Source organism: Leucoraja erinacea, chromosome 6 (assembly GCF_028641065.1).
Source record: "Leucoraja erinacea ecotype New England chromosome 6, Leri_hhj_1, whole genome shotgun sequence".
NCBI classification, from domain to species: domain Eukaryota; kingdom Metazoa; phylum Chordata; class Chondrichthyes; order Rajiformes; family Rajidae; genus Leucoraja; species Leucoraja erinaceus.
The window spans coordinates 71565089-71637177 of record NC_073382.1 but is presented as its reverse complement, the minus strand read 5'-3'; the positions used below and the strand labels follow the sequence as shown (position 1 = coordinate 71637177).

Below are 72089 nucleotides of genomic sequence, written 5' to 3'. Positions count from 1 at the left end.
AGCGAGGAGATTGTTGTTACCAATTCATATTAATTGAAAGCCTGTTGATGAGGAAGTCGAGGTCCAGTTGCATAAGGATAAGGGATCCAATTCGTTGAGTTGACAATGAGTTCGGAAGGGTTGATGGTGCTGTACGCCAAGCTCTAGTTGCTGAACAACAGCCTGACACATGTGTTCCTGTTGTCCAAGTGATCCAGCACAGATTGGAAAGCCAGTGAGATTGCATCTGCTGTCGATCTGTTGTAATGACGGGTGAATTAAACTGGGCCCAGATCATTACTAAAGCAGAAGTTAACCTGGATTGTAAAGGTTCATTTTTACTTCAAACAGATAACAACACAAAAGTTAGTACTACAGCAGTAAAATCTTTATTTTGCCCAGGCGGGTGTGGCAGTCAACTCTCACAGTATGTAAAATACAGACTATCGAGTCACTCTATCCCCACACACAGAGGTAACGTTCAATCAGATATATTTATACCCCAATAATCAGCAATTCAGCAATTCTTTATCTTACAGAGCATTGTACGGCCTCTTGCCTGGTAGGATTGAAAGGTTCTTCCGATAGAGGAAAGGTTAGCCCATATATAGTTATGCTGAAGAAGCTAGTTTTATGCAGATTCAAGCACGTTATTTGACTTGTTGATATACATTGCAATCTATAGAGCAGAGGGAAAGAACCGTTGTCTGAGCATTTTTCTGATTGTTTATATCACAGAGCAAAAATATCGAGTGTTATAGTGTTGTAATTTCGCTGGTGATTTAGATGAATATCGAGTGCTATAGAAGGGCAAAAACATTTTAAAACTTTTTAATCTTTAAACTTTCTCAAGGTCATAACCAATCTCTCAAAGAGCATCATAAAAATGGACATGAGTCCTACTCACACAGCTGGGAAATCATTGAGGCATAACAATTTGTTCTTCGTAAGGGCCTGTCCCACTCGGGCAACCTAATCCGCGAGTCCAGAAGAGCGCATTCTCCTGGAAAGCCCCCAGCTGGATCGACCGTCCACGTCTAAACCGCGAGCTGGATCGACGGAACTGCAAGCAAGCGAGAACACACACACACACAGGGGGTTAGAAATGGCCAGTGAGGTAAACAAACATAATAGTTGAGTGGCAAATGACAATAGTGCTACCTTTCCAATATTTAACTGAAGGAAATAATGGATTATTGGGGCTGTAGGTTGTGACAGACAGCCTGACACCTTGCATGTCATTTTAATATTACACTTATCCCATACCCCTGGATATTCCGGATTAATAAATTAAGGTTTTGTCAACTAATTACAAGTCAGGCTAATTACAAATCAATCACATTAGCCAACTACGACGCGAAGCGCTGAGCATTGGGATCCAGACATCATGGACAACTGGCTTCAGTTCCCCGCTCACATCTGGCAGTGCTCTCGGTCTGAACAAGGGACCACAGAGCGCTTTTGAAAGTGGGGGGCTGAGCGATCACTGATCACTGGCCTTGGGGGGTACCCGATGAGGAAGTGGAGCAACAGAGTGAGGAGAGAGGGTGTGGAAGTAGCGTGTGTCCCCTCCCACGGTAGGGACTTTTTGAAATTTGATTAATTAAAATCATGTTTTAGTGCATTGCAGGTATGATTTCAATGTTTTTTGTATGAAGTATTTTTAAGAGGTAACTTTTTAAGGGGTAACTTTTTCCACACAAAGGGTGGTGGGTGTATGGAACAAGCTGCCAGAGGAGGCAGTTGAGGCAGGGACTTTCCAACATTTAAGACACAGTTAGACTGATACATGGATAGGACAGGTTTGGAGGGATATGGACCAAAAGCAGGTAGTGTAGTTGGGACATGTTGGCGGGTGTGGGCAGGTTGCGCCGAAGTACCTGTTTTCACACTGTATCACTCTATGATTACGTTATACCTCCACCATGCATGAATGCTTCAAAATCAAGTGGTCGAGTTTTATTGCCATATAATCAAACATAGAAAATAGGCCATTCGACCCTTCGAGCCAGCACTGCCATTCAATATGATCATGGCTGGTCATCTAAAATCAGTACCTATTTCCTGTTTTTACCCCATATTCCTTGATTTCGCTAGCCGCAAGAGCTAAATGTAACTCACTTGAAAACATCCAGTGAATTGGCTTCCACTGCCTTCTGTGGCAGAGAATTCCACAGATTCACAACTCTCTGGGTGAAGAAAGTTTGTCCTCATCTTAGTCCTAACTGGCCTACCATTTATTCTTAAACTGTGACCCCCTGGTTCTGAACTCCCCCAACATCGGGAACATTTTTCCTGCAGTTACAGTAAGTGAAAATCTAGCAGACAAGCAGGATGCTTTCTCCAATCACCCCCAATTGAAGACCACTATCTTCCATCGTTTCTACCCTGTGCTTGGTACCTACTTCCAGCAGCCACTGGTTGTCCTCCAGGATACACCAAGCTGCAGCCTGAAGGGCCTGTCCCACTTAGGCAATCTTTTGGGCGACTACAAGCGACAGTGGCAACAATTTTTGCTGTCGGAGGTTGTCGCGAGGTGTCGTAGGTGAATGCTAGTAAAACTAGTCCCTGACAGTCGCCTAAAGAGTCGCCTCAGTGGGACAGGCCCATACGTGCGTGGGAATAGCGTAGATTAGGGGAGCCGTGACCAGCTGCGTCACTCATTGTCCAGCCCACTCTCCAAGTCACTGATAGACACAAAAAGCCGGAGTAACATCCAATTTCCTCTCTGTGTCTGTGGACCGACTCCAAGCACCAGAGGCCCATTGAACTGTGGCGCTGCTCGATACGTGATTGGCTTTGTGGAGATCAGAGCCAGATGTCACCATGTCCCGGCACTCGGCCCTACACAGCCCTGCTAGCCAGACAGGGTTCAGTTTGGAGATACAGCGCGGAAACAGGCCCTTCGGCCCACCGACCAGCGATCCCCGCACATTAACACTATCCTACACACACTAGGGACAATTTACACTTATACCAAGCCAATTAACCAGACCTTCAGTCTGAAGAAGGGTCTTGACCCGAAAGGTCACCCATTCCTTCCCTCCAGAGATGCTGCCTGTCCCGTTAAATTACTCCAGCACTTTGTGTCTATTAGTTTAAACCAGCATCTGCAGTTCCTTCCTACACATGTACCTGCCCAAATGCCGTTTAAATGGCATTGTGGTAATTTCAAGTGTAGAATGAAGACAAGATTGTTTAGTTGTCGCGTGCAGCGACATTCTCAGTTGCTGCACCTTAACAGGCCGGTTAAAGCAACAACACACAGATACATGTAAATAGATTGATTTAGTTTATTATTGCCACCTGTAGCGAGGTACAGGGAAAGCTTTTGTTGCGTGCTATCCGGTAAATGTAAGCAAGCCGCTCACAATGTACAAGTAAAGGAGAACAGGCGCAACATATATAATCATTAATACAACGGATTAATAATCAGTAATATTGGATAATCATCCCGGCATATCAGCGGAGGCCCAAGTAATAACATTACAATTAATGCCCCATAGCGCCGGAGACAAGGGTTCAATCCTGGTCTGTGTGGAGTTTGCATGTTCTCCCTGTGACAGCGTGGGTTTCCTCCGGGTACTCCGGTTTCCTCCCACATCCCAAAGACGTGCGAGTTTGTAGGTTAATTGGCCCTCTGTAAATTGCCCCCTAGTGTGTAGGGAGTGGATGAGAAAGTGGGATAACATAGAACCAGTGTAAACGGGTGATCGATGGTCGGCATGGACTCGAGGGGCCGAAAGGCTGTTTCCATGCTGTATCATTGAACTAATTATAATATTGAACACATCAAGACTTACCTATCGGATTTGAACATGAACAATATTACCCCAAGGTTGCAGAGTATTTGAATGGCATTTACTGCATAATCCCCGAGGTTATTCTTTGGAAAGTGAAGGACAAAGTTAATCTCTACAAGTTTCATTTTCTGAAGTTAATTCATATTTACCATCTTGCCTTTGCTTATTTGTTCCTGCGATACATGAATCCAAGACTTACATTTAAAGATGAACAAAATATCAATTTAAAGACAGATATCAACTAATTTCCCCGATTGAGTATGAATATCGATTTCTTTAACATCCCCTCTCACTCCCTCCCTCTTCCACCTGAGTGGTACTAGCTTCAAATCAACCAACAGTGGAAATACTGTGGTTGCTAGAGTGCATCAGAGTCTGGGTGTGTCTTATGACCAGTGACTAAGCAATTGCAGGACTGCCAACTCTCACGCTTTGAGCACGAGACTCACGCATTTCGACAAATTCTCACGCTCTCACGCTGATCACAAATTTCTCCCGCTCTGTCGTGCTGTTGGGTCTCATTGTGTGAAAAGGAACTGCAGATGCTGGTTTAAACCGAAGAGAGACACAAAATGCTGGAGCAACCCAGCGGGACAGGCAGCATCTCTGGAGAGAAGGAATGAGTGACGTTTCGGGTCGAGACCCTTCTAAAGGTTTCGGGTAGAGACCCTTAGAAGGTTCACGACCAGAAACGTCATCCATTCCTTCTCTCCAGAGATGCTGCCTGATCCATGCCGGCCACCAGGGCGAATTTGGCACAGAGAGTAACGGCAGCGGCTCAACGCGTCCGACGCCTCAGACGGCACAGGACTCTTACACTGCTCCAATGGCCGGAGCTGCAGCGAGCGACTTGCCAGCCCGGCAAACACTCGCCAGCCCCGGCTCCCCATCCGCATCTGTCCCCGCCGCTACTTCTGCTTCCATCCCTCCCTCAGCCCCGGCTCTCCAACACCCACGGCCCATGCAGCTGATATACGTTTTGAAATTCTCGTTGATCACAGAATTTCTCATGACAGAGCATGCGAAATTTGTGGTCAGCGTGAGAGCGTGAGAATTTGTCAAAATGTGTGAGTCTCACGCTCAAAGCGTGAGAGTTGGCAGCTATGCAATAGCTTAGTCACTGGTCATAAGACATGCCAGACTCTGATGCACTCTAGCAACCACAGTATTTCCATTTTTGGTCCATTTGATTTTTTGAGCAATTATAATACCTATGTTAAGGGAATACCTCCATGGGCTTTTCCATAGCCATCCAACAGCCATGTTGGAACCATTGGATTAGGACGGCAAAGACAAAGTGCAAAACATGTTGCAGTTAATGTTATTACAATTGGATGAGATTTTCACAGATAGCTGCTGACTGGGATACAGCTTCCTCCTACTTATAAAGCTCATTAGCTGTTTTTTGTAAAACTGGTGGCAAAGGCTGTCATCATATGAAGGCAAGCTTGTTTAAGATGGTTTGATCACAATCTGTCAAATGCTGCAGGACATCCCTGGTGTTATAGTCCCTTGGCTGGACTATAAGGGGTTTAATCCTTTACCAGTTTTAATGTGAGAGCATTTTTCATTGTATCGACCTAGTGCACATGCAGATGGATTATACTCTCGAGTCATCAACTCCCATCTATGGATACTGCCTGTTGTTACTCTTTGGTTTGTTGTGATACTCAATGCAGTTGATGCGACAAACTGCCACAGAGTTAAGACATTATGACTGCTGCAAGGAAACTGAACATTGATCAGAATAATTAATTGAAACCCTCTGTTCTATAATCAGCTATATATGTTTTGTATGTCATAGACAATGGACAATAGGTGCAGGAGTAGGCCATTCGGCCCTTTGAGCCAGCACCACCATTCAATGTGACCATGGCTGATCATCCCCAATCAGTGCCCCGTTCCTGCCTTCCTCCTAGATCCCTTGACTCCGCTATCTTTAAGAGCCCTATCTAGCTCTCTCTTGAAAGCATCCAGAGAACCAGCCTCCACCGCCCTCTGAGGCAGAGAATTTCACACTCACAACTCGCTGTGTGAAAAATGAGAGATGTCACTAATACAATGGCTGGTGGACAAATCCACAGTGGAAAGTTATCTGTCATTTGGCATTAAACTGACAGTCTTGCTGAAAATGTTCATAGTGCTTGATGTGAATATTGTAAAATTAAGGCTGAGGCTGTGAGAAATATTATTCTGAGGTTAATTTGTTGTGTAGCAAAGAATTCATTGCTGCTGCCCGAATTTTAGATTGAAACGGGAATCAGATGGGAAGAGGTGATAAAAAGAGTAAGTGCTGAAAACACTCAGCAGGCCGACCAGCATCTGTGGAAACCGGTTTACTGTTTCTGGTGAGATATCTTTTGTCAGAACTGGAATGTTGTTGAGATTGATCAAAAACATGCAAAGCCAAAGCACCAATGTGCTTTGGAGATATTAATTCCTTGCTCCAATGTACATTTTCTTAGCTAGTTTCTATCCCTATTCTTCAGTTGTCTCCCTAAGAAGAATAGGGAATCTGCCCAAAAGATCAAGTAAGAAATCTCCTAATGGAAATAAGTTTTATACATTGCACTTCTGTTGATCTGATGCGACATAAGAGACAGGTCGAGGCTTCTGATACACAACATACCTCAAGTCATGTCAAGTGAGTTTATTGTCATGTGTCCCTGATAGGACAATGAAATTCTTGCTTTGCTTCAGCACAGAACATAGTAGGCATTTACTACAAAACAGATCAGTGTGCCCATATACCATAATATAAATATGTACACGCATGAATAAATAAACTGATAAAGTGCAAATAACAGATAATGGGTTATTGATGATCAGAGTTTTGTCCGAGCCAGGTTTAATAGCCTGATGGCTGTGGGGAAGTAGCTATTCCTGAACCTGGTTGTTGCAGTCTTCAGGCTCCTGTACCTTCTACCTGAAGGTAGCAGGGAGATCAGTGTGTGGCCAGGATAGTGTGGGTCTTTGATGATACTGTCAGCCTTTTTGAGGCAGCGACTGTGATAAATCCCCTCAATGTACCTTTCAATACAGCTACAAATATATGTTTTATTTCTTCATAGAAGTACTTGATGTTACAAGTCTGCATCTCTTAAAGGTAAGGTGCTCGCAGTTGTTTGGAAGCAAATCTGATCTAGGAAAAGGTGATAGTAGAATTGCATGGGGGAGAGGTGGATCCAAAATCTTTGGCTGCTGCTAGAAAGTTTATGTAGGTAGGTAGAAGAATTTCATGTAACTAAGAATTCCAAGTAAGAATGTCATTGTTCTATCTGGGTCATATGACAATAAAACACTCTTGGCTAGAAGGAATTGTTACTATATGTTCGGAGTCAGCTAGCTCTTCAGAAACACACTCAGAGCAGGTAGCTATGAAGATTAATGCTGAGAGTCCAAATCCAAGCACTTGGATACAATGATGAAGGAAGTTTAATGACAAGGTTAGAGAATACACCTTTATCTGATATATTACATAAGCTCCACCATGAGCTAAAGACACAGCTCAGTTTACCACACCTGGAGAGATATGGATTATGTACAGGTAGATAAAGAGATGGTCTTGGCATAATGTTTGGCACAGACCTTGTGGACCAAAGGGCTCTCTCTTTCTCTATCATTAGCCACCTACTCAATAAGCTCTAATTATAATTCATACCTATCATTCAAAAGATCCAGCACGCACTCGTAAACGTGCTGCAAGCCTCACACCCACATCTCACAACTTGCACATACTGCAATGGCCAAATCTAGGCTGAATCCTCCAGAGATTACGCACTTTCACAATTAACTTTTCCTTCACCCTTAAATCTAATCAGGTTTAAATGCTCCAGATTACCTTCAATGCCAACACACCCAAAACCACAACGTTATTACTGAGGTTTATTTATTTCAGATGCTATGAAATGTAATATGGCAGGCAGAGAGGAAGAGCAAGATGACAGAGATGATGAAAACTGTGTGTCATTGGACCCGGGACCAATGTAATGAGTGGAAATTGTCCATGAGCAGTGGAGTTGGGTTGCCCAAGGCCAGGCAGATGGAAAACATTATTTTAAATCAAGGACATGTGGGATTTTCTGCAGAGATTTCAGTCGAAGACTTTGATGAGACAACTACAGATGATGCACAATTAAATTATTGGTGGATTGGAAAGCATGCAAGAAATCCTGTTGAGTACAAAGGAGGATGAAAACCTGACACCAATTTGGGACAGGATTTTGTGCAGAAACTAATTGAACTCTTTCCTTTTGGAAATCAGTCACCAAATTAATTTAAACCTTTGTGCAACCTTTCATGAAGCAGTGTTTCATGCTCTATTTCAATGCAGTACAGACAACTTGAGTTCTGTCCACATCCTACAATGGACATTGGGAAGATGGTGTGCAACAGTCTGAATTTTTAATTTTAACAGATCACTGTGACTACTGAGAAACCATGGCAAATTTGAGTATACCAGTGTAATGTATTCATGCATATTCATGTATATGATAATGAGTTGGTGCTCAATATAAGCATGGAATGTTGGGTAATAAATCTCACTCTTGTGATCCAGGCAACCTGCGTGCGTGTAAGTTGTTATTCATTCTGTCGTCCGGAATATAACAACCAGCATTCTTCATGCAACCCTTCCAAGGAGCACCAACCCACCGTCCCCTTTTATGAAGACAGCAATCTTTCTCCCAATAACACCAAGGCAGCAACGGCAAGATCAGTAATTATTTCCTATTCCCTTGATGGAGATATTCCCAGAATTTTCATATGTCATAGGAGCAGGATTAGACCATTTAGCCATTGGGTCTATGCCACAATTGAAGCACGGCTGATCTATCTTTCCTCCCAACCCCATTCTTCTGCATTCTCCACACAACCTTTGATACCCTTGCTCATTAAGAACATGTCAATCGTGACTTTTAAAAATACCCAATAACTTGGCCTCCACAGATGGCTGTGGCAATGAATTCCACATAGCCACCAGTTTTATGAGATGGGGTACTTTAGGATTAGGATCTGATGATAATGAAGGAACCATCATATATTTACTAGTCAGATGGGAAGATGGAGTAGAGCCAACTCAAGGAATCAGTGCTTTTTTTTTTAAGGTCTATTCTGCAACCATAATATATCAGAATTGGAGGAAATTAATATTTAAGATGGTGGTTGGGATGTAACCATGTAGGTTGCTTTGAACTAGATAGTGCCAAGCTTTTCCTGCCCTGGAATTGCTTTCATTCAGTCAGGTGGAAAATATTCTACCATAATCCCGATAAGCAAAAATATTGATATCCTGGCATCAATAGGTGAGGCACTCACCATAAGAAACTCAGCTTATCATGCACTCCAGCAACTACAGTATTTCCATTACTGGCCCATTTGAGTTTTTGAACATTGACAATATATAAATTATCGCTACAAGTATTCGCCTTTGATCGGAGCTACATTCATACAGTTGGGTGGAACATATTCCTCCACAATCCTGATCTTTCACCTAAACTGGGAAGGGGTTAACAGACTTGCAGACCATGATGGTACGAGGCTTTGCAGATATTATCTCCTTCCACTGAACCACATTCCTCAACACCTCCTGTCTATTTACTTCAATTCACTAATTTTCCCCAGGAAGGATAGTGAGTTAGTCCAAAAAAAATGTTTTTCAACGTGAGCTAGTCATCCCCCTGCATCTTTGTGGCTCCAAGGACCCAGATTAATATTTTTGATGGAAGAACATTCATTTCAACAATTGAGAAACAAAGGTGTACGTTTTTCATGAAAAACGTAAATTGTGACAGAAATAGCGAACCTAATAACAGAGCTGCCGGGTTGAACAGACAACAAATGAAATGCACAGGAGCAAACAAAAACATTGTTCTATTGCACTACCTAGTGGCTACTTGGAGAATACCAAAGGTAGAGAACTGACAGCCAGCTACTTGTCTACAATACAATACAATACCTTTTATTGTCATTTGAGCCTCAGTGAGGCTCAAACGAAATTCTGTTTCCACAGCCATACAAACAAAGACAATTCCTAGACATACACACAATTTAATTCACACAAACATCCGTCACATTGGCCCCACTGTGATGGAAGGCAAAGTATTTTCTCTCCCCTGTTCTCCATGTCTCTCCCGATGTCCAAGCCCCAGGAGGGCGATGTCCCACGGCCATTTTAGGCCGCGCTGGGCGATTTACGTCCCTGCTCCCGGTCTAAAAGTCTCGAAGTTGGAGCCCCCGGCGGGCGCTGGAATGTCCCACGGCCATGAAGCCGCGCCGGGCGATGTACGACCCCGCTCCGGTTCGTTCCAACCCCGCGACACGGGCTGGCGAAGTCGCATTGCGGGAGCTCCGGGAAGCGGTCTCTCTCCGCCCGGACCCGCGAGCTCCCGATGTCCCAGTCCACCGGACCTGCGGCTGCATTGCTGGAGCCTCCGAGCCCCAGGAGTCGAGTCGCAGCAGCGAGTCACCACCGCTCCCCACGCTCCGAGGCCGGCCAGCCCCACGATGGTGCGTAGTCCGCAGCTCTGCAGTCTCCAGAGCCCCCGGGTCATTCAGGTTGGAGGCCGCTCCACGGTGCTAGGCCCCAACCACAACGGAGACCCGACAGGGAAAAGGTCGGGTCTCCCGGACAGGGAAGAGATTTAAAAAAAAAGACAGACAGGCTGTAGGGGCCGCTGCAACTGGTGAGTCGCGCCGCCAATCTTGGCACAAAAGAATGTTTTGTAAAAGTCAGCTTTACAAATACTATTACAATAGTTCTAACTCTGCGAGAATCTGCCAGCTCAACAACTAATTCACCAGTTAGACACAAAATGCTGAAGTAAATCAGTGCAACAGGCAGCATCTCTGGAGAGAAGGAATGGGTGCTGTTTCGGGCCGAGACCCTTCTTCAGACCGATGTCAGGGAAATGGGAGGTACATTGATAAGGAAGTGTATTGATAAGGAAATGTAAGTTGTGAAAACAGGACGAAGGGAATGGATATCAAGGAAAAAGTAGAATAGATCTTTGTTAGTTGGGAGGTGGTAATAACAAAGCAAACAGAGATAAAATGTAGTCAGAGACAGAAAGACTGGCCGGAGAACTGGGAAGGGGAGGGGATGGAGAGAGAGGGAAAGCAAGGGTTACTTGAAGTTATAGAAGCCAATGTTCATACCGCTGTGGTGTAAGTTGCATATAAGAATGTCTATTTTGGTTCATAAATCATTTGAGCATAAAAGACAAATTCCATCATTAGTTCATCATGCCATTTGTGCTTTTTGCCAAGTTAGCAGGCAATCGTGAATGACCTGCTAGCTCAAAAACATTTGAGTTGATCGCAACAATCTTAATAATCTAGATGAAAACTTGAAACTCTGACTGGATCAGATCTGGCACCTTTCTCATTGCATAGGTTATTACTAAGACGTACACAATATGAGCATTCACTATTTCCCATTGAAGCAGAAAGCTATTGTCAACGTTGTTAAGAGGATAGATAGGAGTAACTGCACATTCAAATACTTTCCTGTGGTAAGGATTCATCACAGATTGGGCGGAATCAACTATTCCCATTAAAATGAAAAAAAAAAACCTCTCCTGGCACAAGGTGATATTTCCCTAACATAGTATCAGGAGAAATATCCAAAATTTTCATTTTGTGCTGGAGTCACTGATCCAGTTGTAATGTCCTAACTCTAATAGACTAAACCGAGGCAATGTAAAAAATATGCCTTTTTAAAATTTATTTGCAAGGTCTGGACATTTCTGACAATACCAGAATTCATTGCTTACTCCTAATTGACCTTGAGAGGATGGTGGTAAGCAGGCACCTTGAATGGCTGCAGTTCTTCTGGTGAAGGTATTCCGACAGTGCTGTTGGGAAAGGAGTTCCAAGATTTAGACCAAGCAACGATGAAGGATCAGTGATATATTTCCAAGTCAGAATTGTGTGCGACTTGGAAAAGAACCTGTAGGTGTTGCCCATGCAAATAATGGCTTTATCCTCGGTGGCAGAATTCATGGATATGCAAATGCTGATGGAGTAGCAGTGTATTTTGTGGATGATACACAGTGCAGCTATTGTGTGATGATGGAAGAGGGAATGAAAATGTAAGGTGATGTAAGGTCCAACTACAGAACCTACAAACATAGCAGCAACTGGACATGAAACTAGTGGGTAGTCAATCACCCATCCTGGTCACCACACCTCAACTACTACCATGGTAACATATTAATACAACAAGTAAGTAATTTTAAGGGGATGGGATATTTTTAGGTTATTCTATTTTTGTTTGTCCAATTAGGTGTAACCAGAACATAGATAAATATAGCACGGGAAAAGGTTATTTGGCCCACAATGTCCATACTTAACATGGAGTCAAATTAAACTAATCTCCTCTGTCTGCAGGTGATCCAGATAGTCAGATAGTAAATATAGAATTTATTGAGAACAGAAAATGCTAGAAACACGCAGCATATCAGGCATCATCCATTGCACGAGAAACAGAGTTAAGATGTCAGGTCTGAGGCCCACCATCAGAACAGTTCTGCTGAAAGGTCTTTGATCTTTTCTGGCTTAGATGGTATCTGACCTGCTGAGTGTTTAGATCATTTTCTGGTTTTGTTTCAGATATTCAACACGTGCAGTTTTTTAAAAAATATTCAGTAATTATTAATGTCATATTTTTAATACTTTGCTCCGATTTTAGTAAAACATTATTCAGACTTTAAAAAAAATAATTTGCTAAAGAATGTTACAATAAGTGGTTATTGAAAGAGAAGTTCAGATTCAGAATTTAAATGTGCTGGTTCAGAGGTGCAAAGTTGAGCCTGGTAATGTGCTCTAATGTTGGGGTGTTGAATGGTGGGGTGTTGAATGGTGAGAGCTGATTTGCTTCTAATATATGGACATTTTCATCAAGCCAGCAAGCCAAGAGGAGCGTGCTGGTGAAAGATGCGAGAAGATTGTAGATGGGACATGGCAAGAGCATAGGTATCGAAATGTGGATATAACTATTGACACCACTCTACTGGTGGATACATTTATTGGTTGTCCCCTTCAAGCAGTCTTTCCAATAGTGACCATATTGAACTTATTATTCGGGTGGTTTAAGCAGTTACAAACATATAGTACTTGCTTGACGAGAGGGCATTAAACAGCTGTATCTTTATTATTTCCAAGAATGACGATGGGTGCAATTTCAGCCAGAATGTATACATGTTAACTACGTTATGTTGAAGAATTTGTAGTGGATGAGTAGTAGAAATGGGTAGTCTATACTCCAATTTCCAGCTTTATAATGTGATTTCATAATTTGAAAATTTGGGATAATTCAACATTGCTTTAGCTAATAAATATTAAATCTATAATAGCACTAAAATTCAAAATTGTCACCAAACTTTATCTAACAGGTTTGTCAAATCTTTGATGTTTAAGCTAGCCCTAATGCTTTGGGGTGCTGCCAGTGAAGTCAGTGCTCAACCTATAATTATCCCTTTGTTCAAAGAGATTTACACATTTCTATTGAAGATTTAGACAAAAGCATTTTTTATTACTCTTTCATTTCTTTATTCTGTTTCCAGGTGCTGACATTCCACCAACCAACTTGCTCATAGTTTCACATTTTAATATTGGAAGTTTTGTAGGTGGGATTTTGTTGGTTTTGGGTCTCATAATTGTCTGCTACTTTGGATGGAAAATCTGCATTTCCAGCGAAGGCAGGTGATACAGGATCATGTAAGAAACTAACATCATAATGCAATTCAATTGCATCGTGCTCTAATGTTGTTAGAAGTTGCATATTTTAAAGTATTATGAATAGCTCAACTTGTTAAAATAATCAATAGCCAAATCAAATAGGACATGTTCAACACTTGGTCTATATTAAAATAGCCCATTGTCTCTGTGCTTAGAAATAATATGATTTTCAAGATTACTTGAACCAATCACTGATCATTAGTGAACTTTGTTACCAGCCATAGCTGCTATCTAACTGTGAAACTATCAAGGAAAGAGAACCTAGAAAGAAAAAGTATCAAATCAAAATCATAATCTCCGTTGTGTGGTTTAAAACATCAGCGTTACAATTGAAATTTACTGTAATGCAGTGTTGTCGAACAGCAGGATTTATAGGCAAGACATTTTTAAGTATTACATATTCAAGGTTTAATTACATGATGCAAAATATAAATAAAAATTAAAGTTGAAACATTGGGCCTCAATTAGGATATTAGGTGCAATATTTTATGGCATATTACACAAAGAATCTTGAGACTCGATGGCATGTATGGCAAAGGATCACTAGTATAGGAATAAAGACGTGGGGAAAATAGTTGTTGGGTATCTTGTGTCTATGGGCTCTCAGTCATGTAATATTGCTATTTTTCATCATTAACCGTTTAAAAATTCAGAAGTGAAATGCAATAATGACATTTTTCCAGATCATTCGGGAAATTTGACAAGGCACTAACAAGAGTATATTTCAGTCTGACGTGATATTCTGGTGACTTTGGGCAAAGTTGACGTGAGCATTCTTATGACAACATGGATTTGCCAGGCCAGCCCATAAAGCAGTTACATCCATCCTCGCACCCATACTGCAACCGTCCTTCACAACAGAACTAACTCTTTCTTTCACCATAATCACCCTCCCAAACTGATGTCCAGTAATCCCATTTCTAAATCACTGCTGGAATCCTAAAATAGACACAAAAAGCTGGAGTAACTCAGCAAGACAGGCAGCATTTCTGGAGAGAATAAATGGGTGTCGTTTCAGGTCGAGATCCTTCCTCAGACTGAAAGTCATGGAAAATGGAAACGAGAGATAGACGATGATGTAGTGAGATAAAGAACAATAAATGAAAGATATGCAAAAAAGTTACAATGATAAAGGAAACAGGCCATTGTTAGCTGTTTGTTGGGTGAAAACAAGAAGCTGGTGCGACCTGGGTGGGGAAGGGATGGAAAGAGAGGGAATGCCGGGGTTATTTGCGTATTTTTCATTTATTTTGCATTCATTTTTGCATATCTTTCATTCATTGTTCTATATCTCTCTACACCATCATCTATATCTCTTCTTTCCCTTTCCCCTGACACTGTCTGAAGAAGGGTCTCGACCCGAAATGTCACCCATTCCTTCTCTCCAGAGATGCTGCCTGTCCCGCTGCGTTATTCCAGCTTTATGTTTTGTTGTGTAACTTCCAACCATCCATCCACATGTACCAGCTCCAACTGCAGCTCCAGCTACACAGCTTTCCCACTCTCCCAACCCATTTCCAACCCGACATAGCACAGGCCACATTGGGTATGTGGCCACTGGCATTTTAAAGATACAGTTTTAATGTTACACTGTTGCTTCAGTGTAACTGAAATTTGTATCACATGGCTTATACAGCCCCCCCGGCTCCTCCACCCCCACCAATATAAAATTATAAAAGCATATTTTAAATGCACTCATTTCAACTTGGTTTGTTCAGAGCAAAAGCTCACTAAATTTGAGAGGACACCAGGCAGGAGCAAATTTTATTATAATGAAAGCAGCACTGGAGTTTCACAGCAGTTAATAATGGTATCTCATAGTTCCAAAGGCCCAGAACTGACCTTGACCTCAGATGGTGTTGGTGTGGAATTTTCACATTCACATCATGAATGAATGGGTTACATTGGCTGCTCCAATTTCCTCCCACATCCCATAGACATGCTGATAGCTGTTAACAAATAAACATAAATTCCTTGTTAACATCAATGCAATACTCCAATCTGACACAAAGTTGAATTCAGGATACATTTCAGGCTTTGAGCCATTCTAAGATTTTACTCAAATGCTGTCCATATGCCGGAATAACTAGGTTTTTGTTCTGACTTTATGACCATGTTATAGCCTGTCGGGTCTATCAACCCCAACAAAACAGAATACATAATTATCTCCTTGTCAGCCTGAGCTTACTGTGTTAACAATGGCTTGCTGCCTTACTACAAAACCACAATTAACACATTTTAAATAATTAATTGATTGAAAATGCAAGGGAGACTAGATGTAATACAGTGCTATCCATTTCTGTCCACACTTCTTGATCAATTATAACTATGTCACATAAATTAGCAACAATATTAATCTAAGATGGTGTGAATCACAACGTGTGGTGATCATGGATTACATTATTGATGTTTTATTGATCAATCACTTATTAGCAGCTTTTTGTCTTGTAAAAAAAAGAGAATTGTACGAAACAAAATCTTATTTTTGTTAGTAGAACAGTTCACAATCATTCACTCCAACATCAGAGAAGTAGCCACCCTCTATAATACAAGCATATTTCATTACCATGCATTTCAAGGTCATACACATTATTGGTTAAATTCAGTTAGTTTCATATAAGGTTTTCAGTGACAGTTGCTTTGTTCTTGACAATTGTTCCTTCTCTCTAAGACCAGGAAGAGAGTCCAGAAACTAGAGGCTAGTTATGGAACACATTAAATCAATTTTTGTGTACCTTCGATTTTCCAGCATCTGCAGTTCCTTCTTGAACAAATCAATCTACCAAGTAGCCTTGACCCACTGTAGTTTGCTTACCACCACAACAGGTCCACAGCTGATGCCATCTTCCTGCCTCTACACTCATCCCTGGAACACCTAGATAATAGAGGCACCTACACCAGGCCTACATTCACTCTGCTTTTAACATCATTATCCCATCCAAGCTCATCACCTATCTCATAAAACTTGGAGTCAGCTCTCATCTCTACAACTGGATCCTCGACTCCCTGACCGAAGGACCACAATCAGTGAGGATAGGGACAAATCAACCTCTACAATAATCCTCAGCACTTGTGCTCCACAAGGATGCATTCTCAGCCCCCATCTTCACTCCTTATACACCCACTTGGCAATGCAGACAAGTACAAATCCAATTTAATTTACAAATTCGTAAACAACATCACCGTTGTGGACCGCATATCAAATAATGAAACGATGGAGCACAGGAAGGGGATTGAGAACCCCATGACCTGATGTCAAGACAACGATCTTTCTCTCAATGTCAGCAAGACAAAGGAGAAAGTGATCGACTTCAGGAAGCGAAGTGGTACAGAAAAACAGGTGTGGATTGATGGCGCCAAAGTAGAGATGCTTGAAAGCTTCATGTTCAAAGGAGTAAATATCACCAGCAATTTATTGAAGCAATGGCAAAAAAAGCACACCAACGCCTCTACTTCTTTGGAAGGCCTAGGAAGTTTGGCATGTCCCCAACAACTCTCACCAACTTCTACAGATGTGCCGTAGAAAGCATTTTACTGGGATGCATCACAGCATGGTTTGGGAACAGCTCCATCCAAGTCTGCAAGAAATTGCAGAGAATTGTGGTTGCAGCCCAGACCATCACACAAACTAACCTCCCTTCCATTGACCCCATTTACACTTCACCCTGCCTCGTCAAGGCCACCAGGATAATTAAGGGCGCGTCTCACATCAGTCACTCCTTCTTCTCCCCTCTCCCATCAGGCAAGAGGTACAGGTGTGAAAATGCACAAATCCAGATTCAGGGGCAGTTCCTTCCCAGTTGTTATCAGGCAACTCAACCAACCTGTACTGGCTGGCAGACAGGAAGCAAAGAGTAGGAGTAAACGGGTCCTTTTCACAATGGCAGGCAGTGACTAGTGGGGTACCGCAAGGCACAGTGCTGGGACCCCAGCTATTTACGATATATATTAATGATTTGGATGAGGGAATTGAATGCAACATCTCCAAGTTTGCAGATGACACGAAGCTGGGGGGCAGTGCTAGCTGCGAGGAGGATGCTAGGAGGCTGCAAGGTGACTTGGATAGGCTGGGTGAGTGGGCATATGCATGGCAGATGCAGTATAATGTGGATAAATGTGAGGTTATCCACTTTGGTGGCAAAAGCAGGAAAGTAGACTATTATCTGATTGGTGGCCAATTAGGAAAAGGGGAGATGCAACAAGACCTGGGTGTCATGGTACACCAGTCATTGAAAGTAGGCATGCAGGTGCAGCAGGCAGTGAAGAAAGCGAATGGCATGTTAGCATTTATAGCAAAAGTATTTGAGTATAGGAGCAGGGAGGGTCTACTGCAGTTGTACAGGGTCTTGGCGAGACCACACCTGGAGTATTGCGTACAGTTTTGGCCTCCTAATCTGAGGAAAGACATTCTTGCCCTAGAGGGAGTACAGAGAAGGTTCACCAAACTGATTCCTGGGATGTCAGGACTTTCATATGAAGAAAGACTGGATAGACTCGGCTTGTACTCGATAGAATTTAGAAGATTGTGGGGGGATCTTATAGAAACTTACAAAATTCTTAAGGGGTTGGACAGGCTAGATGCAGGAAGATTGTTCCCGATGTTGGGGAAGTCCAGAACAAGGGGTCACAGTTTAAGGATAAGGGGGAAATCTTTTAGAACCGAGATGAGAAAAACATTTTTCACACAGAGAGTGGTGAATCTGTGGAATTCTCTGAGGCAAGTTCATTGGCTATATTTAAGAGGGAGTTAGATGTGGCACTTGTGGCTAAAGGGATCAGGGGGTATGGAGAGAAGGCAGGTACAGGATACTGAGTTGGATGATCAGCCATGATCATATTAAATGGCGGTGCAGGCTCGAAGGGCCGAATGGCCTACTCCTGCCCCTATTTTCTCTGTTTCTATGTAACCTATTGATAACTCGAGCTGTTCTGAGCAGTCTGCCTCATTGGACACAATCAGATTTTTTAATTGGATTTTACTGGACTTGCACTAAACGCTGTTCCTTATATCATCTATCTGTGGATGATTTGATTGCAATCATGTATAGTTTTAGAAGCTGAATTTACAGCCTCCACTGTTTAATTTCAGATCTATGTATGATTTTGTAATTCACAAATGCAGAATATTAGAAGTTTCTACAACTTAAAAACGAAAATGCCTCCCGTTCACTCTGCATACTTATTGCTACATCATGAAATTGGTATAACGCTTTAAAGAGAAAAGTATCAGTAATGCTGTCAGAATACTTTTTATTTAATAAAGCCAAAAACAGGTGATTAGTTTACTAATCAATTTGCTAATACAGCAGCCTGTGAGCTGCTGTGCAAACAGTCACAATTCCTCACTATTTTTGCAGATTGTGTGAACTGATTAAAGTAATATGTAGATCATTAGAAATGCAAATTATCTAGTTTGGAGCATGTGGACTTTGCCTGGTAAACTTTGGTTATATAATTTAGAATGTCACCATCTTAATTTGCCGTGATGGGGAAAACTATTCCGTACACAAACTGTATCTTTAGAGTAATGAATTATCGCTGATAAGGTTAGTGGATGGATGTTTTATTATTTAGAATTTGATTTGTACAGGCCCTCTCTCCAGGATGATCGAAACTCTGACGTCGGAACGGAAGAACATCCGGAAGTGGCGGCGCTGTGAAACGGCAGCGGCTCGCCTGCAGTCTGTCTGTTTTTACTTTTTTGGTGTTTTTTTTTTGTCTAGTTCAGTTAAACCTTTGGTTATTAGGTGGTGTTATGTGTGGTGGGGGGAGGGGGCTGAAACAGGGCTTTCTGTCTCTCCCTTCGGGGGAATGCAACTTTTTTGTTGTATCCCCCTTCTCTTCCCCCGCCTGAGCTGAGGCCTAAAGGCGGAGCTGGCGGCCTCCAAACTGCGACCGACCTCGAGGCTCCAGAGGCAGAGCCAGCCAGTACTCACCAACGCGAGGCTGGCCGTCTTCGAGCTGCGGCGACGTTCGGGCAGCGGCACGACACGGCGCTCCAGTGAGGGCGGACGGCGCGGGGCTGAGACACTCCTGTGTGGGCGGCCAGGCTACCGGCTGGAAGGCGCTCCCGTGTGGGCGGCCTGGGTCCCGGCTGGAAGGCGCTCCCGTGTGGGTGGCCCGGCTCTTGGCTGGAATGTGCTCCCATGGGGTCAGCGCGGTGCTGGGCTGAGACGCTCTCGGGTGGGCGGCCCGGTGCGGGGCGGAGACAGTGTTCCGGTGGCTGACGCCTGTTTTCCGGAGCTCCCGTGGCAACAGCTGCGTCTGCTGGACTGGAGGGCGGCAGCTTCGACCACCCCCGGGCCGCAGAGCTTGAACCGCGGGACTGACTTACCATCGCCCGGTGGGGTATCGCCTCAGCGCAGAGGGAGAAGAGGAGGGAAGAGACAGTAACTCTAAGACTTTTGCCTCCATCACAGTGAGGAGGTGCTTGTTGAACTCACTGTGGTGGATGTTAATTTGTGTTTATTGTGTGTTGTTATTATTACATGTATGGCTGCAGGCAACAACATTTCGTTCAGACCGAAAGGTCTGAATGACAAATAAAGGATTCAATTCAATTCACTCAGCGGCTTGGAGATTCCGAATTGGCCGCTTTCTACCGGAGACCGCAGCTTCCGAGTCCACAGGCCCCGCTGGACGGAGCTCCAACACTGGCGATCCCATGCTTCCACGTTGTTAAAGTCAGCACTGCCCGCGGCTAGAATCTCCGCAAACCACAGCTCCACGGTGTTAAAGTCAGCAGGTCCAACACTCCAGAGATCCAAAACACAGGCGATCCCCAGCAAGGCATCATCCCACTCCGCGATGGAATTCAGCTGCACCCGCTGCTCAAGCTCTGGCCGGTCTCCGGTAGGAAAGGTCGCGCCAATCCAGTTGGTAGGCCGGGGGGGGGGGGGGGGGGGGTCGAAGATGCCACTTGGAGAAAAGACGCATCTCCATCCAGGTAAGTGACTGAGAAATGGTTTCCCCCCCACCACCCCCCACTTAAAAATGACTGAGAAACCTTTTACATGTATGGCTGCAGGCAACATACTTTTAGACACACTAAAAATAACAAAAAGGGTGAAAGGACGAACAGCTGCTGGCGAGGCTGCCACTACGGTGGCGCCACTACGGTGGAATCAGATAGGGTGTGCAAATCAAGTTTTATACTGTTTATAGATAGTGGGGCCCTGGAACACTTTGCCAGGGGCAGTGGCGGAGCAAATACAATAGTGACTTATAAGAGGCTTTTAGATAGGCACACTACTTTTTTTTAGATAGCATCTACTTTTTTTCCACCTTTAATGAACGATGAACTATGACTCCAAGATCTCTCCAACCTCACCAGAGCCTTGTCGAGCTGTATCATGACTTTCTGACGCTTATACTCAATGCCCCTAGCAATGAAGGCAGCATTGCCATTTGCCTTCCTTACACCCTATTTATTTGTGCATTTCTCTGCACATCAATGCTGTTAAGGGTCTTGCCATTAATTGTATACTCTCTCCTTACATTCAACCTACCAAAGTGCATCACATCACACTTCCTTGGGTTAAACTGTCAATTCTCCTCCCATTTCTGTATCTGATCTATATGCTGCCATTTTTTCTGACAGCATTCCTCACTATCTGCAACTCCTCCAATTCTTGGTGTCATTAGCAAACTTAGTCAGCAATCCAGATCGTTTCACCAAACACCTCCGCTCGGTCCGCAATAACCAAGCTGACCTCCCGGTGGCTCAGCACTTCAACTCCCCCTCCCACTCCGCCTCCGACCTCTCTGTCCTGGGTCTCCTCCATGGCCACAGCGAGCAGCACCGGAAATTGGAGGAACAGCACCTCATATTCCGTTTGGGGAGTCTGCACCCCGGGGGCATGAACATCGAATTCTCCCACTTTTTTTTTTGTTAGTCCTTGCTGTCTCCTCCCCTTCCTCAGCCCCCCTGCTGTCTCCTCCCATCCCCCAGCCTTCTGGCTACTCCTCCTTTTCCCTTTCTTGTCCCCACCCACCCCCACCCCCGATCAGTCTGAAGAAGGGTTTCGGCCCGAAACGTTGCCTATTTCCTTCGCTCCATAGATGCTGCTGCACCCGCTGAGTTTCTCCAGCTTTTTTGTGTAACCTACATTTATGTCTAGGTCATTTATGTGTCTTTGAAGAAGTATTTGATGAGGACAGGTTAATAGATGTTGTCAGCATGAATTTTAGTAAGGCACTAGACCAGTGATTCCCAACCTTTTTTTGGCCATGCCCCACCTAATCACCTCTAAAATCCTGATGCCCCCCCCCCCCCCTTGAGAGAAAACGGAGGAAATAGATATTATAAGGGTAACTTAGCAAAAGCTCTTTGAATCGCATTTCTAAATCCAATTCAATAAATAAGGTTCTCCCATGACCTCGCGCGCTTCGTGCGACGTGCATGAAGAGCGATGGTGCGGTGATTATGTAATAACTACACAATAAAGACCTTTTTTTACCCCAAAAAAATTATTTACTCAAAATAACATCTGAAACATAAACTACATATGTTTACCTGATGGAAAATCCAAAAAAATAAAAATCGAAAATTTGGACCCAGACCCAGATTTTTGCTATCTATATTTTCTGGAGTCTCTCCTAGTATGAAGCATGCCGGGTCCAGAGGTAGATCCACCCATAACAGGAGTTATTAACATAACAGGAGTCTTAAATACTCTCATTCTAGTTTTCCATTCACACTCCCTCCAGGTGGGGCTGTTTGTTAACTTATGAGCCAAAAGGCATGTATTTTCCCATGTTTCATCAGTAATAATAATATTCATTTCCAATTCCCATTGCTGCTTCGTTTCTATAGTGTTTCCTTTTACATACTCTTGAAGTCCTTTATATAAATGGGATATCAGATTCTTTTTTAACGCTCCCTCCATAGTCAACAGGAAGATATTCTCCAAATTAGAAGGTAATTTACATATCTGCTCCAAAACTATGTGTGTCTGCAGGTAATGCCGTATTTGGAGAAATCTAAAAAAGTCCGTCCCTGACAAACCAAATTATTTCTGAAGATGCTCATATGATTTTAAAACTTCCCCACAAAAAAGCCGATCCACAGTAGTGAGCCCTTTGTCCACCCAATTTCTGAAACCATTGTCAATTTTGCTGGGTAAAAAATCAGGAATAGCAGCTATCTTCCGTACTCTAGATATAGAATTGAAGAGATTTAGTTGCTTTCTTATAACCAGCCAAGTTTTCATTGTGAATTTAATCCATTCATTATCCGTTTTTAATTTCTTCCAGTTTGCTTGACTTAGGAATGGGAGTCCTGCCAGGGCAGTACTGGGGCATGAATTTTGCTCTAGTCTCACCCATCCCATTTCCTTATCATTTGTTATCCATGCTATCAGGGTCCTCAACTGCGCTGCCCAGTAATAGTATTTAATGTTGGCCAAATTTAGGCCCCCTTTTTGTTTTGGTAGTAACAGTGTCTTGAGTCTAACTCTAGGTTTCTTCTTTTGCCACATAAATCTTGATAGCCCTTTGTCCAACGCTTTAAATGCCACCCCAGGGACCCCTACTGTCAAAGATTGAAATAGAAAAAGCAGTCGGGGCAAAATATTCATTCGAACAACTTCAATTCTACCAATTAGAGATAGAGGGAGAATCTCCCATCTGAGCATATCTGCCTTTATCCCCTTTAGTAGCTTTCCATAGTTAGTTAGCTTCGTAGTGATGACAATGCCTAGGTATCTGAAACAAAGATCCTGCTCTGCTATAGGATCTTTGTCTGAAACCTCCCTAGACCAATGAAACCTGACCTGGTCATTTAGTTGCGAAGGCCATCTACCTGACAGCATCATTGCTTCCGATTTTGAATCATTTATTTTATAACCAGATACTACTCCATCTATATTTATAATATTAAAACTCTGTGTGTGTCTGGCTGAGTGTGTTTCTGCCTGACTTGTGGTTGCCAGCCTGTGGGTGCCAGCCTTTGATTTGTTGCTACGCCAACACCAGACCCACAAACGGCCAGATATTTTCTATTTCGGTAGAGATTTCACTTTTCATTCCAAGTATCCACACCTGATTAAATTTTGTCGTGTTTATGTACACATTTTTAATAAAATCCTTCTCCCCCCTCCCCCACTCACTCATTTTGTCGCCTCCTGCTGGCCAGCGACCATAACGGCTGCTGGCGCCCACTTCTCGCCTCAAAGACGCCATTTAAAGACAGCTGCACTGCTGAGTCCCGAACGGCTTGAGTTGGAGGACCACGTCTCCCGTGGGGGCTATGGGTAGGGAACAGCTGCGTTGGGGGAGCAGACCCAACGGGTCTGCACTTGGTCTAGTATTCCTTTAAAACTTGCATTAGGCGAGGCACTGAGGAAATAGGATTGCTCACATACAGCATAACATCATCCGCAAATAATGACATTTTATATTCCACCCCCCTATCATCTTTAATATCCTCTATATGATCCTCTTGCCTAATGGTTTCAGCGAGCGGCTCTAAACATAAATCAAAGAGCAGGGGACTCAAACTGTCCCCCTGTCTAACTCCCCACTTAAATTAATAAAAACTCAGAGCATCACCCATTCACCCTCACTCTTGACTTTGGATTTAAATATAGTGCTTTCACCCAATTTATAAATTTTGTGTGAAACCCCATCTTATCTAATGTATGTTCAAGATAGATCCAGTCTACTTTGTCGAAAGCCTTTTGGGCATCTAAACTAAGTAACATTGAAGTCTGATGCTTCCTTTTTGCATATGCCATGATGTTAAGGACACTCCTGATATTATTAGTTCCCTGTCTACCCAGTATGAACCCTGTTTGATCAGGATGTATCAGTTGTGTTATAATTTTTTGGATTCTCTTAGTTAATATAGCGCTAAGTATCTTTTGGTCATTACATAAGAGACTTATCGGTCTATAGCCTTCGGATCTAGTGGAATCTTTCCCTCCTTATGAATAACAGAAATTATAGCCTCAGCCCATGATCTAGGTGGGTTACCTTCAGACAAGGCATAATTATAGACTGGCCAAAAATCGGAGAGAGCTCGTTCTTATAACACTTATAAAACTCTCCCGGAATCCCATCCGCCCCCAGGAACTTGTCGTTCTTTAATTTTTTTATTACGTCTTTTATTTCCTGCTCTTCTATTTGTGTTGTCATATTTATCGCTTCTTCTTGGGAAAGGGAGGGCATTTTTAATCCAGAAAAGAAAGTTCTAATCTTTTCCTCCTTATCTATGATTTCAGGAGTCTTATCGTCGTATAGTTCATAAAAGGATGCAAACCATTCTGCAATTTCTCGTGGTTGTGAAACTAAATTTCTAGAGGTCGGGTGTGAAACTTTGGAAACCAATCAATTAGCTTGCTCCTTGCACAGCTGAAATGCCAAAAGGCGACTAGCCCCGTTTCCCTTCTTGTAGTATTTTTGGTTTAAAAATCGCAGGGCTCCTGTATGTTAAAAGCTCTTCTAACTCATGTCTTTTTTGTTTTAGTTCATTTAAAAGATTCTTATTTTTATTGTTATTTTTATGTTCTACTTCTAATACCTTTATTTTACTTTCCAGGTAAGATTGCTTCTTCAACCTGTTCTTTCTTACTCTACTCAATATTTCGATCATTTTACCCCTTATTACTGCTTTCGCGCCATCCCAAAGAGTGGATGGTGTTACTTCATTGCTATCATTGTTGTCAAAGTACTCTTCAATACAGTTCCTAATTTCCTGAGTCACTACAGTATCGGTCAATAAAGAAATGTTTGCTCTCCAGTATTTAAAGCACTTTTCTGTTCCTAGCTCCAGAATGAGAGTTTTGGGCACATGGTCACTGATTGTTATTGAGCCTGTATTACAATCTACAACTTTATGTATATATTGTTTGGGGACACAGAATATATCTACGTGTGAGTAGCTCCCGTGCACGTTCGAAAATAAACTATAGTCCCTTCCCCTTGGGTTTTTATGTCTCCATGGGTCTACTAATCCTAACTCCCCTAGCATGTTATTTAGTGTTATGGATTTTTTTGCTTGGTTGTGCTCATCTGGTAATCTATCCAGCCTCCCATCGAGAACAGCGTTAAAGTCTCCACCAAGTATTATCATACCTTTGGCGTTTTCTGCAATTACATTTGCAATGTCTCTAAAGAAAGAGTAATCATCTTCCGTTGGTGCATAAATATTTAGTATCGATACTTCCTTCCCACTTATTGTACCAGTTACCATTACGAATCTCCCCAGTGTCTTGGGGCACTTTCTCTATGGAAAAGACTCCATTTCTATTGAAAAGGATGGCCACCCATCTCCTTTTCCCATAGGCGCTAAATACCTCACCCACCCACTCTCTTCTAAACTTTTTATGTTCAGTTTGAGTTGGCTCAGAATTTTTCTCCTCTTTATAGGGTGATTTAGACCGTGAACATTATAACTTACTATCTTTAAATTAATCATTATCCATCGTTGAGTATTCCACTAGTTGCTTTCTGTACCATTTTTGTTTATTACTCTGGTTGGCCTATACTCACAATATGATTTATTTGACTGTGATGCTGTGGTATTATTCCTTACATTAAAGGACATTTGCAAAACAAATAAATCAGTGAACAATAAAACTTTGCACACAAGACGTGAAATTTAAAAAAGGGTACTTCCTACCTAACCAACCCATCTGGACACCCTGAACAAACTGGTGTGCCAGCTCCTCACAAAAAGGAGAAGAGATGCGACTAGGTCTCTCCTGGGTAGCTCACTTGTGTGTGGTTGCAACAAAAGGTCTTTCTAAATCCCACATTGGGACTTCTAAGTTACAGTTATAAACAAAAATAAATGGCATGTATAGTCCCCCTCAGTCCCTCTCTTGGATAATACATTTTTATCAAGTAAATTCATACCATTTCCATTGGCATGACACCACCACAAAACCACATAAAACACCACATAAAGACTAGATAAAAACCACACTCACAGTTGAGTAGACATTCAGTGTGTTCAGTTGGTTCACAGCTCAGAGTGGCGTGACCTCTCTCCCCCCCATCTTGCAGAGACTGAGCCACACCCACACTTCCGGGTTTTATATTCCCTCCCCCCTATCACCAGCAGGGGTGTGTCCTTCATGGTGTGATTGACAGGAGAGAGAATCGCAACATTTTTTAAACATTAATAAGTCTTTTATTTTTAATCGATGGGAAAAATCCTCTTGTCCTGTCCAGAAATCACAGCCGTAAGTGGTAGCATTTTTTCTAAAATCAATATGCAGTGCAAACAGGAAGTGGTCAGGATTTGAGTTTTAATTATATAGATTTGATTTAAAAATAACCCTCACTGTAAACTGATATAGAAGATCAAGATGAACAGGTTCCAGTGACTGGGTAGATTGGATTCTGAACTGCCATAGCTATAGAAGGCAGAGGTTAGAGATGTTATTCTGGCTGTATATCCATGGCCCGTGGTGTTCCAGAGATTTGTGTGAGAACCTGTGATATGATATATTATTAAAAAAACTTGGACATCAATATAGATGGGTTGGTTAATACATAAGTTTGCAGAAGACAAAATGTATGGAGTTGTGGATAGTGAGAAATGCTAACAAAAGATACAATAGGATAAAGATGAGTTACAAACATGGGTGGAGAAATTAGATAGTTTGATCCAAACAAGTAGGAGGTGTTACACTTTGGGAGATCGAAGGTAAGGGAAATATATACAATTCATAGCAAGACCCTTAAAAGCATATATGTACGGAGGGATGTCGAGGACCAAGTCCTTAGCACCCTGGGTGACAATACAAATAGTTAGAATGGTAAAGAAAGTGTATGGTATGCTGTTCTTCATTAGTCGGGGCATTGAGTTTAAGAGTAACAGTCATATGCAGTTTTATAACATTTTGTTCAGGCCACATTTGCAGTTTTGGTTGCCCCATTACAGGAAGGATGTGAAAACTTTGGAGAGAATGCAGAAGAGGTTTACCAGAATGCTGCCTGGATTCGAGGATATTAGCTATACAAAGAGGTTAGACAAACTTGATTTGCCGTCTCTCGAGTGTCAGACGTTGAGGGGTGACCTGATAGGAGTACATACAATTATGAGAAGTAAAGTTAGGCTAATTAGTCAGATGTGGTGGTGGAATAGTTTAAAAGACTAGAGAGTATAACATTGAGGGAAAAAGTTGAAAGGAGATATGGGTAGCAGGTTTTTTTACACTGATTGGTGGATGCCTGGAATATGCTGTCAGAGGTGGTGATAGATATGAAAGTGGCTTTAAGAGGCTCTTAGATAGGCTCATAGACATGGAAGGGATGGAGGGATATGGAATCATGTGCAGTAGAGATTAGTTGAACTTGGCATCTTGTTGCAGGCCAAAGAGTCCGTTCCTGTGCTGTACTGTTCTATTAAAGCTGGTTTGTTGAGGGCTGGTAGTTAACCAAATGCATCAAAACTATCACAGTTAATGAGTTAATGCTGCCAATCCCTTTGTGCTCGATAAGCACTCTTTTATTCTTGGTTCTCAGTGGAGTGGGTCCTTGGATATTTTTTGCATGGACAGTCCCAACAGTGTAGAAGAATGTTTGGGTGTGATGGTTATTAAAGCATCTCCTGATCTCTCTCCACCCTCCTGATTCTTAGGGAATGGATTATTGTGGGATATTGGCCGTTAACCTGTTAATCTGACGTATAACATTTGTATAAAGTCTGTAATTTTCTTATTTCCCCATTACTTCCTTGGTTTCATCCTGTAGGGAACCTAGCTATTCTCTTTTTACAGAAAACTCAGTCAGCAGTTCAGTTAGGTACTCCCTTTTTCATTTTGCGTGCTTTTCTGTTTCCTTAAAAAAAATCCACGTCTTAATAATCGGTTACATTTTTACAGCCTTTTCTTTCAATTTTATATATCACCATCAACTGCTTTCATTAGTTATAGGTGGATTTTCCTCATTATGATATTTCCTTACATATCTGTTACTTTAATCTTTTTCCATTCAGCTTTAGCCAACTGTACCTTTGTAATTACCTGCAGATTAAACGCCTCGCCAATAGTCTGTCTGTCCTTTCTTCTTTTTGTTGTTATTTTAGTATGTTAAAAAGTATGTTTTAACGCACCTTGGTTTGTTTTATGTGGGGAGTTGGGCGAAAATTATTTTCAATCTCTTACCTCGAAGGAGAAGCGATTTTTTTCCGTATTGTATCTTAGTTCCCACTGTGGCCTAACATCATGGAGTTGGTGACCTTTCCTGGAGACTGACGAGCACTCCAAGCCGCAGGAGTCTGCGGGACTTTAACATCGCGGAGCTTGCGATCCATTTGCCGAGGATCGAAGCTCCAACCTGTGGACATCGTGAAGCCTGCGGTATCTGGTAAGAAGAGGCCGAATCGAGAGTTCCATGCCGCGGAGAGAGTTTCAACCGCCCCGACGCGGGAGTTTTGATCACCCCGATGGAGGCTTCGATCATCAGCTGCGGGGGCTTTGATCGCCCCAACTGCAGATGGTTTGACTGCCCCGACCGCGGGAAAATAACAAGAGGAAGAAGATTGAACTTTATAGCCTTCCATCACAGTGAGAAATGTGGAATTCACTGTGGAGGATGTTTATGTTAACTTTTATGTGGTTGTGTGTCTTGTTGCTTTTCACTGTATTTTAGTATGGTATCTCAAATTTCACTGTACCTTAATTGGTACATGTGGCAATAAACTGACCTTGAACGCTTGAAACTTGAAACTTATTTTAACTTTAAGGCATTAAATGCAAGCCAAAGTTTCTCACTCTCAATATTGTGAAATTGTATTACATTATGTTCGCTCTTCCTTTACTATGCAACCACTGCCTAATCTAGCCTCATTACACATGGCCAGGTCTAAACTAATTTTAACCCTGCTTGGTGCAACAAAACATTGTTCTAAATTGTCCCAACTAGTCTCTGAATTTGTCCTCTAGGCTATCTTTGATACATTCAATCTATGTGAAGATTAAAGTCAGCCATCTTTTCTTTTCTGCCCATTCTTCTGGAGTTTCTACAACCCTGAAGTATTAAATTCTCTACTTTTATCAACTTCAGCCACATTTGTCAAATTACATCAGATTCATTTAGTTCTGTGAGCCTGTTCATCTATTGTTGCAACTACATTCATTCAAATGCTGAGCCTGGAAATGCTAAAACATTCTTTAGTGCCTATCTGTAGCGATATGTTGCAACACAGTAGAACATCATCAAATATAATAGGTCTGAGCTTACCTGGATAAAAGAAACAAAAATCAGTGGTGTAACTAACAAGCTTCTAATGCATTTAAACACATTAGCGCTATTGTGATCTACTGACAATAATAGCAACCGACTGTCAGGGAATTTCCGATCGCAGGGGAATCCCTGACCTAAGAATTGCAAGAATAATAAGTACAGTAACTGGAAACTGCGGGCAGGCCTCCATTGTGTCCGGAAACTTGACCAACAGGAAGGATTACGTCAGACTGAAGCGCAGGGTACAACGGCCCCCTCTCCCTACCATCCAATGTTCAGTCACTGGAAAATAAAGTGGAGGACTTAAGGTCAAGGCTGCTTTATCAAAGGGAGTTTGATCAATGAGGAAATGCTGTGTGCTCTGTTTCACAGAGACATGGCTCACCCCCAGCTCCCCACTCAGCCATCCAGCCTGAAGATTTCTCCATCCATCTTATGAACCGAACAGAGGCATCGGGGAAAGGGGCATCTGCCTCTTGGTCAACCCTTCATGGTGTTCAGATGTGGCAGCCGTCCAACTCCTGCTCCCCACACCTGGAACATCTGGCAGTGAAGTGTTGCCTCTTCTATTCCCCCAAGGGAATTCACCTCCATCATCCTGACTGTGGTGTACATCCCACCCCAGGCAGACATCCGCCTAGCACTGGCGGAGCTGCACACCATGATCAACAAACACCAATCAGCGTACCTGAAGCCTTTACCATCATAGCCAGGAACTAACAAAGCCAACCTGAAGAAATCACTCCCTAACTACCACCAACTCGTTTCCGACAGCACCAGAGGATTAAACACCGTTGACCACTGATATACGACCATCAGAGATGCCTATCGTTCCATCCCTCACCCTCACTTCAGGAAATCCGACCATTCAGTGGTGCTGCTTCTTCCTACATATAGGCAACTGAAGGGAGAGAACTACACAGCAGTGAGAACTACACAGAGCTGGTCTGGGGAGGCAGAGGAGCAACTACGGGACTGCTTGGAGTCAGTAGACTGGGCAATGTTCAAGGACTCGGCAACGGACCCAAATTAATATGCCACAGTTGTTATAGACTTCACAAGGAAATGCGTGGAGGAGTGTGTTCCAACAAAAACCATCCGAATGATTTAGAACCAAAAGCCTTGGATTAACCAGGCTATCCACATTCTTCTGAAGACCAGATCCCGGGTATTCGGGTCTGACGATGCCGAGGTGAACAAGTCCAAATATGACCTTGATAAGCCCACAAATAGACCAAAGGGACTTTGTCACTCTAAGCTGGAGGATGTGGTGGGTGCTCGGCAACTGTGGCAGGGCTTGAATGCCATCATCTCCAAAATATGGGGGCAGCTCAAGCGACTCATCACTCGCTGATGATTACGTCTTGATAGGGTGAACACTGATGTGCCTTCCCGAGCCCCCATATGCCCTGATGGTATTAGTCACAGAGGCGGATGTCAGATTATCCTTCAGGGGCGTGAACCTTTGAAAAGCATCTGGACCTGATTGTATACCTGGTTGTTTTCTCAAAACCTGTGCAGACCAACAGGCTGAAGTTTTTGTGGCCATTTTCAACCTCTCATTACTGAGGTCTGAGGCTTCCACCTGCTTTAAGAGGGTATCAATAATACCGGTGCCCAAGAAGAGTGAGATGACGTGCCACAACGACTATCGACTGATGGCACTAACATCCTGGTGATGAAGTGTTTTGAGAGGTTGGTTATGGCGCATATCAACTCTTACCTCAACAAGAACCTCAACCCTTTAGTTTGCCTATTGCTACAACAGGTCAATGCAGAATGTGATCTCTCTGGCTCTCCACTCTCCACTGGACCACTTGGGCAATAAAAACACAAAGGTCAGGCTGTTGTTTATAAACTCCAGTTCAGTGTTCAATATCAACATCCACTCCAGGCTGGTTAACAAGCTCACGGAACTGGGTCCGCGATGTCCTCATCAACAGACCACAGTCTGTTCGAATGGCAGACACTTCTACCTCAATAACAATCAGTACGGGAGCACATCAAGGCTGTGTGCTCAGCCCCCTGCTCTAATCACGACTGTGTAGACAGACACAGTGTGAACTCCATCTTCAAGTTCACCGCCGATACCACCGTTGTTGGGCAAATTACAGATGGTGATGACTCAAAGAATAGAAGTGAGATCGATGGACTGACCAAATGGTGCCAGCACAACAACCAATCTCTTAATGTCAGTAAGACCAAGGAATTGATTGTGTACTTTGGAAGTGAAAGGATGAGGACCCACAAAATGTCTATATCGATGGGATGATGGTGGAGAGTAAAAAGCTTCAGATTCCTGGGCGTGCACATTTCTGAAGATCTTTCCTGGACTCAGCACACTGATGCAATTATAAAGAATGCCCATCAACACGTCTACTTACTGAGATTACAGAGATCCGGTATGTCAGAGAGGATTCACTTGAACTTCTGCAGGTGAATGAATGAATGCTTTATTGTCATATATAACAAGCGAGAGAAATTCAAGAGTATGCAAAGTTGCCCATAAAACTTTGGTTACAAGTTACAAAGTACCCCTACGCCAGGTCCCCCTTTGTTCACCCACCCCCCCCCCTCCGTTCCCCCCCCCCCTGGTGATCCCCACACACTGGGTACCCATTGTTCTTCTTCGTCCTGATATCCGTCGGTCGGCACCAACATCAGCCACCGCTAACCTTGCCAATATCGCCACCGGGTCCTCTCCGTATGCCTCCGTGGCACCGACCCAGGCTCCAGCCATTGGATCTGCAGGCCCAGGGGCCTTTGACTGTGGGCTTCGCAAACTCGCGACGCTCTACCTCCTGCCCATGAGGCCTGGGCTTCAGTTCGTGAGGCTACAGCCTCAGATTCTCAGCGGCCCTCCAGAAAGCGTACAGTAGAGAGCATATTGACTGGTTGCATCATGACGTGGTTTGGCAACTTTCATGCCCAGGAGCGAAGAAGACTGCAAAATGTTGTGGACAATGACCAATCCATCATGCGTTCTGACCTTTACCGGAGTCGCTGCCTCTAAAAGGCAGCCAGCATCATCAAAGACCCACACCACACTGGCCACACACTCATTTCACCCCTGCCACTGGGAAGAAGGTGGAGCCTGAAAACTAATGTCCAGGTTCAGGAACAGTTTCTTCCCAACAGCCGTTAGGCTATTAAACACTACAACCTCAAATAAGCTCTGGACTACAGAATATTATTGCACTATTATATTGTGTTTTTTATATATATATATGTGTGTGTGTGTGTGTGTGTGTGTGTGTGTGTGTGTGTGTGTGTGTGTGTGTGATCTGAATGTATGTGTACATATATGGATATATACATGCATATACACAAACACTGAACATGTCTTATTTATTATATTGTTTACAGTGTACTACATTTACATATTCTGTTGTGCTGCTGCAAGTAAGAATTTCATTGTTCTATCTGGGTCCTATGACAATAAAACACTTTTGTTACCCTGTTCCATAACCTTATCCTTCACCTGCAACTTTCTAAATTCCTCTTTCTCTCCCCTTATCACAAACACTAATCCTTATCCAGAGTCCTTAATATTTGATTTGCCAGGACCATGGTCCTCTTCCAATCCAATACAAGAGTTCTCTCTTCCCCCAGGATTGCTCGTTCCCTGAAGAATTAAGTCCCATTCTGGAATACTTAATTCCCAACTCTGCGAGAGTGTAATAAACGCTATTGGATTAAACCCATTTATTCCTCTAGTGTTATTTCAATGATATTGTAGCAAACGCTAGGACTCTAATCGAATGTTCTTTGTTTGCATGCTCTCCCCTTTCATGTCAGATTTTAGAATTCACGTTCCTGAACTGTTGACCTTCTAAATGTCTACACATACTGACCAGCCCAAACCCCAACCCTCATCTGTATGGTTATTTGTTCTGCCAGTGTACAACTCCTGGCCTGATTCATTTAACACATGTCCCAACCGAACAGATCGCTCTTTCAATAACACCAATGCCAGTTTCAGAGCAATTAAAAGCCATTTCTCGCACATCAATCTTTGAGCCACACTGTCATTCTGACATTATTGTTTTTATACTTTCTGATTGTGCTTATTGCCTCTGACCTACTTGCATTCACTCAGCTGAATAATCATCCGAGTACTATTTATCGTCTACTGTAACTGGATCTTCCCCTCCCACGACAAGCTCCTTACCATCCCCACAGATCAAATAATTTGACTCAAATAGTTATCACCAAATACCTTGCAAATGTGTCTGCTAAGTTAACATCAACATCCACAGATAACCTTTGAATTTTGACTTATCAGATAACATTTAAGAGAGGTGAGTGCAAGGGGAATTTATACAAGCGAAAGAGAAAGAGGTGGCAAGGCATATGAAGAACCATATATATTTTAAATTTCTGTAAATTTGATATATGGTTTAAATAATCTAAAATTCTTACGTATCTGGATTATAGAAGAAAATGCAATAACTATGAGGAAACCTCCAGCAAGACATTCAATTTAAGGATTTTTAAATAGTAAAAAAAAAAGAATTTGATACTTTAAAGTGACAACACAAACGTAAATGCACTGTAAATTTCTCAAATATATCTGCTGTCTCAGTAAACTCTTCTGTACTTAGAATATCAGAAGTAATGTTAACTATTAAAGCACAAAGAATGGAGATACTTCAAAAATTATTTAAATTGATAGCTTACTTTATAACCATGGGTATCTGGTGATCTGTCAAATGGTATAAACAAAATTTGGCATAATACTGAAGATAGACAAAGTGCTGGAGTAGCTCAACAGGTCAGGCAGCATCTCTGAAGAAAAAGGATGGGCGACTTTTCAGTTGTTTAAGAAGGTACTGCAGATGCTGGAAAATCGAAGATAGACAAAAATGCTGGAGAAACTCAGCGGGTGAGGCAGTATCCATGGAGCCAAGGTAATAGGCAACGTTTTGGGTCGAAACCCTTCTTCAGACTGATGTGAGGGTGGTGTGGGGGGGGGGGGGGCAGGAGGAAGAAAGGCAGAGGTGGAGCCAGAGGGCTGAGGGAGAGCTGAGAAGGGGAGGAGAAAGTAAGGATGGCCTGAAATTAGAGAAGTCAATGTTCATACCACTGGGGTGCAAACTGCCCAACCGAAATATTAGGTGCTGCTCCTCCAATTTCCAGTGGTCCTCACTCTGGCCATGGAGGAGCCCCAGGACAGAAATGGTTGGTTGGGAAAGGATGAATTGACCAGGGTCAATTCGCCCCTTTCCACCCGAACCACTCCCTCTCCGGGCACTTTCCCTTGTAACCGTAAGAAGCGCTACACTTGTCGCTTTACCTCCCCCCTTGACTCCATTCAAGGACCCAAGCAGTCTTTCCAGGTGCGGCAGAGGTTCACCTGCACCTCCTCCAACCTCATCTATTGCATCCGCTGCTTTAGATGTCAGCAGCTCTACATCAGTGAGACCAAGCGTAGGTTTGGCGATCGCATCGCCGAACACCTCTGCTCAGTTTGCAATAACCAACCTGAACTAATGGTGGCTCAGCACTTCAACTCCACCTACAATTCCAAATCTGACCTTTCTGTCCTGGGCCTCGTCCAGGGCCAAAGTGAGGACCACCGTAAATTGGAGGAGCAATTTTTTTATTTGGAAATATTTTGTTTATAAAATTCTTGATATTATTATTGATTCTTTGGGGTAAGTTTCTGAAATTTACAGATCTATTTTTGTTATAAGTGCCCATATCCCGGCACAAATACCAACAATGCACTTCATGTAATTTCACTTAATGTTGTTCAGACTTGTACCCCTTCCAAAAATTAAGAAATACTTTGAATTCTATTTTTGCCATTGATAAACACAAGACCTTTATCATCAAGTGTTCAGCAAGATCAGCAATTAATCAGCAATCAGAAGGAGTTTCACCATTGGATCTTTTATTCTCCTTGTAGAAATCTCAACTCAGAATCGGTCCTGCCCTCCCAGTACATTCACAAATAAAAATTGCAGCAGTTGGTTTCACCGGAACATCGAAGCTGCAAGTTTTAGCTCTATAGGAGTTTGGACACTTTGCTAAGATTTGTGATCAGCAGAAACTTTAGCAATCTGCTGAGGATCAATGCTGGCTGAAGCGAGAACAACTGAACTCCCAATCACTCAGCTATCTCATTCTTGCTTCAAATCAGAATATAAATGTAATTTTTCAAAATATGGCAGAAATAACAATAATAGAAAATCTATGCATTTAAAACTGCTAAAGTATATTGAAAGTTTTGGGTGAAGACTTGAGCTTCTCTAACAGGAGAAAGTTGATGTGCAGAATTAAATGATGGGCCTCGACTTTGTTAGTTTGGTGTTATAACTGGTGTTATTTGGTGTACAATATCACTTTTCCATGGGGCACCACCACATCTAGTTCAACAGTATATATATTTCTATACAAATAATATTTAACCCATTTTAAAACAGAGCATTTCTTTTAACATTTTACTGGAACAAAGCACTTAAAATATTTGTCAACGTCAGGATAATTATACAAAACTTAGACTACTATTCAATTTTCAATAATGTTGAAGTCAACTAATTATGTGCACTTTGCTGAATTAGAAATGTAATTCCAATGGTTTAGAATGTGATTCTAAAACTAGATTTTTATTTTCATTAAACTGCTGTTGTAATTTATGACATTTAATCCTTGCCAAACATCCATATAGTTTTAAATATCCATGCATCATTTTGTTTTAATAAGAATACCATTGTAGCATTATCAAATATTTGTTCAGAGGATTAGCATTTCCAAAATTCACAATCTCATTAGTTAGCATGCAGTAATAGTTATTTTCTCATATAGCATAATGCAAATGCATACAATAAAGTGGTAATTAATGTTAATATCACCTGTTACATATAAATGTGGATTAATTATCTAATTATCAGTATTTTAAACAAAAAATATTTTCTGTACTACATTAAAAATGAAACATAAATAGTCACTTTTAATGAAAAGCCCTAATATAAGATTCATGATAAGAGCTTGAAGAGTTAACGCTTGTATACTCGGGTCTAAGAATTTAATATAGCTGAAGCATTGCTAAAAGTCACGTTTCAATTTCTCTGCAAGAATAAAATGTACATTAGTATTAACAGCACGTTTATTGGCTTTAAACTAATTACAATATCAGGACAGAAAGGTTCTAACTGTTCCTTTAATGGTATCCCGGCAGATTGGGCACTTTCTCAGGGAGGGTGCACAGTCTGTACAAACAACCAAATGACCGCAAGTTATAAACACAACCGAGACCTCTTTGTCCATGCACACTTTACAAGTTCTTTCTTCCTGCAGCCTTCGCAATTGCTCTTCCATGGACAGGCCTAAGAAAATAAAAGTTGTTATCTCTTGACGACTTATGGTAATAGTTTGTTATCCAAATGTTAACCTCACAAATAATAGTTAAGAATTCATTTAATATCTATCTATATGTCATTGCATTTCAGTTTACTGCTTAAAATCTAAAATCTTCAAGTATTAAAACAGAAATCAGTCTATTGAAAACATAATACTAATTGATGCATTTGTACTTCTGTTGAACGATGGAAGTGGCTAAAGGAACAAAACTCACCCATCATATCTGATGCAGAATAAGATAAGCTTTGTTGAACTGAAACACAAAAAGATTAGAGCCTATCAGATCACAACAAGTAAATACCAACCAAAAAGTGTTCTATTCAAGATACTTGCATTGGTAGTACACCTTTATTGAGGTGTATCGAGAGGAGGGGTGTTGGTTGATGCCACAGAAAAAAAAAAAGAAGGCGATTCACTGTTACAAACCACAACTTAAGATGTAAAAAGGCAGTGGACAGAAGTTTCAGAAAGAGAAGCTGGAGCAACCTGGCTGGGGCCTGTGGAGCCTGTCCCGCTTAGGCGACTAATTAGGCGACTGCCAGGGACTAGTTTTAATTGAATTCACTTACGACACCTGGCAACAACCTACGACAGCACATACGTCAACCTATGACAGCAAAAATTGTCGCAGAAAACTTTCAACATGTTGAAAATTTTGCGGCAGTCGCCTATAGTCACCCAAAAAATCACCAAAGTGAGACAGGCCCATAAGGCCCTGCAAGAAGTATTAGACTTGGTTAATCACAAAATAGTACAACCATTGGATCATAAAAAATCTTCATTCAATATTAGTCAATATAGGTCCTATTTGACAATGTGCTTTATTCATTTTTATAGGAGTACAATTATTGCACTACATGTTATGAACTTGAGCAATAATTATCAATCAAGCGTGAAGTATTGTATAGCTGGCATTTAATAAAATGGACATTTGAATAGTTATTGTATAAATCCTCTACATTTCTTCTCTTGCCCTCTTGAATATTCGAAAAATGTATACAAACTTAAAACAAAGGGAATTACTGGAGTAATTTATGGGTATCCATTTCTAATACACCGCAAAAGTGGTGAAATATTGCAAAACTACCACCAACCTGAACAAAACAAAAATGAGTGTACTGAAAAGCTTCCCCCAAATAAACATTGTCCAATCAGAGCTTTGTTCTGAACACGAACTGAATAATTCTGTGCTCAAAACAAAGCTCATCAGCATATAGCTGATTGAAATATAGATGGACAGATAGGCAGGGAAAATTCAGGAGGGAAGGGGTTTTAATGACGTACCTACCTTACCTTCCACCACTCCAATCCCATTGCAAATAGCAAGAGTGCCGACTTATTACAGGGATTGAAACATGAAGTCCTATTAGCTCTACTGATCTTCTGGAGGAAAAACCAGTGACTGCTGTGAAAGTGCAGCTGACGACAAGGGAAAGACCGTGTGACAGCTTGGAGAGACAGCTGACAGGAGGAAATAGACTCCAACGGGGCTGTTATGGGCTAGTTACCCATAACAGCTGGCTCCGTCACCTTGTTAGGGCACAAGAGCCATCCTCACTTGGCTACAAAAAGTTGAAAGAGAAGAATACCCCCCCGAGTCTGCGAGACACAACATTGAATCAGGTAAGTGGCAAAACACTTGAAAAACGAGCAGCTGGACACGTTCTTCAGACCTGTAGGTGTGGCTGAATTAAAGTAACATCAACTTGTGGTCTCAAAATTCATCATGGACAGAAGAAATGCTTGACAATCCCCAACCCAGGGCCCCGCATTGACCAGATTCTGTCAAGAGGAAGGTCAAATCAGTCGGATGAAACTCAACGGCAGGAAGAAATCCCAGTCTGCAGAGCATCAGCACCCTACGGGATGTGGCAGAGGTTTCAGGCAACAATCCAAGACGCAACCAGGCACATCGTAAAGTGGAGAACATGCAAGGACGTAAGCCATTGGTGAAATGGCCAAAGTCTAACAGCAAGGAGTGGGAAATCATTAATGCAGATGTGATCTTAATCTTAAGTGGAATCAAGGGATCAGCAGAAAAGAAATTGGAGAAGATGGGTGATCTAGTCTACAGCTATGGAAAGGAGAAATTTGGTGAGAAGGAACATCTAAGCAGAAAAGATAGGTCTCCTCCCCCCAAGTCCCATCGTCTCCAGGAAATCCAATGACTTGTTAAAGAGGCCTGAGGAAGGTGTGGAAAAAAGCAACAGCAGAAGAAAGGGAGGGCATCAATCTCCTTCAAGAGAACCTAAAACAGAGGTTCTCGAAGCTGCTCAGAGCGGATAATTTAATTAAACGTCGCAAAAAGAAGGAAAATGCAAGAACAGACCTACAAAGATCCCCTTTAAGTTTGTGAAAGGCATTTTCACAAAAGAGAAAAGCGGATCCCTGAAAGCATCAAAATATGAGGTTGAAGGATACATCAGAACCATCCACATTGATGAGTTAAAAGATGAACCGACTTTTGTCCCCGCTGACATCCCACCAATCTCACCTCCACAACATCAATTTGACATCAGCCCTCCCAAGCTGAATAAGGTAAAAGTAGTGAGGAAGGCAAGAACGGCCCTAATGGTGTCCCGTATTGTGTTTACAAGAATGCCCCAGATATTCTGAAATTCCTCTGGAGGAACATGAGGGTTGTGTGGGAAAAGGAAGACATCCCCAAAGCCTGGTGAAGAGCGGGATGAGTGCTGATCCCAAAGGAAAAAAAAATTGTCCACCATCGAAGTTTCGGCAAATAAACCTTCTTTACATAGAGGGCAAGATCTTTTAGTGTGGTGGCGAAAAGACTTAAAGTATCTGAAACAAAACCATTTCATTGATACGTCAATCCAAAAGGCTGGCATAGCAGGCTTCTTGGGATGCCTTGGACATACCAGCATCATATGGCATCAAATCCAGACTGCTAAGAAAGAACAAAATAATCTGCATGTCTTGTTCCTCGATCTGGCCAACGCCTATGGATCATTTCCTCATTCGCTACTGTGGACTGCTTTTGAATTCTTTCAGGTGCCTGCAATAATAACAAATCTAGTAAAAAAACTACTTCCAGGATCTGCAATTTTGTCTCACAACATCAGACTTTACCACAGCGTGGCAACCACTGGAAGTAGGCATCATGGCGGGGTGCACCATCTCCCCATTGACCTTCACTATGGCAATGGAGCTCATTATCAGAGCATCTAAAGGGGTTGTGGGAGGAAAACGGCTACAGTGTGGTCAGCGATTGCCACCGGTACGAGCCTATATGGACGATAGAACGACACTAACAACAACTGTTCCCTGCAGCAAGGGACTTCTGGAAAAACGTCATCAAAACATCACATGGGCAAGGATGAAGATTAAACCCAGCAAGTGCAGAAGCATCTCCATTGTCAAAGGTCAAGTCAAGGATCAAAGATTTCATATTGACGGAATGCCTGTTCCAACTGTTTCAGAAATGCCAGTGAAGAGTTTGGGCCGATGGTATGATGCAAAGCTCAAGGACACCGAGCAGTTTGAACAACTGAAAAAGGATACCATCATGCACATAGCTCGCATCAACAAGACCTTGCTACCAGGAAAACTCAAGCTGTGGTGCTTGCAATTTGGCATACTACCAAGAATCATGTGGCCTTTAACTATGTATGAAATCCCCATCAACAAAGTGGAAAAGCTTGAAAGAATGATCAGCACACGTGTGAAACAGTAGCTTGGACTTCCACGATGCTTAAGTGCTTTTGGATTGTACGGGAGTGGCAAATTGCAGGACATGGAAGAGTTCAAATGCACTAAAGCAAGGTTGGTCATGACCCTCACTGAATCTGAAGATACTGTTATTCGAACAGCGGCCCCCAGTGTGGCAACGGGGAGGAAGTGGACCCCATTTGAAGCTAAGTCTGCTCTTCATTTCCGAGATGTGGTTGGCCAGTCCAACACGGGAGAGCCGGGCTCGTCACAAAAGCTCCTCAATGGCACAAGGCAACATCAGTGTAGTAGAGACGGCTCGTGGTGGAGGAGGTGAGAAGACGGGAGGAGGCAGAGCGACACACCAAGGCCATCTCAATGGCGAAGCAGGGTCAACTGGGAGAGCCTGGAAAAGAGGAAACTCAGCTGGCGTGACATCTGTCAAATGGAGGGATCTCGGCTTAGTTTTGTCATCAGAGCCACTTATGATGTTCTACCATCACCCCAGAATCTGAAGCAGTGGTTTGGAGAAGACCCCGCTTGCTCCCTTTGCCAAGCACCTGCATCACTAAGGCACATTTTAACAGGATGCACTATGAGCCTCGGCCAAGGGGTTATACTTGGCGGCATAAACAAGTTCTCAGACAGCTGGCTTCAATCCTGTAACAGAGGCGAGCGATCACAAATGCTTCCCCACCAACATCGGCAGGAAATGTCCACTTCACAACATTTATACCAGCAGGCCAACCTCCAGAGAACATCAAAGGATGCAAACATTCTGCAGCCTGCTTGGGATTGGAGAATGGAAGTGGACTTAGAAAAAAAGCTTGCGTTTCCCCCAGATATTGTGGCTACAACACTCCGGCCAGACATGATCATGTGGTCCACAACAGCCAAGCTGGCATACATTGTGGAATTGACAGTTCCATGGGAAGATGGTGTTGAAGAAGCTTATGAGAGGAAAAAGACCAAGTACTCTGAACTGGCAACTGAAGCTGCCCAGAATGGCTGGAAGGCCAAGATTTTCCCTGTCGAAGTGGGATGCAGGGGATTTGTTGCTACAACTATGACCAGGCTATTAAAGAAAATGGGGGTGAGGGGTCGCTCCCTCAAACAAGCAATCACGTCATTATCAAATTCTGCAGAAAAAAAGCAGCAATTGGATTTGGATCAAAAGGAGAGATAACAATTGGGCTGCTAGATGAATACAGGAGGGTATGGAATTGAGGGGGGGTGTAACTGGGACGCCAGGTATCACCGTTGAGCCCTCTGGAGATGTTGTGGGCTTATCAATGAAACGTCAAAGAAGGAGGGTGCCCACCTGATGACCCCGATGACGTACCTACCCTACCTTTCACCACTCCAATCCCACTGCAAATAGCAAGAGTGCCGACTTATTACAGGGATTGAAACATCAAGTCCTATTAGCTCTACTTTCCATTCTTCCTTCTCATTGGCTGAGAAAATATTAACCTAGAATAGAAATCTGAAATATCCAGATAAAACAAACCACGACTACAAAAGTATTTTACAATATTTACAAGAATCTTTTTTTACTTGATTTAGTTTAACATGCACGCTTCGGTTTAACATAAAATGGAAAAATAAAAGTTTGCCAAATTACTTACCATACAGCTTTTCATGCAGATCAGGTTCGTATTTCAAAAGTGCATCTCTGAAGGCTTCAGCCGCTGCACTTTCTTTGTGAATAATCACATCAACTAGCTCTTTGACTTGTTCATTTGCACAAGGCTTTTGCTTGATCGCATTACTTTCCATTTTACTTATAATTGAACGCATTTCTAGATCTTCAAGCAACGGTATTATATTTGTCAAATTATGACTCAAAGCAGCACAGTTCTTTTTCAATAGCAATACATCTACAAATAGGAAACAAAATTCAGTCAGAATGTGTAAGAAAGAACTGCAGATGTTGGTTTAAATCGAAGGTAGACACAAAATGCTGGAGTAACTCAATGGGTGAGACAGCATCTCTGGAGAGAAGGAATGGGCGTTGTTTCAGTTCGAGACCCTTCTTCAGACTGATGTCGGGGAGGGAGCGGGACAAAGATAGAATGTAGTCGGAGACAGTAAGACTAGTAAGATCTGGGAAGGGGATGGAGAGAGAAAGTAAGGGCTATCTGAAGTTTGAGAAGTCAATGTTCATACTGCTGGGGTGTAAACTACCCAAGCGAAATATGAGGTGCTGTTCCTCCAATTTGCGCTGGGCCTCACTCTGACAATGGAGGAGGCCCAGGACAGAAAGGTCAGATTGGGAATTGGGGGGGGGGGCAGTTGAAGTGCTGAGCCACCGGGAGATCAGGTCGGGTAAGACGGACTGAGCGGAGAAGTTGACACCTGGAACAGCGGATACAGTAGATGAGGTTGGGGGAGGTGCAAGTGAACCTCTGCCTCACCTGGAAAGACTGTTTGGGTCCTTGGATGGAGTCAAGGGGGGGAGGTAAAGGGACAGATGTTGCATCTCCTCCAGTTGCAGGAGAAAGTACCTGGGGAGCAGGTGGTTTGGGTGGGAAAGGACGAGTTGACCAGGGAGGGAACGGTCTCTGTGGAAAGCACAAAGGGGTGGAGATGGAAAGGTGTGGCCAGTAGTGAGATCCAGTTGGAGGATTATATGCTGCATGCGACAGCTGATGGGCAGGATGGTGAGGACAAGGGGACTCTGTCCTTGTTATAAATGGGGGAGGGGGAGAAAGAGCAGAGCTGCGGGATATCGACGAGACCCGAGTGAAAGTTCATCTGTAATGAAGAGGGGAAACTGTTTCCTAAAGAATGAGGACATCTCCGATGCCCTGGTATGGCTCATCCAGGGAGCAGATACGGCGTAGAGAGAGGAATTAGGAGTAAGGGATAGTCTTTACAGGAAGCAGGGTGGGAAGAAGTGTAGTCAAGATAGCTATGGGAGTCAGTAGGTTTGTACTACAAATTACTACAAACATCAAGTAGGCCAGGCAGCATCTGCAGTAAGTTAACGTTTCTGTCAGAACTGGGAATGAGAGAACAAAACGTTCAGTAGCAGAGGTGGGGGAGGGATGGGTTAATGGAAAAGGTAAGAACAATGGTTCGGGTCTATGGATCATGAGAAGGGAACATAACAGGTATCGCATCTCCTATAGTTGCTTGGGTAAGTCCTTTAAGATGTGGTTGGTGGGGATGAACACGTGATCAGGGAATCAAAACAATGTTCCCTTCACAATGCAAGGCTGGTGGTGTAAACTTGATCCTTCATTTGCATATGGTATTATGGATAAAAACGGCAGCATTTGCTGGTGATCAGGAAATATATTTATTTTAAAATTTCCAGACGAGGAATTCTGAGGTCTACAGTTCTGAGAATACAGTTCTTAGGTCTATTTTCCATGCAGGCCACTATGACAAACAAGTCTTAAAATCAGCTGAACATACCACAGAACTGCTCAAAGGTGTTGCACATGACACTTTAGTAGATTAACTATGCTCAATTTATCAAATGATACACAAGTTTTGAAACTATGATGAAATAAGCTTGACATCTGGATATAAGGGATTCAGCTTTCTGGTAGAGTGGTAATCTGTCATTATAACCATAGCACCAATAAAAGAGCAAGCAACATTCAATAGTATACCTTCAGTCATTTCTTCCAGTTTTCTTTCTTTGTCATCTTGCCTTTCATCGTCTTCCGCATTCAATAAGTCGGTCACTAGTTCTATAACAGATTTATAATTCTCGCCACTTATGACTATTTTTCTTTGGACTGTCTGCTTCACAAGTTTTCGACCAAAACCCATTTCCATCGCTCCCTTAACAACTGGTGTGTTCATCATGACAGCATCCTCAGAACGATCTTCCCCAGGCTCAAAACGAGCTAAAATCAAATTGAAAACATTGAAAAGGTTTTAGACAATTTAAACGCTTCCAAAGCCATTATTCTAGATTAATAATTAGAGCTGTCCATTATTTCACTATAGCATTCTGAAAAGTGCTGGACACACTTAAGATGTTCAATGGTTAAATTATGACCAAAATTATTTATAACTTCTTAATGCTCCTGGCTTAGAAGTTAAATACAATTGAATTAGGATTCTACTAGTTTGGGGGTTATTGTTATGTTTCTGCTCAGAAAGACAATCTAAAGGGCCTGTCCCATTTGGCCATCATTTGCGCGTCACGCAGATGACGCGCAAAGATTTTGTACATACCAAAATCCTCAGGAGCCGCGTGCGACCGCGTGTCACTGCCTGTGTCGCCGTAATGCGCACCATGCATGCATCACGTGCATGTCACAACGCGCGCGTCATAACGGATAAATGATGTCGTGTAAATTACGCGCAAATGACGGCCAAGTGGGACAGGCCCTTAACAGAAAGATTAGTCAGCTAATCACTACTTGAATGACAATGAAGGCAAGCATTCACAATATCTCTTCAATCTGCTTAAACATGGAATATGCGCATTGCAAGTTTCCTAGTAAAATGCAAATATCCATACTAGTAAACAAAACAAGAAGCAAATCACACCAAACCTATGCAAAACAATAAAAAATAATTTGAATTAACCAATGACAGCACTCCTTTGCAAAGTACTAGAAGTTTAAACATAGACAAAAATGTTGGAGAAATTCAGCGTTTACAGCAGTACCCGAAATGTTGCCTATTTCCTTCGCTCCATAGATGCTGCCTCACCCGCTGAGTTTCTCCAGCATTTTTGTCTACCTTCGATTTTCCAGCATCTGCAGTTCAAACATTGTCACTAACGATCACTAATCCATCAGGTGAAAGATCCTTAAATGTTTCCCTCTGCCCTGATGTCAAACCCGGATTTTTAATTTCTGTACCATTCTTCCCAGATTCATCCTGTCTATGTAGACTTCACATTCTCTCCCCACCCTGCTCATATTAAACTGTTGACCACCTCTAATCGCCCAGTTACAGGAAGGATGTCATTAAACTGGAAAGAGCGCAAAAAGGATTCACAAGGATGTTAATGGATCCGAAGGATTTAAGTTATGAGGGGTTGGATAGGCTGCATCTTTCTTCCCAACAGCATGGGAGGCTGAAGGGTGACCATAGAGCTATATAAAATCATGAAAGTCATAGATAAGACAAATAGCCAGTCTTTCCTCCAGGGTAGAGGAATCTAAAACTCGAGGGCATAAAGGAGAGGGGGGAAATTTTTAAGAAACCTGAAAGGTAACCTTTTCACATAATGAATGGTGCATATAAGGAACAAGCTGTCAGAGGAGGTGGCAAAATTACAACATTTAAAATACATTTGGATGGGTTCAGGGAAAGAAAGGTTTGGAGGGATATGGGCCAGGTGCAGGCACGTGCAATTGCTCCATTGAGAAGCTTGGTTCGAATAGACGAGTTGGGCCGAAGAACCCATTTTCGAACTGTATAGTTATAGGAGTGTATATAATAGTATGTTTGAAGGTTAGCAAAGAACGGGGATTAGCAATCTGGAGTAAATAATAGCATAGAAAATATTTTACTTCTTCAAACAGTTTTGGAAATGTTTTATAGTTACCAGATGTTTGAGTTTCCTCCAAGATATCATCAGAAGTGGAATGCAGCTTTAAAAGGAAATAGTGATACGTTATTTTTTTTTAATATATATTGTTTAAAGTACAGATGTAGACACTGAATACACCTTTTTAAATTAATTGAAGCGATATGTTACCTGGAAATCAAGTAGATTTGGAAACCTTGCCTGAATCTGATTTACAAATGTTTGTCCCTTCTCCTGGAGAAGATATTCACATCTGAAGTGATAATATACAGATAAGTTAAAACCATGAGTAGATATTAAGAAGAGAGAATGCAATCCTATTCTTTGGAAGTTACTAAAAATCTAAGAACTAAAGGATTCACTAAAGATCATAAATCAGTCTCATTCACACATATAGTTTGGCTCAAATCAATTATTAAGTATTTATAACAGAATTGTGAAGTATAAAAAATATCATAGTCTGGCTACCTAACCAGAACCTGACCACATGTTGGATTTAGACCGCAGGCTGGGTCAAGTCCTATTATAATGATGCAACTCATGACCTGATCCAGATAAAGATAGCCCACCCAAGATCACTACATGTAAATTGCATGTCTAAGATTCCAACAATCATAGTGACATGGATAAACCATCAGGTCTCAGATCGAAGGTACACAAAATTGCTGGAGAAACTCAGCGGGTGCAGCAGCATCTATGGAGCGAAGGAAATAGGCGACGTTTCGGGCCGAAACCCTTCTTCAGACTGATGAGGGGTGGGGGGGGAGAAGAAAGGAAAAAGGGAGGAGGAGCCCGAGGGCGGGGGGGGATGGGAGGAGACAGCTCGAGGGTTAAGGAAGGGGAGGAGACAGCAAGGGCTAGCAAAATTGGGAGAATTCAACGTTCATGCCATCAGGACGCAAGCTGCCCAGGCGGAATATGAGGTGCTGTTCCTCCAATTTCCGGTGTTGCTCACTCTGGCAATAGAGGAGACCCAGGACAGAGAGGTCCGATTGAGAATGGGAGGGGGAGTTGAAGTGCTGAGCCACCGGGAGTTCAGGTAGGTTATTGCGGACTGAGCGGAGGCGTTCGGCGAAACGATCGCCCAACCTCCGCTTAGTCTCCCCGATGTAAATCAGCTGACATCTAGAGCAGCGGATGCAGTAGATGAGGTTGGAGGAGATACAGGTGAACCTTTGTCGCACCTGGAACGACTGCTTGGGACCTTGAATGGAGTCGGGGGGGGAGGTGAAAGGACAGGTGTTGCATTTCTTGCGGTTGCAGCGGAAATTGCCCGGGGAGGGGGTGGTATAGGAGGGAAGGGAAGAATTGACAAGGGAGTTGCTGAGGGAGCGGTCTTTGTGGAAGACCGGAAGAGGAAGATCCTCTCTCCGGAGACAGTTTCACTTTGAAGAAGTTCTCCTCCTCTCTCCGGAGACACACAACCTCCTCTCTAACCTTTGAAGAAGGTCTCAGATCGAGTTCTTTATATCTGTCGGTAGGTCAGGCTAGTATGGGGATCCATTTTGTATGATAGCAGACCGCTTTCTCATCTTATTCAGAAAATTGCAAACATTTCAACGTGTTATTTGCTTATTTCAAAATTTACCTTGGGAACCATTTTGCATGTTCCACCCATGGGTCATCTCCAGCCTCCCAGCTCCTCAGGCCCCCATCACAATAAAAGCATTTCACATCATCATTTTGACCTGAGTTTTTTTAAAAAAAACAATTATTCTCAACTTAATTTGCTGGTAATCCAAAATATCACATTGAGTTAGGTTCCTTCTAAATACCCATTTTTCATCCTTTTCAGGAAAATGTTAAAAAAGGAACAAAATACTACGATGGAGGCAGTTTAGAAATGGAAATGAGTGAAGTTTATTTTATCTAACATTTATTTTGATGTACTACAGGATGACCAACATCTGTTCTTCAGCTTGAGAACTAGATACAAAATGAGCATATTGTCACATGAAAGTGGTAGTTCAAATAGACTTGGTGGTGAAGAAGGTGTTTGGCATGCTTGTCTTCATTGGGCAGGCTATCAAATAGTGAAGTTGAGACATTGTGATACAGCTGTACAAGTCACTGGTGAGAACACACTTGAAGTATTGTGTTCAAAAGCGATTTGAACATCGTTTTATGAAGAATATTAGGGTCAACCTTTTCCAATCAGTGTAGCCCGTATCTGAAATGAGCTGCCGGGGGAAGCAAAGGAAACAGATACAATTACTACTTTCAAAAGACACTGGACAGATGTACGGATAAGGAATGGTTTGGAAATATATGGGCCAAATGCAACCAAATGGAACTAGCCCAGTATGCCAACTTGGTCAGCATGGACAAGTTGAGGCCAAAGGGCCTGTTAATGTTGTAAAGCTCTGTGACTATGACTCAACTGTAATCATGCAAGGTACAATTAAATCTCGATGCTCGATTTGATCTTTGCGATTCTGAATTATTCATGGGAACATTACCCACCTCACTGTTGCTGGTCTGGGGAAATAGTAGACTGAGCCAGCAATCAATTGTTACAGCCAATCGAAGAGGAGTCAATGATGCGTATTTAAGACACGTATTAAATACCTCAGTACTCAAGCTGGACAATTTTATTCTTTAAAAAGACGGTAGAGCAGACCATAATAAAGGAAGGCAGCAATTAACCTTCTGTTCTAACTGATCAGTCTGATTTCTCCCACTGCACTCCCATCACACAAAATTAGGCTAAATAGTGGCATTAATGAATAGCATTCCAGAATAAGTTTATAAATTTTCATAAAAATAACAATTAAGGTGCACGATCCCCAAAGCAGCCCAACCATTTCTTTGGCTCCATTTATAAACTAACTTCAGTACTTCCTCCAATTAGAATACACGAGTTACAATTTTATTCAATGTCTTCAGGTAACAGTGCCAAAGAGTCATTGAGTCTGGAAACAGACCTTTCGGCCCAACTTACCCACGCCGACCAACATGTCCTATCTACAATAGTCCCATTGGCCCACTCTTATCCCATAACCCTCTAAACCCATCCTATCTATGTAGCTGTCCAAATGTCTCTTAAACCTTATGATGGCACCTGCCTCAACTCCCTCCTCCAGCAGCTAGTTCCAAATACCCATCATAATGTGTGAAAAAAAAGTTGCCCCTCAGGTTCTTATTAAATCTTTCTCCCATCAACTTAAACCCAAGTCCTCGTGTTCTCGATTCTCCTGGGCAAAAGACTGTGCATTTACCCGATCTATTCTTATCTTGTTCACCTCCAGAAGATCACCCCGCATCCTCCTGCTCTCTGAGGAATAAAGTCTTAGCCTGCTCAACTTCTTCCTATAGCTCAGGCCCCAAGATGCCACATTCAAGGGACTATGTACCCGCACTCCCATATCCCTCGGCTCTACAACTCTCTCCAAAGCCCTGCCATTCTCTGTGCAGATCCAGTCTTTGTTAAGCTGCCTAATATGCAATACCTTGCACTTCTCTGTATTTAATTCTGCCAACATACCCTTAGCCCACCTGCCCAATCAATCAAGATCATGCTGCAATTTATGACAATCATCTTCAATATCTACAACACCACGTACCCACTTTAGTGTCATTGAGTGAAATAGCAATAAAACGCACGTACCGACATAGTAGAAACCAGCTCTAGATAGCTGTTCAGGCTGAATAAAATTCCTAACTGGCCAACTTGAAAATGTCTGTAGACGAGTATCATAAGACTGCATTTCGGGATGTCTTGGATGCAGAACTGCATGTTGATTTGATCTTTGTGATTCTGAATTATTCATGGGAACATTACCCACCTCATTCCCCAAAATAAAGGGGCAAGAAGGGAAATGCCTCCTATGTTCAATTATTGCACGATCTCCAGGTTCCCAGTTACTTAATCTTCCACCACAGACAAAGCATACAACTTTATCATCTTCCCCAGTATAATGAAACCCAGCTTTCGCTAGCTCTGCTGGCATTAAAGAAGAATATGATGGCCAATTCTGAAAAGTTTGAAGTCTTGTTTCTTCACTACACATAGCTACAATGTATTGAGGGTATCTCAATTGATGAGAAATATCTTCCACGCTTCTTGTGGCCACTGGATCAGGAAGATTACAGCAGTGCAAGTTAGAAGATGTTCCATTTTCATAAAAAGAAGTGTGAGTAAAAGAACCACTTGACAGAGGAAATCGAGAGCGACTTGAAGGGCAGTCAATGCCCAAGCGTAGGCTATTGATAAAACTGCAGTCTGGGTTACTCCTTTTGTGCCTTTCAACAGCATTATCTCCCAGCTGCCAGTCTTCAACAATAACCCCACAAGAGAAGCAGCATACTTTGTCACCTGTATTGGTGTAATAGAATCCAGCACGTGCAAGATTCCTTTCTGATATCAAAACACTTGCCGGGAATTTAGCAAACGTTGAAATACGATAAAGTTCTGAAGACAGGTCATACTGCAGTTCTTGATCTCCACCTATTCTAAAATGGCCAAAACTTGAATTTTGAAGTATATTCATGAAAATTGTTTTGAAGAATGGGGGCATACCTTTCTTCGGGAGGAGCTTTGTTACTGGTTTTCAAAGCTAAAACGAATGAACCTAGGATCAAATTTTAAGATTGAAGCACACCCAGGTAATTTTGAGTCCAGCGGAGATTGTTATGGTGGGCAGGAAGTAGCAGTAGTATTAGTAGTAGTAGGCACGAGACTATAGGTGAAAAATTGGTGCAAGGAAAAGAAGAAAGTGAAGGACTTATACAGGAAATGTAACTCAGCAGTATTCTATATAAAGAAACTTACAAAGAATAAAATTACAAAAATTGAGCAGAAAATTGACACGGCTTCACTTAAAAAGAAGCCTTCCTGAAAAATTATAACTGAACAGAAACAAAGCTCCTTCCAAAAAAGGTATATGCCCGTTGATATTTAAGTTTCCATCTTGAAGTTAAAGCTTCAACTTAAGAAAAGGTGTATCTTCTTTACTGGAAATATTAGCATTACAAAAATAACTGGAGATTGTCAGTCGTCGAAAGAAACCTGAGGAAGAAAAAAAAAAGTATTTAGCAAAATGTTTCTTAGCTACAACACCGTACCTTGCAGCCATCATATTTTAATCTTTGTTTACTTTTATCAACATTGTTGATATTAAAGTACATTGCAGTTTAATAAAGTTAATGATAAACGATCCTCTAACATTGTCAAATTTCTTATTATTTGTCAAGCTTCTTAACCACTTTGGGGACAATAGTAGAAACACAGAAGCATAAATCGTTAAACATTTGGCTGCATGCAATCAAAGAACTTCACGACACAGGCAACTTAAGGGCCTGTGTCCCACTTGCCGATTTTTTCGACGACTGCTGGCATAATTGACTAACATATCAGGTCACCAAAAAATTTGCGTGTGATGCGGTGTGACAGCGTATTGACACGCGGTATTTTTTCAAGTGTCACAACATTTTTTTTGTCGCCGCTGGAATTTGAAATGTTCAAAATCCAGCGGCGACCCTGATATGACTCCATCAGTCGCCAAAAAAAAATCGGCAAGTGGGACAGGCCCTTTATGCTACCAACACTGCTTCCACCTCCAGACCCTCATTCACACTGCATCTCAAACTGATCCCTGGTATAAGATAGCTCTTCAAATCATTTATCACAGAAATCAAATTTCAATAAAGACAATTTAGTGACTGCAATGTGAGTAAAGTTTTGCAATGGAATGATCATTGTGCTTTAGCGAAAGCAAAAATCTGAAAAGTTTTTAAACTTCTCAGTTTCACACACTGATTACTTCAATTGTTTTTTTAAAAACACCGTAACAAAATCGGCAGGACATTACCTAACATCGTCCCTAAAGGTTAGCAAATCAATTTCAAAATATACCTCAATTTTTAAGTGGTAAGCTGGTTAATGTGCATTAGTTTGACGGCTTTCAGTACTCAACTTCTTAAAAGCCTAAATGTCTGAGCAGGTCTCTGGTATATTAAAGACCTTTGCTTTGGTAATCAATGCAATCTCTTTGACGAGGCTTCACACTACTTTTAAATGATATTTAGTACACAGAATGGGTTCAATTTAAAGTATGCGGTCTTCATAATACAAACAGTTTAAAGCTGCCAAATTTTCTCAATAATGTTAGCGTCAAACAGCACCTATGATGACATCATAATGTTCAAGATCACTTAATGATTCGTAAACTGGTCAATATATGAATGTGATTTGAGGGGGGATCTTATAGAAACTTACAAAATTCTTAAGGGGTTGGACAGGCTAGATGCAGGAAGATTGTTCCCGATGTTGGGGAAGTCCAGAACAAGGGGTCACAGTTTAAGGATAAGGGTCCTCATCTTTTAGGACCGAGATGAGAATAGTGAATCTCTGGAATTCTCTGCCACAGAAGGTAGTTGCGGCCAGTTCATTGGCTATATTTAAGAGGGAGTTAGATTTGGCCCTTGTGGTTAAAGGAATCAGGGGGTATGGAGAGAAGGCAGGTACAGGATACCGAGTTGGATGATCAGCCATGATCATACTGAATGGTGGTGCAGGCTCGAAGGGCCGAATGGCCTACTCCTGCACCTATTTTCTATGTTTCTATGTGATACACAATTTAAGACTAGGTGGACAGGAATGAACATATGTAATCTCTCGGGGCCCATTCACTAGGATCACAGTTGATCTGTGATCCAATTCCAAACATCCACCTGTCTGCACATGCCCATATCCCTTTAAATCTTTCATTGATAAGTATTTATTTTAATTAACAGTTTTAATTGCCATTTGTGGAAAAATCCAAATTTCTACCACTGCAGTTTTCGTTTAATTCAGTCTTTAAAGGACTGGCTCGAGCTTTCAGATTATATCCTTTAGATCCAGACTCCCCAATCAAACTACCCTTTCAGTTACTTTTACTACCTTGAATACTTCAATCAAATTGGCACTTAATTACTGGAAAGCCCTTGTATGAAGAAACAATAAACTCCATTATCAATTTCAACCCATGTGCTTGAACATGAGAGGGATAGACAGAGTTGACGTGGATAAGCTTTTCCCACTGAGAGTAGGGAAGATTCAAACAAGGGGACATGACTTGAGAATTAAGGGACAGAAGTTTAGGGGTAACATGAGGGGGAACTTCTTTACTCAGAGAGTGGTGGCTGTGTGGAATGAGCTTCCAGTGATGGTGGTGGAGGCAGGTTCGTTTTTATCATTTAAAAATAAATTGGATAGTTATATGGATGGGAAAGGAATGGAGGGTTATGGTCTGAGGAGCAGGTATATGGGACTATGGGAGAATATATGTTCGGCACAGACTAGAAGGGTAGAGATGGCCTGTTTCCGTGCTGTAATTGTTATATGGTTATATGGTATAGTGGACAGTATATAAGGTTAACAAAGATCACAACAGGATCCAGATCAATTGAGAACAAATTAAGCAAAGTGTTGCATTTTGAGAAGTTAAACCATGAGAAGACTTGTACAGTAAATGGCAGTGCCCCTGGAGTGTTGTCGAACAAATAGACCTGGGGGAACACGTACATAGTTCCCTGAAAGTGGCAACCCAGGTAGACATGGTACAGGTGCACAACCTTTTATCCGAAGATCCAAATAACGAAAACCTCCGAATAGCGGACATTTTTTCAGTCCTTGAAGAAAGGACCTTGAAAACGTTCACCGAGGGCGGCCCGCAGAGGTGACAGCGGAACCTCCGGTCGGTCCTCGAAGAAAGGGGAACTAAATCCCCATTCATAGAAGGGAAGGTGAGGGTATATTGCGCGGGAGGGTTAATAATTGACAATCTGCTGCTGCCTGCCCGCTGAGTTAAAAAGTTCCCACGGTAGACTCACGATACACAGTGTATCGTGAGTCTTGCGTGGGAACTTTTTAACTCAGCAGGCAGGCAGCAGCAAATTGTCGCTCCCTTCAGTTTCACCCCACTTACACCCCTCTGCTTCCCGGCCATGTGTGTGACCCCTTCCCTCCCCTCTCCAGCTCCCCGCGCATTGCACCGGCGCGGGGGCTTTGCACTGTCTTCACGTTGGAGCCAGTGCCAGTCACCGGAGACGTCAGGACCAACGGGACACCGACCCCCAGGCCCACTGCAAGCACGGAGAACCCAGAGACCCACAGCCAGCAGCAGCCCAGCCCCGTTTCAATTCCAGAGGAACACGCTCTCCGCTGTCCCCGTAGGGACAGAAGCTGATGGCTCGGGCTGTGACGTCTCCGGCCACCCCCCTGTACAGGAGCTGAGACTGGGAACTGTGGGGTTGTTTGCAGTTGCAGAGGGAGGGGGCAAGGGCGGTACAGTTCCCAGTCTCAGCTCCATTCCAGGGGGGTGACCGGAGACATCAGGACCAACGGGACACCGACTGCAAGCACGGAGATCCCATAGACTCACAGCCAGCAGCAACTCAAGCCCAGCCCCGCTCCAACTCCAGAGGAACCCGGGTTGCGGATGTGGGGGCGCAGCTCGGGCTGTGGGCGAACTGCCACTTGTCGCTGTAGCGGCGCATCGGGGAGCGGGTTCCTGTTGGTCCTGACGTCTCCGGCCGTCCCCCTGGACAGGAGCTGAGAGACGTCAGGACCACCAGAAGCTGCTCCCCGATGCGCCGCTACAGCGACAAGTGGCAGTTCGCCCACAGCCCGAGCTGCGCCCCCTCATCGGGACACCGACCCCCAGGCCCACTGCAAGCACGGAGATCCCAGAGACTCACAGCCAGCAACAACTCTAGCCCAGCCCCGCTCCAACTCCAGAGGAACCCGGGTTGCGGATGAGGGGGCGCAGCTCGGGCTGTGGGCGAACTGCCACTTGTCGCCGTAGCGGCCCATCGGGGAGCGGATTCCTCTGGAGTTGGAGGGACAGGGAGACACAGCGGCTTTTGAGAATGGTGGGCAATCACTTCCAAAGTTCTGCCCACACAGTCAGTACACCTCTCCTACACTTGTCTCCCGCACTAAGATCATTTCGCAGAGAATGATCCCAGCCTAACCCTCCCTATTCTCTCCTATTCTGCAAAAAAATCTACATTGAAGACTCAAACTCGCGATCGAGTAACTGCCGGGATCGAGGCACAAACTCGCGACGTTGCGGATACGAGCCGAGCACTCTACCACTGAGCCAGCCGTTAAAATCTACGCTAAAAATCTTCCATTCCGAAAGCCGAAAAATTCTGAATTACGAAAAGTGTCTGGTTCCAAGGCTTTCGGATAAAAGGTTGTGCACCTGTATTGAGGGTATCTGGCATGCTTGCCTTCATCAGCCAGGGCATTGAGTAACATTGTCCACGAGTCCACGCTTGGAGTATTGTCTGCAGTTCAGGTCGCCTAGCAATGGGAAGGATGTCACTAAAATGGAAATGGGTACACGAAAAATTCACATGGATGTGGCTTGTATTGGAAGGCTTAAGTTATGAGAGATTGAATAGGCTGGGACCGTTTCCCCTGGAACATAGGAGGCTGAGGAGTGATTCTATTGACGTATATAAAATCATGAGGGGCATAGATAAGATAACAATCACTGTATTTTTCCTAGGCTATGTAGGGGAGCCTAAAACGAGAAGACAAGTTCATGGTGAGATGGGAAAGAGTAAAAGGGAACTCGAGGGGCAACTTCATCCTACAGAGCGTGGTGGGCACATGAAAAGTGCTGCCATTGAGAGTAACAGGAGTAGATACAACTTATAATATTTAAAAGACATTTAGGCAGACACATGAATGCAAAAGTTCTGAGAATATGGCTACTTCTAGCAAATGGGACTAGCTCAGATAGGCAACTTGGTTGGCATAGAGGACTGTGCCCATGGGCCTATTTTTGTGACTCCAGTAAGGGGGCACAACTGAAAGGAGTCATTTATTTTCCCAGAGGACTGTCTTTGGAACTCTTTACCACAAAGATGTCGTTGGCTTTGTGCATATTTATGCCCGTCCTACTGAACGGCCATGACCTGTAACTTCTACTAGCTTTGAAAGTCCCCTCTGCCCCCACATGGTAAATTTAAAAAAAATTATTCAAAAATAAAATCTCTTCCATTTGAGTATTAACAGGATTGATTGGTACATGGCAAACATAACATGCTAGCAAGTTAATGATTCAAAGAAATAAGATACGATTGAGACCCTCTGGATCTAACTTCGAACAGAAAAGTAGAGCTTAGGAACAGGCCTTAAGCCTCACGACGTCTGTGCTGAACAGGAGGCCAAGGTAAAGTAATCTCATCTACCTGTGCATGATCCATATCGCTCCATCCCCCTGCATATCTATGTGCTATCTAAAAGCCTCTTTTAGATACCCACCACCATCCATGGCGATGTGTTCCAGATACACACCACCTTTTGCATAAAATAATCTTGATCCACACATCTCCTTTAAATTTTGCCCTCTTAAAAGTAATGCCTTAATCTTTGATATTTCCACCCTGGTAAAAAGGTTCTGACTATCTCCCCTATGTCTCATAATTTTATACTTCTACTATTAGGCAACATCCCGTTAAATCTCTGCACCCACCCTAAAGCCTCAACATCCTTCCTGTAATGGGGCAACCAAAACTGCACGCAATACTCCAAATGCTACCTAACCAAAGTTCAAAAATGCTGCAACATCTATTTGTGTTACTAACTATTAGTGTTGCCTTCTTGCCTGTATTGCCGCCCAAGGTTCAATCTTTACAATTAAGAGTCAAGAGTCAAGAGTCAATTTAATTGTCATTTGGACCCCTGGAGGTCCCCAAAAAATGCTTTTCTGCAGCCATACATTACACAAAAATAGACCCCAGACTTCTACGCAATTACATTTTACAAAACTCCATCACACCACTTGTGATATTGAAAAAAACTTTCTGTCCACTTAGTCCCCCCCCCCGATGTCAGAGTCAAAGTCAAAGCCCCTTTGTTGGCGATTCTGAACCGCGGCCAATGAAGCCATATGCTTGAAATCCTGCAACACCGGGTCTTGGTGTTGAGCCCCCAACTTGAGTTACACTTGTAAAGTGGCCATTGGACCGCGCGGGGCAACTGGTCAGGCCCCGCTCCAGGAGCTCTTCAACCCCGCAACACGGGAGAATTTAAAAATATTTGGAGGAGCCCCGAAAATTATTTTCAAAATTCCAGGGATTTTATTTCCCGCATTTGGAGACTGACAGTAGCAGCCTCCGACTCAGCAGCAGCAGCGGCATCGCAGCAATTTTCCAGAAGCAGCATGGGCTCCTCCACCGCTCCCCCCACGTCCGGTCTCGGCCAGCTCCGCGACGGTGGTGTCGGCACCAGAGTCCCCGGCTTCTTCCCGTTGGAGGCCGCTCCTCGTTGCAAGATATTCCGAGAAAAGGTCGGGTTGCGGGAAAGATCTCAATGATCGGGTCTCCAGGGGGAGAGATTCAAAAGTTTTTCCCCCCCCCCCCCCCCCTCCCACCACCCCCATCCCCCCCCCACACACAACCCAAGCAAAATTTCAAAAACTACAAAAAAACATGCCAAAAAATAATAAAACGCGGTGCTGCAGAGGCCGCTGGACCAGAGTCGCGCCGCCTACCTTTTCTTTTTAGGGGAGACAATCACAGGGACTCCTTTTGTCCCCTAAAATGCTTTAACAAAAAAACAATCAGCTTCTACGCAATCACCTTCCAATGCTCCCACACCACTTGCTATATTGAGTTAGAGACTTCTGTAATTAGTCCCAATTCAGTCACTCCTTTGTTCTTCTGAACTTCCCAATAACATATTCTTGAAATCCTGCAATTATTAAGCCAAATGATAACTTGAGTTACACTTGTAAATGTCATTGGACCTGGAAACTGGGTAGTTAAAATATACAAAAATTAAAAATATTTGAAGGAGAAATTATTTTCAAAATTATACATTTTATTTCCCGCATTTGGACACTGACAAGTGTTTATTACCCATCCGCAAATTTCCAGAAGAGATGGGCACCACGTTCTAAATGCAGTTGTTCCATTGCAGATATTCCTACAATGATCTTGGGCAGGTTTAAGGAGTCATACCAGGGACAATAAGAAAAGCAATATTTCAAATCAAATGAAATGCCTCTTAGAACACGTGGTGATGTTTTCATGGAACTTTCCATGCTTGCTTTTCTTCATGGGAGAAATCACAAGTTTGGCAAATGCTGACAGGAATAGCCAAGTAACTCCAGTGCACTTTCTGGATGATACACCAGTAATGAACATTTAAGGTCACCCATCCCTTCTCTCCAGAGATGCTGCCTGTCCCCGCTAAGTTACTCCAGCATTTTGTGTCTATCTTCGTTGTAAATTAACATCTGCAGTTCCTTCCTACACATCCTGAACATTTAGGAATGTGGATTGGGCACTTATTAAATAGGCTACTTTATCCTGGTTGGTGTTATACTTCCTGTGCTATTGTTGGTGTACTAATCCATGTGGATTGTCTCCTTGTCATGGTGGAGAAGCTTGTGTGGACCTGAGATCCTGAGAGCGATGCCGTCTGGAGCTATGCCACCCATGGCGGTAAGGTCAAGGGGGAGAGGTCTCGACAAAGAGCCATGCCACCAAGATACAGACACGGTGGAACCGGAGGACGACTGTCAAGGTCACAACGGTGGGAAGGCGGTGAAGGTAGCAGAAAAGGGCCACCAGTCGTCTCGAACTCCATGCCACTTTAAACCCAGAACTGTCACGCACCTGTGCACCAGTCTCCTCCATAAACAAAGTCACGCACCCTGGAGGGGTGAAGGAAAACACCAAATGCAAACCTCCACTGCCTTGTGGCTATTACATTATTCAGGCGAAGACTGGATCTGGCAGAATACGTGGAGGAGACCACCATTTGGCGGTCCAACGGGTAGGAAGGTGGACCCAGCAAAGCGTCGTGGAGCACAATTAGGGCACAATGTTTACCGAGAACACTGGTGGCCATCCACTGCATCCTGACCTATCACCAGCCGTCTTGACTATGTCTTGCCACTGGATCCAGATAGGCCGGGACGAGAGAGTGAGGCTGACGATTTGTGCAACTCTCCCTCACTTTAATCCATGTCAAGCACAAGTCATGACTTCAGGACCCGTACCGCCCAGCTGGGTGAAGCAAGATCACCACGGGAGCGCGTGAAGCTGAGAAGAAGCGTACTGCAAAAGCTCAGAGAAAACGTGCCTCGCGCGAGGCTCGAGCCACTTCAACTTCTACTGTAGCACCCACCCAACTGTGTCGCATATGCGGGCGAGCCTTCCGGGCCCGGATCAGTCTCACCAGTCACTTCCGGACCCACAACCAAAAACACTGAAGTCATGGTCTTCTTCGACTACGAAGAACGAACAACAACAACAACCCATGTGGGAAATATTTAATCACACTCCTGCTGGAAAGTTTGAGGTCAGGAGAGGAGTCACCGCTATAAGATAGCCAAACACCGTCCAGATCCTATGGTACCAGTAATTGCATGGCTATTCTGGGTGAGAATTTTGTCAATGGAAATGCCCAGACTGTTGATGGTGGGGAACTTGCCAGGAATTGAGTGTTATTATTCAAAAATCTTAAGGGTAGATTTGGGGACGGTTGCTTATGACGAAAGAAATGCCAAAAATTAAGTTGAAGATAGATCAACGAAGGAAATAGCCTAGAAAAGCTATAGCAAAGATATCCGAGTTGATTTACTTCCAATGACCGTAAACCTCCTTTATGTGAGATTAGACTCCGATCACTGGATTGTTGTCTCCCCTTAATGCCCATTTTTCATTGGTGTTGCACTTAGTCAAATATTGTCTTAGTGCTAAGGGCAAATTGCTCTTGGATTAGCTCTCAGACAGAAGAAGCGTAACCTATCCACCTTTTTCCAGAACTTGCTTGGCACATCTTTAAATGTTGCCACTCTCACCTTAAATTTAAGTCCTTTGATTATTTCATCCTGGGAAAAAGATTCTGACTGTCCTATCAATGCCTCTCATAATTTTCTGTACTTCTATCAGGGCACCCCTCAATCTCTGGTGCTCCAGAGAAAACAATCCAAGTCTGTCCAACCGCTCACTGTAACTAATACCCACTTATCGAGGCATCATTCTGGTAGATCTTCTTTGCACCCTTTACAAAGCCTCAACATCCTTCTTGTAAAGGGGAGGTGACAACCGCATCTACTACTCCAAATGTGGCCTAACCAATGTACCATAAAGCTGCATTATGTCTTCCTGATTCTTATATTCAATACCCTACGAAAGCAAACATGCCATATGCTTTCTTTACCACTCTATGTACTTGTGTTGCCAGTATCAGGGAGTTACGGACTTGAATCCCAAGACAGCTCTGTACATCAATGGTGTATATTTTCTTCTTACATTTAACCTCCCAAAGTTCAACACTTCATCAGATTAAACTCCATTATTGACATTATTCCACACATTTCTGCCACTGAGCTATATCCCGCTGAACACTTTGACAACCTTCCCACAGTCCACGACCTTTGCATCAGCTTAATCTGCATATTTACTAACCAATAGCAGAGGTCCCAGCATATATTCCAAAGTAACTCGTTATCACAGACTTTCATCTAGAAAATTGCCCTTCTGTTGGTCAGCTAGTTCTGTAGCTTACATGGATTTTATTTAGTAAGGAATTTGATAAAGCCCACTCCCCCCTATTCCCCCCCCTCCCCCTCCCCGCACCCTAATCAATCATCCTTGTTGCCTCCTCAAAAAACTCAATTAAGTTACTCATATACAACCTGCTGTATGCAAAGCCAAAGATAGACACAATTAACTGGAGTAACTCAGCGGGACAGGCATCATCTCTGGCGAGATTTGGGTCGAGACCCTTCTTCAGATATTCGATACAAACCCATTCTTTAGAAATGTTTCAATCAAGACAGCCAATTACCACATCCTCAAGGGAAGTAGGCATTGGGAATTTATGCCAAGCTTGCCTGCAACACCCAGAATCCTGAAATAATTTAAGAAAACTAGATATTAAATCTTACCTGAACAGTTACAGATGGCTTCCTTTCACTGCCCTGTTTAACTTTTTGTGACTTAGTTTCGTTTCGCAATACTGGCAGTGAAAAAGTGTTGAGAGGAAGTCAATGTGTACACGATACCAAGATACTAAACGTCACACATTCCTGTCCCGATGCAGCCTGTCCGGTTGAGTTACGCCAGTATTTTGTGTCTATCTTCTATTTAAACCACCATCTGCGGTTCCTTACTAAGTTTCCCTGCCTCTGACTCAAAAGCATTAAAATTTACGGTAACACGTCAGACAGACCTTCAAAGGGCGGCCACCTAACCACAAGGAGGAGTTACCCTCATGAGATGGACCAAAGATCTTTGAGATGGACTAATAAGGTGAATTAATCAGCAGTTAGTCAGGGGCCTGACTGCTCTGTAATTTCTTCACCAGGCCGCTCTTTCCACTGACGATGTATCCGTTCCACTGACAATTTATCATGAAAGTCACTTACCCGTTACAGGGAAACGACGTGAAACCACAGCGATTTCCGGGAGAAGCACGACGCTGCTGTGCTGGCCTCTCCCCTGTTGTTGCTGCTGCTGCTGCTGCTTCTCGGTTGCTCCTCCCTTTCTTCGCCAGCAGCCCAGACCTTCAGTCCGTGCTCGGGAACTGCTGTGCACTCGGCTCGGCTCAGCTCAGCTCAGCTCCCTTCCCTTCCCTTCCCGGGGAGTTCGGTTGCCTACCCCACCCCCCACCACCGGGGCAACGAGACGCCCGCTCGGCCCCTCCACCTCCTGCTAGCCCACCGACCGGCACCGCCCCCTCTGCAACGCGCCGACCGCTCGGCCCCTCCCCCGGCTGCTAGCCCCCCTCTCCACCCCGGGCAACGCGCCGACCGCTCGGCCCCTCCCCCTCCTGCTAGCCCACCGACCGGCACCGCCCCCTCTGCAACGCGCCGACCGCTCGGCCCCTCCCCTCTCCTGCTAGCCCACCGACCGGCACCGCCCCCTCTGCAACGCGCCGACCGCTCGGCCCCTCCCCCTCCTGCTAGCCCACCCCGCGGCCGCCAACCCCCGTTGGTGCTCGCTGAGCTGCCCCGCGCCCCGTCGACGGCGCTGTACTGCGGCTGCGCAGTGGCCCAAATCAGGGGACAAACAAACGGCCGCTGCTTTCCATTGGCGGCCTCTGCGCTCGCGGATTGGCCGTTGCTGGGACTTTCCGCCGCTGCTCCACACCAAAGATCCTATAGCAGAGCTCCACACCAAAGATCCTATAACGAGGCACCGTGTGGATCATCAGCGCCCAGCACACGCACGCACAAACTCTGCAATTAAAAACTGCAAATACCCTGACAGTTTGCAGCAAAGATCTTCTATAATCTTTGGTTTGCAGACTAGGTTTCAGGTCGAAAAACCTTCCTCAGATCTTGGAAAGTGACAAATTGCAGCCTCTTGTGTCCTTCCTAACATATGGCTTGCGTAAATCTCGTTGCGCTTATGTGCAATGACAATAAAATATGTTATTATTATTAGGAAGGGACTGCTGATGCTGGGTTACACGGAAGATAAGACTCAAAAAGCTGGAGTAATTCAGCAGGATGGCCAGCATCATTGGAGAGAAGGAATGGGTGACGTTTTGGGTTGAGACCCTTCTTCAGACTGAGTCTGGGGAGAGGGAGACACAGAGATAATGGAGTGTAAGGTGTGAAACATTAGACATTAATGCCCCTGTCCCACTTAGGAAACCTGAACGGAAACCTCTGGAGACTTTGCGCCCCACCCAAGGTTTCCGTGCGGTTCCCGGAGGTTTTTGTCAGTCTCCCTACCTGCAACCTCCGGGAACCGCACGAAAACCTTGGTGCGGCGCAAAGTCTCCAGAGGTTTCCGTTCCGGTTTCCTAAGTGGGACAGGGGCATGGGGACAAGTCTAAAGGGAAATGTAGAATGGATGTTTGTTAGCGAGAAGGTGGTGACAACAAACCGCAGTTGCAGGAAGTCTGCAATAAAAGAAAATGCTGGATATGTTTTGCAGATTCTGCAGAAAGACAAACTAGGTTTCAGGTCGAAAAAACATTGTCAGAACTGGGAAAGTGACAAAACTGCAGTCCCTTGTGTCCTTAACATATGACTTGTTTGTTATCCCCGTCTCCTTCCACGAATCAAGAGTCTAGAGTATTTTATTGTCACATGTCCTAAAACAAAATAATGCAATTCTTACATGCAGTCGCAAAATAGCTATGCAAACATAGTATGTACATGGAGGAACTGCAGATGCCGGTTTACAACAAAGATGGACATAAAAATGCTGAAGTAACTCAGCAGGTCAGGCAACATTCCTGAAGAAAAGGTGATGTTTCAGGTTGATGCCCTTCAGTCAGGGAAGATGGAAACATGATATGAAGAGGCACAAAGAACAAATGAATGAAAGGTATGCAAAAGGACCAATCAAAGCCAGCAACAGTGATCATGCAAAGGTGGGGCCCACAATGGTCTATTGTTGGCTGTGGAGTGAAACTAACAAGTGAAACAGTAAAATTCAGCAGGACGACAGTGAAACTAGTGGGACGACGAGGGTGGGGGAGAATCAGAGAGGGGGAAAGCAAGGGTTATTTGAACTTGGAGAAATCAATACCACTGGGTTGGAAGCTGCCCAAGCATAATATGAGGTGCTGTTCGTCCAATTTACATTTGACCTTACACTGTAAGTGGAGATGGCCCAGTACAGGAAGGTCAATACAACAAAAAAAAGTTCAGCATTTGTAAAAGGAACAAACTAACAATTGAAGGACATTCAGACATGCTGTCATTCCTGCTGAGTAACTCCAGCTTCTTATATCTATGTTAGAAGAATGTCTGGTGACAGAATGCCAAAGTCGCTGCTTCACAGAGAGCTGAGTGAGAGCAAACAACTATGTGTGGACAGAAAGAAACATTCAAAAGCTCTTTAGACATCCCTGGGGAATTTCAACATTGCCACACATCACTTGGAATGACGTGCTGGATTTTCACGTTTGGTGTACCCGCATATAAAGCTGTGCTTGCTCAAATGAAGGAAGCAAAGGCGAGAAGAGAATCTTGAAAATTAAGAAAAACTCTGCAATGTATAGTATCAATAAATTCCATTCATGAGATTTACAAAAATCTGATGTCAACTCTGTTCATTTAATATTTTGCAATGATCTTGACATCATATCCTTTATAAATTCTGGCTATTGTCTGGAAAATCCCCAAATCTCGTCTGGTTCATTTCCTTGTTTTCAAGATGCAAATCCCAGATAATATTTTCCATTGGTGTTCGCATTATCCCTTCCACTTCTAAATATAAATAGATGACATCCCAGATGTTGTCATTTCCTCATCCTAATTTTCCTCAAGTGATACAGATCTATTAGACGCTAAGCTATAAGCACCTTCTAAAATATGTAACATAGTTATTTTTTAAAGTGACACAACCATTGTAACAACTTAGAGTTAATTTGCAAATTCATGTACAATAGAGCTCCAATAATCCACAGCCAATTATTCAGACATCTCAATAGTTTGACATCTGACAATAGTTCCAATTCTGTTCAATTTTCTGGGTGGGGAAGTGGTGGGAGGGACAGTTCCTAAATTACAGTACCTATTAATTCACCGAGGCCTTGAATATGCTCAATTTAAATTCATCTGGGCCCCATTTCACCCCATCTTTAAACTTACTGGTTTAATCGAAAATTCATTATATCTGCATGTAACATCTAAAAAAAAATTAACTCTACGTTGTTACAATGGTTGTGTCATTTAAAAAAAACTAAGTTACATATGTCTGAAGAAGGATTTTGGCCCGAAACGTTACCTATTTCCTTCGCTCCATAGATGCTGCTGCACCCGCTGAGTTTCTCCAGCATTTTTGTGTACCTAAAAAAAAATTAAAGTTGTGTAGGGGCAATAATAGGACAAATAGTTATTAGTCTATATAACCTGCTAACCCAGCAGCAAAGTGCTGAGCATGCCAGCTTAGAGTACCTGCAAATCAATGACTTGCATTTTCCAGATTTGGGTGTGAATGTAGATGGCGTGCTTATCAAGTTGGTGGATGACACTAAAATCTGTACAACGTGGAAGAGAAATAAAGAATAATTATGACAATCTATGATTACAAGATCTTGATGAATTGGGGAAATGGATTGAGCACTGGCAGATGGAGTTTAATTTAGAAAAATCAAGATGGTGCATTTTAGTAGGACAAACCAGGGCAGCACTTGCACAATAAACTGTACGGCCTCAGGAAGTGTACAACTGAAAGGCCTGAGTATACAGTCACATGGTTGTATGAAAGTGGTGACACAGCTGAGCAGGGTGGCGTCTTGATTCAGATTCAGATTCAACTTTAATTGTCATTGTCAGTGTACAGTACAGAGACAACGAAATGCATTTAGCATCTCCCTGGAAGAGCGACATTGCATATGATTTGAATAAATATTTACATTAGCATATATACAGACATAGGTTTTTTCCTGTGGGAGGTGTGTCTGGGGGGGGGGGGTTGATTGGCAGTCACCGAGGTACGTTGTTGAGTAGAGTGACAGCTGCCGGGAAGAAGCTGTTCCTGGACCTGCTGGTCCGGCAACGGAGAGACCTGTAGTGCCTCCCGGATGGTAGGAGGGTAAACAGTCCGTGGTTGGGGTGAGAGCAGTCCTTGGCGATGCTGACAACGCTTGCTTTGGACAGACTCAATGGAGGGGAGCGTGGAACCGGTGATGCGTTGGGCAATTTTCACCACCCTCTGCAATGCCTTCCGGTCGGAGAAGGAGCAGTTGCCATACCATACTGTGATACAGTTAGGAAGGATGCTCTCGATGGTGCAGCGGTAGAAGTTCACCAGGATCTGAGGAGACAGATGGATCTTCTTCAGTCTCCTCAGGAAGAAGAGATGCTGGTGAGCCTTCTTGATCAGAGTTGAGGTATTGTGGGTCCAAGAGAGGTCATCGGAGATGTTAACCCCCAGGAACCTGAAGCTAGAAACACATTCCACCTCCGTCCCGTTAATGTGGATGGGGGTGTGTGTGCCGCCCCTGGACTTCCTGAAGTCTACAATGTGCTCCTTGGTCTTCTGGAGGGTTTGAGTGTAGGAGATGGGAGATGATGCTACAACTGTACAAGACCTAAATAAGGCCACATTTGGAGTACAGTATATAGGGCTGGTCCCCCTAGATGTCATTAGATTGGAAAGTGTGCAAAAAAGTTTTGAGATGTAATTAGGTCTGGAGGGTTTGAGTTACAAGGAGAGGCTGGGTACATTTTCCCTGGAGTTCAAGAGGCTAAGGGTTTGCCTTAGAGGTTTATAAAATGTTATCCCCAGGGTAGAGGAGTTTAAAAACTAAAGGGCATAAGTTTAAGGTTAGAGGGAAAAGATTTAAAAGGGATCCGAGGGGCAAACTTTTCCGCACAAAAGTACATGGAGCTGACAGAGGAAGTGGTAGAGGAGGGTACAATTGCAGCACTTAAAAGACACAGACTGGTACATGGATAGGAAAAATTGAAGAGATATGAGCCCAGTGCAGGTAAGTGTGTTCAGTTCTGTTGAACAACTTCACCAGCATGGACATATTGGACCGAGGGGTCTACAACTACATAAAACATTAAGATTACATTCCAAAAGGTAAAACAAATGAACATATTTTCAAAATCTTATTGGTAGAGATTTCCCAATAATTTGGTATAGATTCCTAACTAGGTGTTAATGTAATTTGTACTGAACATTGGTTGGTATTAAAAAGGATTAAATTCGGAGGAAAGCCAAAATGCTCGAGTAACTCAGCGGGTTAGGCAGCATCCCTGAAGAATGTGGATTGGGGATGTTTCAGGTCAATGATCTATTGTATTTGGATTTTCTGTTTTATAATTCATGGTCTGTATGCAGATTAATAAATTCCCCTTTGATCTATCATCAAATATGAAATCAAGAAGATGAACAGAATTATATAAAAGTTAGTAACTATTAAAATGAGGTTGAAAATCAGTAAAATTAAAATGCTGGTCATCTGAAATAAAGATTTTTTAAAAAGCTCAGCAGTTCAGGCAGCATTCGTGGAGAGAGAAACAAAGAATGCATCATCAGAACTTGAAGGGTCTCAAAATCCGAAATGTTAACGTTATCCACAGAGAATTCCCAACCTTAGCATTTTCAACATTTTCCTTGATTAAAATGACATGATATACCTTATCCACTTCCTCGCAATACTAGTCTATCTTACTGCTTACACAAATGGCATGCATCTTGTCTGACGCATGGCAGCCAGCCTCTGATATACATGTCTAGAGCAGATGTTGTACTCAAGGATCTTTGTACCAGAATTCTACCAGTGAGCCACAGCTGTGGTGTAAGTTTAACAACAGATAACACATCAATTCTCTTGGCACTGTAAGGTGATTATTTTTCTCTTTCAAGTCCTACGCTAAGTGTAAGACTTGAACGAGTAAATTAATCACCTCCTATAATCTGCAGTGAAACTTTAGCTGCAAGCCCATTTTGCTGATTTCATAGTGAAAGTATTTTTTGAATCTAATGGCATTTGTATTTTTTGTTGCAGTGGAAATCCAAAAGTTGTCGTCACAATAACTGATAGGAAACTTTGCTGAGCTTCCAAAAATGAAGACCAATTCTAATTCCCTGCTAACTGGGTGGATATTCACATCAATGTGTAACATGATGATTAACTGAATGACTGTTTAGTGCAGATTAAACCATCTCCATTTGTATGTGGTAGATGACTGGTGCTTACTAATTACATGAAAGCATTAACACCTACCAATCAAGATATCAATAATATAATGCTTTTTTTTTCCGTTTTAAAAATAATTTTGAACAAAGCACTCAAATGTGGAGCAAGTCTTGAAAGTGATATTCTTCTATGTCTTCACCCCATTTTGACGATACCATGGCACTTTATGGGATTCAGAATTAATTCAATGCACTTGGTACCACCTCTGGCAGTCTGGGGCATCGATTGAAAGTATTTTTGTTTATAAAATATCACTGACAAGTCAATGCTGCAGTTTTCCAAATTAGACACATTCCCAGATCATTGAGGGGACCAATATACAGGATTGATTTAGCTGTGCACTCATCGTGTCCAAATCTGGATTTGTGGTCTGCTAGTTTTCACTATGTTCGTTGTTCACCAATGAAGTAAGACCTTACATCTACAATCCTCTAACATTAACAATTGTATTGGGGGAAGGTAGGTGGAAGTATTATTATGTTTAAGGCAGCAGTGGTGCAGCTGGTAGAGCTGCTGTCTCAGTGCTAGAGACCTGGGTGCAATCCAGCTCAGGTGCTGATTCTGTGGAGATTCCATGTTCTCATTTTGACCACCATTGTGTTCTCCATGATGTCCACCATGTGCTCTGTGATTTGCTCTCATATCCCAAAGATGTGCAAGTTGTAGGTTAATTAGCCTCTAAATTTTGGATTAGGAAAGATAACATAGAGCTACGATGAACGTAGCTGCCATGGAGTCATTGGGCTGAATGGCCTGTTTCCTTGCTGTATCTTTCAAATAATCCATCTTCTCATACCGAACCCTTGACCATGATTCCCCCAGTCGAACACCAAGCAATCATCTCCCAGAAAGTTTGTGATCTCATCACTTTTGTCCATTCCCCCTCCACTTCTTCACAACCTCTAAATTTATTGTTCAAAAATGATGCCACATTCTTTGGTAGTTGACCTGACTGAATTTTTGTTCTCTTTGTCCGATTACCTGAAGGTGCTGGGAACAGGGTTCAGAGAAGTCAAGGCACGTGGCATTGATTGGTCAAAGCAAATAGGCAAGGTGAAATTGAAGCTGGGCATACGAAAGCGGAACTCTCATTTTCACAGTGGGACCGAACCTAAACTTCAGTACAAAATACTCGAATGTAGCTGTTTGTGATGCTTTTGTTTCACGTTGCCTATGTGGAGCCAGAACCCTGCGCCTGGGCGTGAAATGGTGGTCGCCTAAGCAGGTGGGCGTTTGGGAGGGGGGGGTTGTGGGGTAGGGGGTGTATGAACTGGGGGTGAACTGGGGGGGTGGTGGGGGCAGGAGGGGGGTGGCGGTTGTGGTGTGTGGGTGTGGGGTGGGGGTGTAGGCAGGTGGGTTGGGGGGGGGGGGAATTGTGGGGTGAGGGAGTGTGTGGGCGAAGGGGGTTGTGGGGGGGGAGAGGTGTGGGTGGGTGGAGTGTGTGGGCAGGGGGGCGTTGTGGGGGAGGGGTGATATGTGATGGAGGTGTAGGCAGGTGGGTTGTGGGGGGAGGTGGGGTTGTGGGTGGAGAGGTTGTGGGGGAGGGGTGCAGGGGAGGTTGTTTTTGGCGGGTCTTTGGGTGGGAGGGACAGAGTTCAGAGAAAAGATGGGGTCGAGCCATGGGGGAGGGGGTATCACGGGGAGGGGGCAGGAGCCAGCATGGGGAACCAGAGGGGAAGGGGCTGGAGCTGTGATGGGGACTCACAGCGGGTGCTGGTCGCTCTCCTCTGCCAGGATCAAAGTCTCCGCTTTCCGTTTGGTGACATCTCTGACTCCGCGCCGGGCCGTTTCCGGTCCCTCCAAAAATTGTGTCCGGTCGGAGACCTCCTCGGCTCCAGTAAAGACTCGATGGCACATGACGGGGCGGACTGTCCCGGGTAGTGACAGGAGAAAAGACCAATCCACGCGGCGCTTAATGGCAGGATGAAATTGATCTGCGCACGCGTGGTTTTTATGCTTTCTAATCCTCGCTAACTTTTACATTAAGCCACCAATTGAAATGAAACTTGGTGCACTCACAGCACAGGAGAACGGTGAGTGAGCTGGCGAAAAATCATAGCGTTTTTGCACAAATAGAAAAACAACGCAAACCAGAAGATAACAAGATCAGAGTTTTAGTTATGTATAGATAGATGCTGTGCACACAGTTATACATTGATGGGTTGCGCTTGCATTTTGACCTGATGGTTTCCAAATTGTCAAATGAATGCTGATAATGTCATTTAAATTATAATCTCCTGTCATTCATAACAATGAAATGCCAGTCAAATTTGCTTCTATTTAAATGACAACTTTCCCAGAGTACTGGCTAAACTTATACTCAATTCTAATCACCTTAAATAATTAGAAATCCACTTCAATCACATTACATATGTGCTAAAGGTCATTCCATATACCAGAAGCAGTTTACTTACAAATAGCCAATATATCTCTGTAAAACTTTCGAAGTAGATAAGAGAGTTTTATCTTTTCACCAACATCATTTCTCAGTGGTTGAAAGTCTTCTTCCAATCCAGTGTCGATGTTATGGAGGGGAAATGGGAACTTGACACTAATGCAGTACTCAAGTTGACAAAGGCATTAAATGTCCTTGCAGGGGTCTGCCAGCATTTTTCACATCCCCTCAAATGGGAGATCTGAATTTCATGGAAAATGTGAATCACTGCAAGAAAAAGTTTGACAAGAGGATGGGGAACATGTTACAAGAGCAGTCACTAAACAAGCACATCGCAAGAAACCCCACTCTCATTCAATTTCCAAAATTATGTTTTCCTAAAGATATTGAAGGGCAACAAACATTTTAGTAAATTAAACAGAGGCCAGGAAAATTCAATTGGTAAATTGATGCAGCCTCTAGTGGCCAATTAAGGAGCAACAGAAAATAAAAATATTTGAACCATGGTTGATTCTTTGTCTTATTGTTTCTGTAACATCTCGACCCGGAATAAAAAGTGTGAAGATTGTAGACTAATCCAAAGCCATATTAACCAGTAGTTTAAGACTTTGGGTGACAGATGAGTTTTGTATTTGCTGCAGATAAAAAACAATTATGGTATAATGAGATTATCAGAATACTGTGAAAACCTTTAAAAGATGAACAAACATTTAAAATGGAAGAACTTAAGCCATACACATCAACATTTTTCAAATTAGAAAGGTAGATAAATCAAGCATATTGCGCTCTCAATCTCCTAGAATGAATGAGGCTTTTGTATTTTGATGCACATACCTGAATAATGAAAGTTTTGAAAGAGATCAATTTGCCAGGATTGTTGAAGTACTTGCTGCTCTTTCAGAGATTGATTCGTGGATTGAAGGTTACAAGGTGTAACCAGAAAGGATTGCCTTGCAATCACTCTAGTTAATAAAAAATGCAAGGCAAACTTGTTAAGACAAATGAGTAAGAGAGATTCTAGAGATGCTGACAATAGAAACATAGAAAATAGGTGCAGGAGTAGGCCATTTGGCCCTTGGAGCCTGCACCGCCATTCAATATGATCATGGCTGATCATCCAACTCAGTATCTTGTTCCTGCCTTCTCTCCATACCCCCATGATCCCTTTAGCCACAAGGGCCACATCTAACTCCCTCTTAAATATAGCCAATGAACTGGCCTCAACTACCCTCTGTGGCAGAGAGTTCCAGAGATTCACCACTCTCTGTGTGAAAAAAGTTTTCATCATCTCGGTCCTAAAAGATTTCCCCCTTATCCTTAAACTGTGACCCCTTGTTCTGGAATACTCTGTTATACTCAAATCCTTTTGTTATGAGTGCTAACATACCATTCGCTTTCTTCACTGCCTGCTGCACCTGCATGCCAACTTTCAATGACTGGTGTACCATGACACCCAGTTCTCGTTGCAGTCTGCTTTCCTGTTTTTGCCACCAAAGTGGATAACCTCACATTTATCCACATTATACTGCATCTGCCATACATTTGCACACTCACCCAACCTATCCAAGTCACCTTGCAGCTTCCTAGCATCCTCCTCACAGCTAACACTGCCCCCCCCCCCAGCTTCGTGTCATCCACAAACTTGGAGATGTTGCATTCAATTCCCTCATCCAGATCATTAATATATATTGTAAAAAGCTGGGGTCCCAGCACTGAGCCTTGCGGTACCCCACTAGTCACTGCCTGCCATTCTGAAAAGGACCCGTTTACTCCTACTGAACCCCCAATACCGTGTGCTTTAAG

The 72089-nt window shown here is 43.1% G+C and overlaps 1 protein-coding gene and 1 long non-coding RNA gene across 4 annotated transcripts in view; both read right to left on the bottom strand.

Annotated features, from left to right (window-relative positions):
- LOC129698295 (uncharacterized) overlaps positions 1-16040 on the bottom strand; it is a 19501-nt gene extending 3461 nt beyond the window's left edge. The window contains exons 1-3 of the long non-coding RNA XR_008723659.1: positions 15363-16040; positions 887-1042; positions 1-296 (exon numbers count right to left, since the gene is read on the bottom strand). The exon at positions 1-296 is cut by the window's left edge and continues 3461 nt beyond it. This is a non-coding gene — a long non-coding RNA (uncharacterized LOC129698295). The remainder of the gene's footprint in view (positions 297-886; positions 1043-15362) is intronic.
- Positions 16041-36307: 20267 nt separating this feature from the next.
- Positions 36308-61844, bottom strand: birc2 (baculoviral IAP repeat containing 2). 3 transcript variants are annotated; one of them, XM_055637358.1, is made up of 9 exons: positions 61641-61844; positions 49865-51265; positions 47846-47945; positions 46429-46510; positions 46276-46321; positions 44375-44614; positions 42380-42631; positions 37297-37335; positions 36308-37048 (listed from the first exon to the last, which is right to left on the bottom strand). In XM_055637358.1, exons 2-9 carry the CDS (start codon positions 50772-50774, stop codon positions 36855-36857), a joined length of 1863 nt encoding a protein of 620 aa, XP_055493333.1. In that variant the 5' UTR covers positions 50775-51265; positions 61641-61844; the 3' UTR covers positions 36308-36854. The 3 variants fall into 3 exon arrangements, with proteins under 3 accessions (XP_055493333.1, XP_055493335.1, XP_055493334.1); XM_055637360.1 differs by lacking the exon at positions 61641-61844 and adding an exon at positions 61445-61589; XM_055637359.1 differs by lacking the exon at positions 61641-61844 and adding an exon at positions 61161-61425.
- Between the last annotated feature and the right edge of the window lie 10245 nt (positions 61845-72089).

Bases quoted from the DNA above. Each gene is read 5' to 3' on its own strand.
- birc2 (XM_055637358.1), bottom strand. From the start codon at position 50,774: ATGCCCCCATTCTTCAAAACAATTTTCATGAATATACTTCAAAATTCA. The intron at 47,946-49,864 runs GTACGTGCGTTT...AAAAAAACTCAG, and splicing joins AGCTGGTTTCTACTATGTCG to GTCAAAATGATGATGTGAAA. The intron at 37,049-37,296 runs GTGAGTTTTGTT...TTATTTTCTTAG, and splicing joins TTCTGCATCAGATATGATGG to GCCTGTCCATGGAAGAGCAA.